We start from the raw sequence: 72,089 nt of genomic DNA, 5'->3' as shown, positions 1-72,089 counted from the left end.
TTCTCTTACTTGTGAAATTGTGGTCTGAAGCTACTTGGAGAATCCAGAGCCACCTCCAGCAGCGACTGCAGGATGAGCAAGGGATCCTTAGCCGACAACCCCCCTTTTCACAATATGCCTGCTACTGAGTGAACCCAACAGCCAAATAGCAGAGCAGAATACCCGGCACATCAGTCATTCCATAGGATGTGCAAAACTTTTAGTCATTTTACCAAATGAGTGAGTGGAGAAGTCATTTTGCAAAATGACTGAAAATTTCAGTCATTTCATGAAATGACTGGTTTCACAATACAGCTAACATACCATGCACCAACCAAAGGGAGATAGTTCCAAAACAGATCATGTTCTTCAAACCCCCTCTTGTGGCTATATGAAATAAGGCAATAAAATACTGCATTTTACTGTAATCTTTTGTTTAAAGACTGCAGTGATTGTTCAGGAAGGAAGGAGACCTGGGAGCTCTTGTAGTTTTGTAACAAAGCACATCCTGGTGTTTTAYATTCTTCTCTGAAAAACTGTCAGAAGAATTTTTTTTTCTTAAATTGGTGTTTTTTCTTAAATATGGTGTTTCAGCTGGACCCATCCACAGAGATACAGGACAAAGCAGGTGCCAAAAGTGGCTCTAGGGAATCACTGGTTATTCTATTTAGCATATCTGCATATGTCTTATATGTCAGTACAACCTTCATCTTTTTCTTTTCTTTTTCTTTTACTTTTTTTTTCTCATTTTAAATAGGCAATTTTACCTTAGCTTTGCAGTTTTCAAGAAACAAAAATGTGGATGTCCAGAATATACTGGGCATTTTTAGCCGATATCTAGCAAAGGAGAATCTTCTACAAATGCTGATAMCATTCGAAGTCAGCTATTTAAAATCATACCACTTCGGGCAAAAGCTGCTTACAAAGTGAAGACCACTGTTCTCCTAAGCAGAAACCAAATAATTGATCCTCTRATATAGTTTAAAAAAAAATGAAAATATCAAATGACATTGCAGCATGTGCTCCACTTTAGGACAAGTCCRGAATACATCAAGAAAAGGTCATAGTTCCTAGAACAAATTGTTGCTTAATTCCAAAATGCCCAAAAAATAATGAATAAAATTATGGCAGAAATACTGATGAACTCGTGTATCTCTGGTGCTACATGGAAGAAAATCAGCGCTTTGGTCCYGGGAAATTGGATGTCCACCATCCATTTGCAGTAACAGTACCACACCTAGGGGGTCCGTCAAAGGATGATCCTAGAAGAGCAAAACCTATTTGGTTTCCATGTTCAGCACATGCCACCTCTGCAAGATCCCAAAACAAGAGCCTTTGGGMTCTTTGGTCTTTGTCATCCCAAAGTACCACATACTTCCTCTTTTTACATTATCAGTTCAGAGAATTGTTTTAAATAAAAAGAAAGAAAGATCTTTTTTCCTTTCTTTTTTTTTCTTTTTTCCTTTTTATATTCCATGCCTAGAAGCTTAAGTATTATTAGGTAGAATATATTTAATTTGATGTCCAAGATCGTCAGTTCACTAAATTTGTGTTTCACAGGTTTGTAAAAATGAAACTGAAAARAAAATCTGAAAAATTAGAGAGCCTGTTCAGGGATATATTAAGTTATTTCATTACAGAAATACAATAACAAAAACAGTAAGTAGTATTATTTTTCCTCAAACAAATTTGTCATATCAAACAAAATTCACACCATGTACATTGGCCATGGATTCTTTTGAAAATAGATAGTTTGGCAATGTGTATTTGCCCAGATTGCACATATTCGGGGAGCTCCTGGTTCAGCTCCTGTCTTTATCACAGTTTTCATGTGTGCTTAGGTCAAGATGAGAATGAAACAGTGACTCAGAATCTGCTTGAATGTTTGTAAACTTGAAGTCAATGAAATTCCACTGTGGGCTATGCCGGTACGTCCTGATGTTCCTCAGTTCCCTAAAAATAAAGATATTTTCCTCTAAGGGAAAATTCATTTATGCCTGTGAAGCACTTTGATGCTATGACAACTGGGAACATAAAGAGAACAGACACAAGTACAATAAGGGCAAATGAGGACAAGCTGAAAGCTGCTTAGCAGTGCAGGCCAAATTGAATTTTTCCATCTTTAAGTTGTCCTCCGCAGCAGTAGCCAGCTGACTTCTCCTGGTAACATCTTCCCCACAGGGTGCAAMGCACGTGCCAGGCAGCCTCCCTCCCTGCACCCCTGCCCGGCCAGAGCCTGCTCTYACCGGCCTCTGCACACACGTCCACAGTACTATCCCAAATCCTGGCTAAAATACCCCATAGCAGTCATCTTTCCATCCCAGCAGTTTTAATTAGGCCAGCTGGTTCATATTACACATTTATGGATATTAAAATCAGTATTATTTGCTTAGATGAACAGAGACAGGCAGAGCACCAGAATACCAAAAATTACTCCTAGAGCTTACTCTACGTATACAGCTACTCTATTGATTTCCAATATTTAATATTCCACAGTGACCAGTACAGTGCTTGCTACAGTAATGAAAACACAAGTACATTATTCTCAATCCCTTAGCCAACATTTAAGGCATTTATTTTTATTTTTCTAATATAAGAATCCTGAAGAAATATTCTATCCCTAAAAAATTTAGCTAAGAATTTACCTCAATTGGAGAGAACTCCAAAATTGTAATCTCCAAGACCACAATAGTTTGCAGAAATACAATGAAAAGAAACAATCCCTTTAAGATGGTACTGACCTACTTTATTGAAGCACTATTTTTAAAATCTATTTTAAGTTTCTCACAATTGCACCATATATTTAGGGATTTTKCACTCTGAGCTTGCAGGATCTCCAGTCTCATTCTACAGTTATGTTGTGCTAAGGTGGCATTGTCATGAAGCATCATATGTTGCCATTTCTTTAATTTTTCTTTTGCTCACTCCATGAAAATGTTTTACTGAGTAAGTCAAATTCATTTTCTTTCTACAATGTCCACAGGAGCTGGACTGCTAAGCTACTTGGCCTTTCAGTTGTACATGCTTCTGTAAATAGCTTGCTARGAAAAATAATTTATATTGGTTCTAGTTACACATTCCCCAGATCTGTCCTTTACTCTTATTTTCAAAGTTTATTATGGAATTGGATTTAGGAGAACAGATTTTATATAGGACTTAATTTTGGTCTATCTCACAAACATTGACGTTTCCTGGGAACTCTTTCATTGACTTCAGTGTAAGCAGATTCTGGCAAAGACTGCAGATGTTTGGAAGACCACACTATCAACTGAGCTGTTCCCATCCACACAGAGGAGCCAAGGTTTAAGGTCAAGGTCTGATACAACTCTTTGCTTAATCCCAAACTCCAACACTGATATGGATTACATAATCGACCACAAAATTTGCAATAGGGAATAGATTGCAGGAAATAGGAAGAATGGAGTCTTATACATACAACTGTGAAAGTGAATAACCATACTGAGGTAKATTGTCAGCTCTCTAGAAGATACAGCATCTAATTTTCTTAACCTTTCAATAACAATTGAGAATAATCAGACTGCTGAAATATTTTTGTCAGAATAGACTTAGTGAGTTAATATTTCCCAGCTCTAGATCTTCTAAAGAACGTATCAAATTGGCATTATTTGTCTCTCTTCTATTTACCAGGTAAGAAGAACTTGTTATTATTTTTTCCATAGAGACTTAGAAAAATATTCAGTCTAGTCATCATATCTTTTTCTTCTAAGTTCTGTTTCTGTCATTTCAACCCCTTTAAGTTGTGACACTTTAAGACACCTATTTCCTCAGAAAATAACATTTCAAGGTGCAAAGCACTTCTTGAAGATCAGTTCTGTTCAGAGCTCTAATGTTATTCCTAGTTGCAGCATCCGTCAGCCCTACCTTCTGCACTTCTAGCATGAGACAATGCAAGGAGCCTTCTCTAAATGTTATGGAGCTAACCATCATGCCTGGATTTATCTGTTCTTCTAAATAATACTGAAGAGAGATCTGTAACCTTTCCCAGCACAGACCAGTTAAAAATGTCCTAAAGTTATGTATTTCAAACCTTGATATATTTAAAATTCCCATTAAAATTAATGAGAGTGACTTTGTTCTTACCTTTTACAGTTCAGAAACCCAATGCTTTTTAGTATGAAAACAACTGAGTCTCAAGTAACAAGTGACCTCTGAGTCTTGCAAAATGAAGATTGGAGTTAGATTTTACATTCTTTGCAGCCTTCTCTCCTGGTGAATATCAGGTGCTACCAGATGGGGATCAATTAAAGCAGTATGAAAAAAGCTGATAATTTGACTAGCTGGAAATTTCACATAGAAAAAAATAGGTTGTCTGGGGTTATGCAAAAATGGTGAGGTCATTCTTAGTAAATGTAATACCACTAAAAATGTGACAAACTTTTTAAAAAATTTCCAAATATTTTATTTATCTTTTCTATTTTTGGCCAAAAGACTTCAACAAGCTTATCACAAACTTGAAAAAGTTTCAGCTGCCCTTCTCTTAAATTTTCAGTGAATCAATCACTCAAGCAAATGGCAACTCACCCTCTGGGAAAAACACATCTCCTTTTTTCCACATTGCCTTCCTGAACACTAGTCAGCCATTAACCATATTTGCTGCCTCTTGTGTTCACTTACTGAGCAATGTTATTGTCAGGCTACAGAATTCCATGTGAAAGTGTTTAAAGTACATTTGTAATTATTGTGCTATTTTAACAATTGCTTTTGTTTTTACCAACACAAGGAGTGCTATCGATCATCAAGCATCAACATCACTTGCACATTTTAAATGCCAAACTCTTGATGGACCCATGYTCTTTTTTATCTTAGGTGGGAAGAAGCCATGTGTAGCTTAGGTATCAAAATTACAGCATGCAGACCGATTCTTCACAGAATCACAGAACAGTTGAGGTTGGAAGGGACCTCTAGAGATCATCTAGTTCAAACTCCCTGCTCCAGCAGGGACATGCAGAGCAAGGGGCACCRAGTCRCATCCAGGTAGGTTKGGAAGACCTCTAGAGAAGAAAATCTTAAGAGTGCTGAAATTCAGTTTCTTTCCCTATTTTTGATCTTAATACAATACTAAGGTTATGCAATTGTGCTTTCTCTTTCAGAGTAGTTGCTTCAATAACAGATGCACTCCAACACCGATAGACACTTTAAAAAACAATAGGAAAGGTACTTTAATTAATTAAGGCTCTGTAGAAGTGGCTTTGGATGCAGAATCTATGGGGGAAGATTATGAATATTTTGTCTGAATTTTTCTTCTGTTTTCCAACAATTCTGTAAATATTTTAATAGTGTAGCAAAATGATGCATCCCTGATGAAAAGTTAGAGAGACAAGCAAAGAAAAAAAAAAATGATTTCAACCTTTGTACTATTTACCCCCAAAATAGGAGATGTAGCCTGGGGCCAGGGCAACTTCAACCTTGTTAACTGAGCCATGAGCATCCTCCTAGGAGTGACTCGAATTCATTGCCGGCTCGTAATGGATTCAGCATTAGGCTTCAAATGCAAGCGCAGAACTCGCATGGGCCTGCAAGAAGCCTGGCTTGCAAAGCAGGCAAGTACAAAAGCTCCATGAGAAATTGCTTTCTCCCCCTTCTAAAGACTGATTCTTGCTGCACAGTTTTCTTTTTGCAAGACAAATGCCTTTTTCCAGGAGACTGTCTTCCTAATGTTATTTGAATGTGAGAGGTGATTTGGGGGAAGGGAAAGACACATGATGAGGTTGGAAGTATTGCTGTTAAATAGAGATAACACATTGCTGTTTGTGGGGATGTGAGCTTTCCCTTCCCAATAAAAACTAAAGATTCCCATTCTGCACTCCCTGCTGTTTTGAAATCCAGAAAGAAAGACCTATCTACATCTTTTTCGATATTTGAGGTTTCTGGGAGGCAACAGAGCATTCCCTACTAACCTATAACATGTCAATGGCAAAATCTTTCTTGTAGCTCTCCTGTTTTCATTTTCAATCTGCTCTTGCTAGAAGGAATAATCTTCTGTAGTCAGATAGAATGGAATGCCGGGAGTTCCCAAAGGACATCTTGTCCTGCAGGTTCCCGGTGCTCTCCCTGACCTTTTGTCTGGCCCTGCAGAGAGGGATGCAGAACTCTCTCCTAAATCCCATTTTTCACATCAGATGACACAGCACTAAATCATTCCACTTCCACAAATCTGTTCTCTGGCACTGTTCAAGGGCTGCTGTCCTCATAGTCTGCTGCTTTCTGCAGAATTTACTTTCCCTTCTTTTGTAAAAGGATTCTAAGGAACCACATACCAGAAAATTTTCTCTAAGAGGTGCCTTACTAAAAGTGTATGCTGTAMATATAGGATGCCTAAATCATCCCCCACACACACACTTTACCCCTCCTCCCATGTTTAAAACCTGGGAGATGCTGCTGGTCAGCCCTGTTCTCAAGGTTATTTGGAAGGTCTTCACTTTCTCTTGTGTCAGCAGCTGGCACAAATCACAACATCTAGAATAGTAAAGGCTGCTGCTGCTGCTGCTGCTGCCTGGTGGCTAAAGCACTGCAGAATATTCTTTTCACTCTCATCAAAAATACAGCCACAAAGTCTACAGCTAAATCCTAGTGATAAGCAAGTGTTTAAATCTACCAATGTGGATGTCAAAATCTGTTGTGTCTGTACAAAGGCAAAAAAAAAGCTGCATTTTGGGACATATTGGAACAATAATACCAGGGGAAATCAGTGTGTAAGCTGTCTGACCTCTTTTTCTTCCCTCCCCCCACCCCAATTTCTCCCTTACTCTCTCTCTCTCCCCTCCATCCCCAAAGGAAGTTAAAGATGTTTTTATAATGTGGATGATAGAGACGGCTGATCTGCATAATGAAGCTGAAAACAGCCTGCTTGTGCTGAAGCTCCTCCTCTGTATGTTACATGCCAGCAGAGATTTGCTGCGAAGCAGAAGGAGAGCTGCAATGCAGCATTTTCCTCGGGAACTTTGCAGCTGTATTACAGTTCCAACCATACAGCGAAAAGACTTTTTGTTTACAGTATTTAAATTCAATTTGAATGGTAGCTGCTAAAGCAGGCAGATGAATCACTGCATGTCCAGTAACACTTCAGTGCTCAGTTATCCTAAGGCTATTATGCTTAACTGAATTACTTCATGTTGTCTTACAATTAATTTTCCTATTGTTTTATGGTACTGACTCTAATAATTAGAAGCCCTTAATACTCAGTTAGTTAGAAATATGATGCTTGGCTGAAAAAGCAGAATCATGAAGGAGTTCAACRTACTGAAGAGCAAAATCCCCGAGTAAGGATGATAAGGGCAGTAATCTTAAAAGGAGATTCAAGAAACTTCAAAGAAAACTTCATATTAAAAATTATTTTCTCTCATTTTTTTTTGCTTAAGCATTTTGTTTAATGCTGTTTCCTAAGGCTGTTCCAATTCTTCAGCTTCCCAAACTGTATAGATGTCATTAGAAGGTTATTCAGGACAGTAGCACTTTTTCTCTGCAAGCAGAAGCTGGCAAACATTTGGTGACTCTCATCCCAGACAATGAAGTAACTACCTTTCTCTTTCAAGTCCATATTACTTTAGCATTATCCTTACTTAGCAAGGCAGGATGTTATGAGATCATTTCCAATATGCTATCTTGTACCCTAAGCCTCGGGGYGCTCTTCCAACTCCCTCATGAAGCTGAACTCCAAATAACCGGGAAAAAACTTGATGTCTTGGTCCAGCTTTCCTCTCCTAGCCACTCTGCAGAGGTGTTAGCTCAATGCACCAATAGTTTCATTACAGGTTCAAAACATACTGCAGTTGCAAGTGAGAAGAATATCAGTGTTCTTAAATTAGCTCCCCATGGAAATTGTCACCAAACCAGTCAGCATAATTATCAGACTCTGGTGCAGGAAAATTCTGGATGAGAAACATATCAGTGACTTATAAAATTCAGCTGATGAAAAATTCTGACAGAGCTCTGGGGGAAACTATCACACTAGTGTCTTGCTTTAGACATGGTACAAATATACGTTGTATAGAAGAATTATATTTGCGCAAGGTTAGCACGAAGGAATCTTAAATTGGATTTCTGCTCTATTTTTCAAAACGGACTTCTTACATTCTCTGTTTAACCACTGCAATAAAACCGGGATTTAACTCTCATTGACTGTGATGCAGACGTTTGTCCCTAAGCTTGAATAATATCTAACTTCCCACCCGTGCACGCAAAAAAATGGAACAAAGGAGCAGAAAACTAAACACTCGCCTCTCCTATAATATCCTGAATCAATTGCACCTCACAGAGCCACAAGCTTGCCTTGCACCACACATTCCCTCTGCATTTAAAGGTATAGCACACAGAACCGTAGCTACTGCAGAAGGCTCTAAGACAAATACTAGAAGCATCTCTCCCCTTCACCTTCCTTCTGTCATTTTACAGAAGAGGAYGGTGGCGAGAGTCCTTTTTTGAATGGCCGTGCTGTGATTTTCCATATCTTCTGCTGCGATTGACTGAAGAGTGGTTTAGTTGCTGATCTGTACACTCCGCAAATATTAATCAAGGGCCCACTGGAAATGGGGATGGGTTTCTCGTTAGCTGTGCACATGCAGCCCAAAATAGCAGGCCCCTCTCTCTGCTTCTGCCCATTGCTCCTTTGCAAATATTAAACATCAGCAAGTTATTTATTCMCCGGTCAAGTCCCCATACTCCCGAACGTGACAGACTCTGATGCTTTGCCTGAACTGACCTCTGAGGGAACAGAATTAATCGCCTCATTTCCACAAAGACTGCAGATGTCCAGTACGTGAGATCTTCCTGGGTATTTTATTCTCTAGCTGAGTGCTGTCCTGCATAATCCCAAAATTGCAGAGCAGGTTTGGCAGAGGCAGGATCACTCTTTGTGTTCTCGGGCTCTTCCSTAAGCATCTGCTCTCATCTGCTGTCGGATAGAGAGTATTGGGCTTGGTAGATCCTTAATCTGACCTCCTGTCTAATGATTATAATCACAGTTTAAACCCATGGTCCTGTTTTCATACCACATCCTCGCCCTTGCCCTTCCTTCCAGCACTAGCACATCTGGTACCCACAGCACAGAGGACAGTGCTCCRATAAGAGCCCTAAAAACTGAGCTCAGACCCACAAACCACATCAAAATTAGAACCAGGGAATGACATCAATTTCAGATATATARAAAGATCCTCTGGCTCTGGGGGATGCCAACAGGACCTCGCTGAACAAACAGTCACTCCTCAAATGCTGGGTGATGCTGAGTAGCCTTCTCACAAGGCTACTCGCTAACTGAAGCAACAAAGGTTTTCTGCAATCCTCATTCAGCCAGTTGATTGCTTGTAACATTTGCTGGTGACTGCTGTTTTCAGGACCCTGGGAATTCTCTTTTCATATGGTCTTTTGCACCTGAGTGTCAGCCTCGCAAACAAAGTAGACTGTTTATTAGAACAGCCGCAGGAAAGTGTGAGGGACAAATCCATTGTTCTTAATTAGCTAAAAAAATATATTCCCAAATTCATCTGTGACCTTTTATTTTTTTCCAAAGAAAGCTATTTAAACCTAAATAAACCATTCTGAATGGTTCATAAATACCACAATAAATCTCAGCACTTCAYACATTTAACAYCRTGTACCTCATTATCCCCTACGAAACAGCCTTGAACCTTGCCTGCTGTGTGCATAGACAAGGTGTGGTGGCCGGGAAATATGATCACCTTGAAATAACCCTGTTACCAGCCATCCATCATCAGGGGAAAAACAAAAAGCCTCATAGAGAAAAAAAAAAAAAAACTTGCATTTCACTGATTTGGAGCCATGCAATATTCTTGTCTGCCTTGCCAACAGTGTGGCTGCCTGGATACCAGGCACGGACACGGCTCACGTTGTGYGACAGCGCTCCAGCTTCCAGCCTCCCCGGGGGCTGCAGTCACCCTTGCACAGCACTGCATCGCAGGAGGGATTTTAGCACAGCGCCCTTCCAGGGTTAGCTCCGCTAGCAGAGCTGAAGCCCCCTGGCAGCAAATGAGCTGCAAACTGTCTTCTCCACCCATCCCACCAGCCCAGCGCTTGCAAAGCACATAGGCAAGTGAAGAACTGCAGAAAAAGCCGTGTACCAACCGAAATACAGGATAGCTTAATTAGCACAGACACAAGGGAAAAAAAAAAAAAAACATAAAAATCCACGTTAATGAATTCTTACTTTTTATTCTACGATCAAATACTAGTCCAACTTTATTCTCTTATGCTGTTGCAATTACGTTGTAGGTTAGTGTTTAATTTCCTTAAAGGGATCCATGGGTGTCCCTGTGAATCCCTAAAATCCTCTCTGAGATGTAAGTCAGTTCAAATACAAAAGTATTAAATTATCCTGCTGTAATGATTACTCAGCCTCAGTCCAAAGCTGTAAAATGACAATAAAGGAAGATTCCCTTCCCTCCATAGATATGAGTACCTATTTGAAATAACTGCACTGCTGATTAGATTTAGATTTTGTCCAACTTGTTACTCTTCCTCATTTGATAGAGTATAGTTGGAAGAGAGTGGGAAGAATGGGAAATGCAAGGGAAGAAGAGCATATCCTGGTCAATSAAGAGGCAAATTCAAAGTATCCTTATTCTATTCACAGAAAGTTTTACCAATATAAATACATAAACATAGAATTTAATCAAGAGGATACAATCTAATATATAGGTGCTAAGTCCAGCTGTATAATTTAAGAAATAGATATATTTTTTAAATTACATGKTCAACTGCCTGGAAAAAGACTGATGTTGTCAGCGAAACCCTTTGACATGGGATGAGAGAAAGATGCCCATCCYTTTGAAAAATAAATAAATAGCAGAAACTAAACACAGGCAAATATTGTATAATGGAAAGAATGCCAGTGGAGCTGGGTGCTTTGACAGRACAATGATACTATTCTGACAACTTGAGTTTCTTTGTTTCCCTGTGAATTTYGAACGTTCTGTTAAAGCGAAGACAACACCACCGCAAAAGCTTTTGGACTGCCTTAAAATATCTTTCATTAATCTGCGCTAGGGCACATATGTGCCAGATCTTTAATTCCTTGCTCAGAAAGAATAAAGRTATACCTTATGCAGTGTTGCTCCAGCACTTAGCTGGGAACAGTGAGTCCTACAGTGCAGCACAGGCCAAATAATAATAATAAAAATTCACATGTCTAATCCTTCAATAGTCACAAATTTCAGGATGTAAAAATAACACACTTGAGATGCATTAAATGCTCATTAAAATTAATGAGAATGATGTGATCCTTACAAAAAGTGCAGCATTGTCTAATGAAGGAACTGTTTAGTCTCACAAGTGAACTGAGAGTGTTAAGAAGTCTGGTGGTAACAGATAAAATAGATGACAAAACCGTAGAGAAAAATTCACGTGGCCACCTGGAAAAAGAAAATCACATTTCTGTCAGTTCTATTTTATCACAGATTTTTTACTGTTTCTTACATATATWGAGACCAGTTTTCACAAATCGAGGGCTTTGTGATTTTTTTTTTTCTTCTCTCTTCCGTGTGACACCATTTCCCCTGCACATTTCATGGACTTATTTTACCTCTTAGACCTTGAAAAACCACCACTAACAAGCAAAATATTGACAAAGAGACACAAAAGCACCACATGATGAGAAATCCTCATGTTTGGGCGCAGATACTGATAGCTTTCATTCGGTTCCAATTATGAAGAGTATTATAAGCCCAAGACCTTGTGAAGAACATAGCAGGTAAACAATTTCTTTCAAGGGAAAATTTTAAGATGAAGAATGGGGTTTCCAGAACTCTGTGCATAAGGGAACATTGATTTACATAAAAAATTCATATTATAATCAGAGATCTTTAGAAATCTTTAGAAATCAGGAGTAATCTTAACATGTGGGTGGGTAAAACTCAGTATGTTGTCAATAATGTTGGAGCTTCCCAAATTCATTTGAACATCTAACTCCTTGCATACAGCCGTTCCTCACTTTAGGGAGTACTTACAGCACTAAAACAGCAGCACAGCCAGTGGGGTTTGAGGGTGGAGAAGAGGAAATGGGGACTCTGCGTCTGGCAGTAGCAGTGAGTTGCTGTGGGTTCCTCCAACCCAGCATCTCATTCTTCTATTGCTTCTCCCATGGTTCAGTTGGTCTCTCCAGGCTGTGAACTTCTAGGGGAAACAACCACCTCTCATGAGTTTGTAGACTGAGTAGTAACTAATACAAAATGTAATAAATGGACAAAGACTGAATTCCTTTGAGCTAATCAGGGCTTAGCAGGATGAGGGTTTCTACAAAGATTTGTCTTCTAATACAATATAAACCATGCCAGCATGAGAGAGTCTGTTTCCTGTAGCTCCTTAAYGGCACTAGAGCAATATCTAAACTGTATCAACTCCTGCTAGTATGTGGTTTAGTGAGAAGGTTAAAGACTATAGAAAATGCAACAGAATAATAATTAATTTGGATTAAAAAAATAGAAATATAACAGAAATGCACTTTCTACAAAAAGATTTAAAATATTTTAAGCATTGCAGTGACACAGCCTGCATGTTTTACCCAAGGCAGGTACACAGTAATTGCAAAATCTCAGGCCAGACTGTAGCCAGATTAATCCTCTCTCTGCTTTGAGCCACTAAAGTGTCACTAGAGATTTGCATCTTAAGGAGATGCCTTGGGACAGTTGAACCATATAGCTGGTGTCRAGATACCTGATAGACCAACAAGAAGAAAGTGTCAATAACCAGTTCTCTCCAAGGAGAAGAATACTGTTGAACTGATCAAGCACAAAAGAGCTTCAGTAACAGCCATTCAAAACATCAGAAAGCCTGAGGAAAATTAGAAGAAAAACAAAAACAGATTCTTACAAAGCCAAGTGGAAAACTACTAGATTCAGCAGTTGTCTTGCTAGGAGATTAAATTTGATATTACATTCCAAAAGCTATGTTAMTACTCGTGCCCTGATTATGAGGTAATGAAAAAATTAGGGAAAATTCCAAATGGAAATAAAAAAATAGTTTGCTATTAAATTCCACCCAAGAAGAAGGAACAATACACAGTGCTTATTCTCACTATTCCTAATATTTGAGTTCCYATTGTATAGTATTCAGCTATCTTAATCAAAAGCAAAAAGTCAACTACTTTAAAATGCTAAAGCAAAATATACTAGCCAACTTCTTTTTTTTTTTCTTTTTTTGCCTGAAAACAGGTCACTGAAAGCAACGTGAGCCCACTAAATCTGCTTAATGCAGACACATTCTTTTCTCACCTTGAATCAATACCAAGATTTTCAGGAGACATTCAACATTCTTTTCCTAAATAAATGTGCTCATGTCAGTAGTGCTGAGCTCCTATTGTTTCAAGAAAGTCACTTAGGACGGGTATGAATGATATGACTTCACAGGATCARGGCCAAATTGCCTTTGTGGATATAAAACATGAAATTACATTACATATGTAATGAAGACAGATGCATATAACTAAAAAAACCCAAAGAAAGAAAGGAGATCAGATATTTTCTCTGATCCTTGCAGTTTTAGTATAAAAAATCATATCTTCCCAGAAGAACGCAGATGACAGTGCTTTTTACCTTGACAGCTTCCCTTAAAATGCACTTTTGATTTCAGATTCTAAGGGTGAAGGGGAAAGGGGATTGCGTTAGATTTGATTTAGATTTTTTAGATACTTCTTACTTGATACTTTTTCTATTTAAAATGGAAGATTGGTAGGTTGGGAGTGAGATTAAAATCATCATGGAGACAGGATACCTCTCTTTAAAAATTGTGAGGCATTAAAACTATTGGTTTTTGTCATTATCATATAATAACAATAATTGTGCATTTTTCAAAGGGTCTGTGTATTCTTGTGCACAACATTAATCTTTGAAATTCAGAATGACACAAGGATTTAAGCCTTATCATGGTTAAAAGTTGCTAGAAATTATGTTCATGACTCTATGAATGGGGCTCCCCAAAGCCCCATTTGGTGAGTGCAGGGCAGAGGAGTGCCCAAACAGGTGATGGAAATTTCTCCTTTGCAAGGAGCTTACATAGAGCTTGCATATCCAACCCATTAGGTCTCACACTGGCTGGAGGAGGCTCTCTGAGGTGGACATTCTCCATAATTCTCCTGGAAACATAACCAGAACCCAAGCTACTAGACTGAAGGGTCAGACATATCTTCATCTAGACGGTCCATAATTCTGGCTTTCTTGGCTATCCAATGGCCAGGTGTCAACAAGCAGAATGGAGAAACTCCCCAATTTAGAGCAATTAATAGTTCTTTTATCATGTTTCCCTGGGAAGAGTCTCACTTAAGCCAAGGAGAGACTTATASAAGTACTATCTGCAACTTTAACCTGTTGTATAGACATTGCCTCTACCTTCTTCACACATAGCTAAGTAAACCATAATTTTAAAGATGAACAGGTTCCTCAGGAAAATTTGTGATAGTTTTGCACAAACTTTTCCCTGAATCATCCAAATTGCTGACTTTAAGTATGTGACAGCATAGATGCTCCTAATCAAAAGGGTTATGATACTCTATCCACATAATATATAGWACATACAAGAGGTGTCATTATTCTTAAGAGCCCATAAAGAAACCAACCATYTTGAGAAATTAAGTAACAGTCTGGCTCCTGTGCAGATATTAAATATAATGAGCTATATGGCGTTTTGTCTTTGTCCAGTAAAAAAAAAAAAAGTGGAGAAAATCAGCAATGTTGGACTAGATTCAGTGAAGAAATGAATATTAGGATTTTGGTGCCAATAGGAAATTAAATGCAGTGCAACCATCTTCCATTCTTATTAGGAGAGAAAAGAAATACAATAAACACTCTGTAAATTATTTCTCTGGTGCATAGATTTTGCTTCTGACTTCAGTGAGCCTTTAACATGGAGTTGTTGCTCAACTGAGATAAAAATATCTACATTTTGAGTAGTACACTACACTATGAAGAAGTTGGCATTAAACTATAAGGTTCCATTCAGCCAGCTATTTTTCAGTCACTGGTCACAAGCATGTTTTACCACATGGACCACATGAAGTAAATTACACTCAGTGGCAGATGCATTAACGGCTCACAGAGGGGTATTAACCACACGAGAACTACCCTGCAAGGAGTTCATACACTATCTGACCTCTCAATAACTTGCTTTGTGACCATCAATAGAAAACTGACTATCAGGGAGACAGTAGCTTTATTCATCTTTTCCTGGTTACATAATAAACAAGAAGAATGGCAACAATCATTCAGGATATGTGTGTGAGTACTTACTTTATCCGAATGGCTCACTATAGATGTTAGACATGCAGCCTGTCACTACCATAGATGAATAAGAAGGCATGAAACAGATACTGATACTTTGATGGTGATTATTTGGGCTGCTGAGCATTGCCTTGTGGGGGACACTTATAGCGCCCATGTCAGTACTGCTGAATGCAGCTTGGCATTTTGTAAAATCAGAAAAAACAGACCATTCTGCTCATATTTCCCTGTGATCTCACAGGGGATGAAACTCAAATGAGCACAGAGGAGAAATGCACAGGCAGAATGCTTACTAAATGCTTAAAGGAATAAAAGTAGGCCACATTTAACATTACTAGCTCCTGCATTTCTGTCTACTAGAAAAATCCACTTGCATGGCAATGGATCAGAGAGAATGGTAACTTTTACTAGGATTAGCCCTAAAAATAACAGTCAGTACAGCCTTCCCCAAACCTGATATTCCTTTTTGTACTATTTCTTAGGAATAGTTGTATTATTAATAAAAATAATAATGGTGGCCATCATGTAGGATACATGAACCTTTATTTATTTCATCTGAACAGTCTATTACACTTTTCTCAAGTCTGCTAATATAACATTCAAAGATACAGGTCAATTACTAAAGGATTTTCTATTAAATTAGAAGCAATGTACTTCTCAAATTATCTATTATTTATAAGTGAAAAGCAAGGAAATCTCTAACTCACAATGTCTTCACAAAATCTTGCAGCTGAATTGTTATGCTATGAACAGAGTCATGCTAATAGGCTCAATCTCTAATAAATTACTGAAGTGAGCATAGCAACAGTGGTTAATGTTAAGCGGTTTTAAATAACATCTCGGATCCCAGGAAAATTTTAGGTACGCAAATGAAAATTCACCTACTCATAATCATTACCAAAATGTCTGCTGTGGGATTTATCTGGAGTCCATCCTCCTCCCAAATTCTAACTGCAGCATGAGCCAGGAGAAACTCTGACMTTTATTGACTGCTGCTATAATAAACTAAATATATTAGAGGCAACAATCAATACCTGCCACACAGTAAGGAGAGAGCAACTTCAATCCTATTTTACAGGACAAAAAAAGTATAAATCTATAAATCTCATCAGCACCAAAGCCCTGATGCTAAAGGCTTGTGTCATTGATATTAACATATGCCTAAACTTAGGCCCATTCTAGCGAATCTTCTTGCTCAATAAACAAACAAACAAACAAAAAAGATTAATGAAGTTTATTGAAACTGTTTATGTTTATTARCAGGAAGAAACTGAGTCAGTGCTTCAAAGTCTGACAAAACAAGACAACTACAGAAAACTTCCTAGGAAAAGCACAAGGGTCTTCTCAGTAGTAGCAACGCTTCTAAAAGTTGCCTTTGTGTATAAACAGTCTGTCCTTCAAACAGCAAACAAAATCCTAGACAGAAAAAGGCCTGGAAGAGTCTCCAGAGTTTATCTGGCTCATCCCGCAGCTTACTACTTCTGCATTGACCCTGACAGATTACTTTTTTCCGGTATCTTACTGTAACATTCACCTCTTATTATAAGTTCTAAAATTGTTTGAAGTCTTTTGGTTTGGGATTTTTTTCCCCCCTTTGTTTGACTAATCTTTCTTCTCTTTTTTATTTTTGTTTTTCTGGGAGGAAATTATATTCTTCCTTATCATAATTTAAGTTCATTAATTTGCCTTACCCATTTATGAAGGGTTATGTGGAACCCCAGCCCCTATTCTGAAACTGTTATTTTAATACATGAAGACACAGATGAAACCCAAAATATTCTCTGTATATTTTCTTGAAATGAGTATAGAATTTTCTAGGGAATATAYTATCTGCTCTATTTTACGCTCTATCTTGTCAGTCCACATCCTTTTCAATCATAATCACCAAAACTAAAATACAATGTTCATCTTGCAAGACCACATTTAACACATAAGCCTTTTATGTCCTAGCAGGCTTACTTCATGTAAATGATTTTCTATACATGAAACTTGTTCTTCATCTTGTATTTAAGCTGTTGATTATGCTTCTCTAAAAGTAGAATTTCCAGAATTGAATTGTATCCTGCTTTTTCTCCCTTTGTTTCAAATTCCAATTTTTTCTTCCAGGACATTTCTGGATCTTCCGATCTTAATGTCATCCATAGCATGAATAGCACAACCCTATTGCTGTTCCTCAAGTTTAGTAAGTTGACCTGGTTTCTATTTCTGTATATGTCCTTTTGCTCAAGGTCATTTATGACTTGCCCGTGACTGTCTTTTTTTTACTTTCTACTCTCCCCCTTCACTGGCGAGTTTTCACTTTGTGACCTCAGTGCAACTTATTTAAAGTTCTACTGACTATCTTGAGCAACATTTTTCCAAGATTTATATTTCCTTTTAAAACTTATCAATTAGTTTTTCTGAGTTGACAATGTTCTCCTTGCCTTACCTCCATAGGTCGCTTCAGGTTGCATAAGCAGGAGCACATCATAAATCACCAAGAAATACTGACTGATTTTTTAAGGTTTTATTATAATGTTTTGCTGGTGATAAATATGGCTCTTTTCTTTTGGTCTGACACATTCCTGCTTCATTCACAATGGACAAAAAGGAAAAAAAATCTTGCTTTGCACAAAACCCTCATTCAGTTTTTATGCTGTATCRAAACTAAGTTTAATATTATCAATAATTGTGTAGTAGAAATGATTATGAGCAGAGAAACAGTGGAAGAGGGGATCATTCTAGCACCTAGAAATAAGTATTCTCATTTCACTAACTCTCTCAGACGTCTTGTGTTTTTAGTGGGTTAACAAACAGACACCAGAAGCACAAAAGCTGCACTGAGCATAGGAAAGAGAAGAGAGCTTATGAACAGCCACAGCTAAAAATGGGCTCAGGCAACCAAATATATTCCTTAGACACCTCAGGAAATCAGGACATGCTTGGATATTCTGCAGCAGCCCATTTCAGGAGCTCAGTTGAAAGCAGTCAGGGTAGTCCATACTGTCACGGGGCAGAGAAGACTGACATCCCCGGTGAGCTCCGGCTTTTAGTAYGGGTGTGCAGAAATCCATCTCAGGAATTCTGCAGCATTTCAAGGTCGATGGTTGTGGCAAGGGCAGGCGGGCTCTGCAGCAGGCGCTCGTCAGTCCTGCGGCTGCAATAACGCGCTGCCATCTGCAGCCCCACACCCCCGAGTCCCTGTCAGCCAATGCTTCAGAGGGCCGGGGCTCTTCATGATTCTGTGGTCACACGAGCACTGCCTGCTTGATTTAACTCTTTTGGACCATTTTCTAATGAAACAACAACCTGGTGTTGAAGAAGAAAAGGAGAAAGGAGAAAGCAGCATGAAAAATAAAACGAAGCTCTCGTTAATTTTGCTGAGTGCTCACAGGAAGAAGGCAGCACTGAGGGTGGTGGCAGGGCCGTATGCTCATCACCCAGAGCAAGCAGCTCCAAATGAAGGGCAGGCTGCTGCCTCCCAGGGTCCGCTGAAACCAGCAGCTGACAGGAGTTTTGTGGGTTGTTCCACCCAGAAATCCTGTAGTGACAAGCACTGCTCGGGCTCTAGTGGCACAAGAGAAAGAGAGAACTAAGAAAACCAGCAGTGGGATATTTTGCCTCAGTTCTCTTCCCAAATTTTCACATTTCTCTCTCAAATCCCCTCACACCTGAGCATGTGCTTTCAAATAGGCAAAGATGAGCTCAGGTTTACTGCTAGTGCAATGTGCTCACATGAAGCCTATGTTTTTGCCCATCGCTCTGTAGATTTGGAGCAGCAGCAGCAGGTAAGTGGTACACACTGAAACCCAGGGCACTTTCATGGCAAGCTCAGACAGGTCTCAGCTGCCCTATAGCTTCCTACAGCCTGAAGATGCAAGGCTTACAAACAGTAGTCAAGGCACAAAAACAAGATTCCAAGCCAAAGTCAAGTTCATGTTGCCTTAAACTTGGACGGGTACAGAGATTGTTGATCACTAGTGAGAAGTTTGTCACCTGGACGTTCATGGGACACAAACAATTATATTACTGATCAACAGTTTGGTTTGCCACGGATACAGGAAGAAAAATAAAAATAAAAAATCCCTCAAATCCTGCTCTGATATACCAAAGACAAAATCTGGGTTGCAGAGTAACATTTTCATACATCTAAACTTTTTTTTTTCCTGAATATTCTTCACTCTCCTTTAAAAAAAAAAAAAAAAAGAAAAGAAAAAACGATGACAGATCCTAAAATAGCATATACTGGTAGCAAATTCTCTTGAATTATCATACCAGATACCGCAACTGATCAATTTAATTTTGACTGATATTTTAAAGTGATTACAGAGGGATGAGGCTCCCAAATGTAATTGAATTTCAATAGAATTTTGGCACTTTTAGTTCCCCTAGAAATGTAGAAGATTCTAGACCTTAAGATTAAATATTAGAGCTGCTTAAATAGAAAAGAAATGCTATGATAAATTTCCAAACTATTCCCCTTTTATTTCATAAAGTTCTCTGAAATGTACAACTTCTTTCACCATATACAAAAAATGAAATTTAAAAAATAAAAATCTAAGGAAACAGGCAGTTTTATTGAAAATGATTAATGGGGGAAAAAAAAAGACATTTAGATGAATATCCATCCACCAGTTTGCACGCTTCTGATAACAACTGAACAGCTAATAAAAAATTAACATATAACTTTAAATACATTTAATATTAGGCAAGATAGGCTGTGTTTAACTTAATATASCTTTTTCAGAGTATAGAAGTTTCAGACCTTTATTTTTTGTCCAACATATGAGCTGCTGAAGATTAATGTGGGATTTTTTTTGACACTTAAGAAAATTGAAAATAATTAATCTTTAATGGCATTGATGGAAAAAAGTGTTCAAAATRTCAATAAAAGTACTGCTTTTGCAGTATTTTTAATATTCTTCTTGCGCAGCTTAAGAAACACACTGTCTACCGGACTAAACATTTGCTATTAAAATCTATGAAATTCTGCAGGTATTTAATTATCTGCTCCCCCATTTTTCCCTGGCCACAGCAGCAGTATTTTGAACACYACCAAGTAAAACTGATGTGCAATTTTACATAAGAGCTATGCAGAAATGAAAACTTTCCTTAGCTTATATTTGCACAAAAAGTCTCATACAAATAACCATGAGTTGCTCTTTCAGTCGAAAGGATGTTTAAGTATTTTCATTAATTGCAAAATGTTTCTGACTTAGAAAATATTGGCATTTCAGTTGTGATAACAAACAGAAATTGATGGAATATCTGGTAAAAAAATCTACAAAAACAAATACATATATACATAAGATCTCATAAGACTTTTGCAAATGCACATGCATTTTCATATAAAAAAAAAGAGATAGGTTGTAGATAGGTTGTTTAATAAAGTCTTAGTTCAAGAAATTTTTCACATTTCTGTTATAGTTTCAGGAACATTAGCAGGACTCACACAATATGATTGAATATTTTTTTCTCTACAGATAGTTAGATTTTTGGACCTGAACAAAAATGCAACAAGAGTCAAGAACTTTAGGATTTCTTCTRGCATTGGTTGAGGAATCAACCATCAGGTCCTTATTAACTCCASCTATCCTCTTTTACCCAAAGGCAGCAATCCAAGATTCACATTTGGGCGTTAGCATCGAAGCCCTTTCCCTTTCTTAGAGAGCAGAGATCTCCCCCCCCTTTGAAGGAATTGTATTGTAAAAAAGCAGGAAAGAAGAAATCTTTTGTGTGTGCGCGCATGTGTGTATGTATGGTACAGAGTTTTATTCATTATTCAAGCCTAAATTCACACTGCCACCATCCCAGTCAGCACAGGCCAAGGCACACTCCAGACTTGCCATCAAAGCTATAGTATGCCACAAAAGGAAGAATTACATAGGAATGGAATGAGGAATAGGAATGGAATGGAATGGAATGGAATGGAATGGAATGGAATGGAATGGAATGACCATGTGTAATAATGTTCAGGACATACTTCTCCCTTCACATCCCTCTTTGAATTTCACTCAGTATTAAGCATTTTCACTTGCTTATTTAAACATTTTATTCAATCTTTAGAAGATTCAAACTCTATTCAAAACTCCCCAAGATTTTTCAGTCTCCCTTCTGAAGAGATTAGCAAGAACTTGCCTCTTATTTTCACGAGGGAGCAGAACGGATCTCTTTCCAAGGGACGCAGATCATGTCTGTCATGCCCAGCTGCTGTGCTTCCAGCAGCAATGGTGAAGAAATACTTCACATTTGTCATGAGGCCCAGTGCTTGCCCTGTAGCATCTTGCAGCCCCAAAGCTCATACTCTTCCATCACCTTTGAGGATACAGATTGTCATACCACTGCATTACAGAGAGGTCCCTGTCTCACAGAATCACAGAATGGTTAAGGTTAGAAGGGACTCCTAGAGATCATGTAATCCAAACCCCCTGCTCCAACAGGGACACACAGAGCACAGGGCACAGGGTGGCGTCCAGGCGGGTTTTGAAGACCTCCAGAGAAGGAGACTCCACAACCCCCCTGGGCAGCCTGTTCCAGGGCTCTGTCACCCTCACAGGAAAGAAGTTTCTCCTCACATGGAGATGGAACTGCCTGTATTTCAACTTGTACCCATTGCCACTGTCACTGGCCACCAATGAGAAGAACTTGGCCCTTTCTTCCCTACATTCACCCTCAGGTACTTATACATATTGATCAGATCCCCCTCAGTCCTCTCTTCTCCARGCTAAACAAGCCCAGCTCACTCAGTCTTTCCTCATACGAGAGAYGTTCCAGTCCCTTAATCATCTCTGTAGCTCTCCGCTGGACCCTCTCTGGAAGCTCCACGTCCCTCTTATACTGGGGAGCCCAAAACTGCACACAGTACTCCAGGTGAGGCCTCACCAGAGCTGAGTAGAGGGGCAGAATCACCTCCCTTGACCTGCTGGCAACAGCCCTCCTGATGCAGCCRGGAGCCCATTGGCCYTCTTGGCTATGAGAGCTCTGCTGGCTCATGGTTAATTGTTGTACATCAAGACTCCCAGATCCCTCTCCATGGAGCTGCTTTCCAGCAGGTCGACCCCTAATCTGTATTGATGCCTGGGGTTATTCCTCCCCAGGTGCAGGATCCTGCACTTGTCTTTGTTGAACCTCAGGAGGTTCCTCTCTGCCCAATTCAAGCCCGTGCAGGTTACAGATACGAGTATCAACCTGTATCTGCACAATCCTTTCAATAAAGTGCTCTACTGTGAAAWGAGGTAGGTGTTCTTAAAGATACCCTTTTTACCCTGGACATACTTTATTCTATTTGGTGCCTTCCTGCATAACGGGGTACAATTAGACCCTTAAATCTATAAATGTTCCTTAATTATCTCCCCACTTACATGACAGCCTTCAGAGGRAGAAATTTCCCAAAACTGTGGCAAAAAAATGTGAGATAGATGAGATCAACTGCCTTGTTAGCTTTGCATCTTTTCAGAACAAGGCATTTCATTCCCTGCAAAGACAGCACAAGACATCTTATCAACACTAATACAAGCTGGTGTTGCCAACTTACGTTTTCTGATACTAATTTATGACTCTCCATATTACCACCTGGGAACTGTGGAAATTCTATGTGTTCTTGTTTCAATACAGGTTTAGGCTTCTTCTCTCTGTGCTCAAATCTGACTAAATCCAAAAACTGTGAGGTGTGTAGTTTTGTCAGTTGGGAATTGGACCCAGACTAATATGCTCTGTATGAAACCTGTCAATGATCATGCAGACCTTGCCAGGTATGGTTACAACCAAATTGCTAGTAAGATCCCTGATTTTTGTTATTCATGTTTGAATATCATTCTCAGTCCTGAAGAGTGCGAGTCCTCAGCTTCCCACAGGTTGTCAGGCACATCACAGGATGTTGAATAAGGTAGCAGTAAGAATTTCATAGCAGGAATTTCCCCTCTCTTTATACCTGCTGCTGTCACCACCAACCCTGACCAGCTGAAGGAAAAGACTATTTCTTAGGAGGATGCTAAATTTTGCTGATTTTGCTGAGGTTACTGCAATTGGCCTAAGCGATTTTGATTTTTTTACAAAGCTAAAAATACGAAAAGGGAGGGGAAGTGATGAGAGAATCATACTGAGAGCTTTAAATATATAGAATAGAACTAAGAGAGCAATACTTGTATTTAGTATCTTGAGGAACCTTTTGGAGCATGAGAGAGAGAGAAAGAGACAAAGATTTAAATTCAGTTCTTTTCTTTTCCTATTATGCAGGACTGCAGCATCAACAACCAGCAATTGAGAAAAGAGATACATCATTAAACTTATTTATAGCATTAACTAATTTGCATTCATCCACACAAGTGAAACTGTAAAAAGAAGAAAAAATTATAAAGGGAGTGTGTGGTTCTTTCATTAGCTTGTCTGTAATGTTGGATTGGTCCATAAATTAATGTGTAAAAGAGGACAGAAAAAAAAAAGAATTCAAAGCTTTGCCATTGTAATTACAGCTCTTTAAATATCAAAAGACACAAAGAAAGATTCCCTTTGAAAAGAGTACCGATCCTCTTGGCAAGCCACTATTAAGTACTTGCATAAATCTACAGACTGTATCTTGCAAGTTGAGGTGACATTGCTATCATGGGTTACAAGTCTTACCATGTGGCTATTGGTGCTCTTCAGTATTATCTATATATTGGTGCTATTCTTCTATATATTTAGATAGATAGATAGATGTACACACATACACATCTTGATAAGACAAGACACTTGTTCTATTGATAGTGAAAGGCTAGGAAGTAGAAACTAAAATTGTTAGAGAGGAAAAGTGCCTTGATCAAAGGTCAGACAACAGACTCAGTCTGTTCAGAAAGGCCTATACCAAAACTGAAATATCACATGCATATTCAGCAAGGATTTACCAATAGCTCATCCATGGCATGGCTTATGTGCAAGTACTATGTTACAGGACACTGCAGGAAATAAGCTTCTGCATATCTTCACCATGCATTTCACACAGTATTTGGGCCCAAAAGTCCATCCAAACTTCCAGACAAAACATATTAGTAAAAGACCCTCTGACAGAGAAGGGTGGATCACTAGACATTGTAGTTGCCCAGTGAAACACCACCGAGCTCAGCTCTCAACCCCAGCTCACTCACACCTTGACACCCTTCATCATCCCACAGTCTCCCAGGCACCAGAGAGCCCTGGAATTTTGGAGRGCTTGTACTTGAGACCTTTTCTAAAAAGGCCAAATGCCACAGGGTGTCCCAGACCAAAATATAGGCCACGAATTTCACCCTGAAATTATACAGAATTTATTACACATTATACAGAGCTTTATTACAGAATTATAAAATTTTCTCAAAAAGTTGCACTGCTGGTCATGTAAGATAAACATACAAGCAGCTGCAGCCTCTGAAGGTGTTTTTTGACAGACTGGTTGTTTCTTTAAGTTCTAGCTTGCCAGCTCTCATGCTGCCCTGCAAAAGCTGTCCTGTTGTCCCAGCTCCACAGGCACCTCCAGGCCCTGAGGGGAGCAGAGCAGCCTTAAACCTTGGGTATCACAGAATATTTGAAGTTGGAGGGGACCTCTGGAGATCATCTCATCCAACCCTCTGCTCAAGCAGGATCATCTACAGCATATCATTGTGCAGGATCGTGTCCAGTTAGGTTTTGAATAACTCAAGAGAAGGAGACTACACCAACCTCTCTGCACAACYTGTTGCAGGGCTATATCACCCTCATAGCTAAGAGTAATGATGTAGCCTCTCCCCAGCTTGACCTTTTAAACCAAACCTGATGCACGGCCTATGAAATAGGCTGGAGTGTTTTGGAAGGACKGTTTTGGAACATGCAGCAACTTTTTACCAGCTTCTGGAAAAATAAGACAAGGCATGGGACTGGGTGTGTGCAAAACAGACTGCCTGAAGTCAGGGATCCCTATTGCCAGGCTCCAACCTGTGGAGCCTGTGAAGTCATCCACATCTTGGTCCTCAAGTGGTCCATGCGGTCAGAGGACCATGCAGTGTCACACCCCTTTTGTTTTGCCTTTTTTTTAAAGGCCATCCAGATTACTCTTGGTGGGTAAAGGGGGAAGGAATGTGCAGTATGCTTCAGTGGTTCCTCCAACAGGAAAAAAAAAATGAACTTGGCAGTAAAGAAGGTGAGGACAACACCAGTCTTAACTGTCAGGACATGGTGGGAATGTAGTACCATGAGTATAAAGCACACATCCTTCTTCCAATTTTTCCATATCATTTGGCAGTATCTTTTTCAATGATTCACATTTAAAGCAAACCAGTATTTCAGAGCCAGTGGGAACTGAGGGATCTTCTGTCTCAGACTCTGTAAAAATAAAATAAAACAAAAATAAAATAAAAACTTCAGTACTTCTTTCTTACTTACATTAACTTGCATGCTAGTGACAGAGTTCAACAACAGAAATGATAGACCCTTGAGTTACACCATGTGACCTGCTTCTAGGACTGACTTTACAGAATTTAATACAACCTATAAGCATTCTTCTACACAAGATAACAAGCTAATTAATTTGGAAAGGCAACAGGTTTTGGCCTAAAGCCAAATTACAGTGGTGTCATCAGGCTCCGCTTCATAGTAAAAATGAAGAGTCCTGCCTGGATTAGATTCTCTGAACTCTTCAGTTCAAAATACCATACTGTAGGACTTCAAGGAGGCTGATATCTACACACACAGTAATAGTAGGCACAATGATATCAATGATCACCCATATTTAGGAAGAATTTTTCATCYTTAAATGTCCAAATCACCTTGTGAAATTTGACTTTAAGCCTGCAAGTCTCTCCCGTGTATATCCCATCTGAAGGCAAAAGGATCCCACCCAGGATAACACATAAGAAAGCACAGCCTGAAGGCTACATCTGTCCATCAACTCAGCCCTCATAGCCTCTTCCTGCTCGCAATATCCCTCCCTACTCTGAACACTTTGCTTCCAGAAATTCCAGAAAAAAAGGTGAAGGCTCTATATATACAAAGATCTTATTTCCGTGAGTATTCATATTTTATATGTAAATTAAAATAATTTTTTTGCCTTAATAAACAGGACTCGGGTATGCAAAGTATGCATATAAGCTATATACAATCACGAACAAAAAAAGTAAACTCTGAAGTAAAGACATTATTTCAAGTGAGATAGTGAGCCTAAATGGATTTTGTCCCATTAGACTGCAGTTCTACAATGCATTTAGGTGTCTACCCTGAGATATCTTCCCTTTCTACCCCATTTCATCATCTGACATTGTTGATCCATCCCTTGGAGACCCCTTCTTAACTGCTGAGCAGGCTATAGAGGTTGCCTGAGCCCCCCATCCAGTCAATGCCTCATATGTACAGCATCAGACCAGGGCTATAAGTAAGCTGTGGCAAGCCAAGCAAATTGCTTTATTCATAAATTGTAAAGGCTAGGTCTAAATTTTGTTCAGTATTATTATGAAGTATCATAGTTTAAGCTAACAGGATCAATGAGCACTTTAGTTAGAGGTGTCCTCCAGGAGTCAGACCTCAGTCCAATCCTGTTCAATTCACTCATCAGTGACCTGGATGAACAGACAGTGCCCCCCTCAGCATGTTTRCTGATGATACAAAACTAGGAGGAGTGGCTGGTACCCCAGAGGGTTGTGCTACCAGCCAGAGGGACCCAGACAGGTTGGACAACTGTATAGTGAGAAATCTTATGAAGATCAACAAGYGCAAGTACAGGGTCCTGCACCTGTGGAGGAATAACCCCAGACACCAGTACAGGCTGGGGACTGACCTTCTGGAGAGCAGCCCCACAGAGAGGGACCTGGGCAWCATGGTGGATGGCAAGTTGACCATGAGGCAGCAGTGTGCCCTGGTGGCCAAGAAGGCCAACCGGATCCTGGGGTACATCAAGAAGAGCGTGTCCAGCAGGTCAAGGGAGGTGATCGTCCCCCTATACACAGCCCTGGTGAGGCCACATCTGGAGACTGTGTCCAGTTCTGGGCTCCCCAGTACAAGAGGGATGTGGAGCTGCTGGAGAGAGTCCAGCGCAGGATTACGAAGATAATCAGGGGCCTGGAACATCTGTCCTATGAGGAGAGGCTGAGAGAGCTGGGYCTGTTCAGCCTGAGAAAGAGAAGGCTGAGGRAGGATCTGATCAGTGTCTATAAAAACATCAGGGAAGGAGCGACAGGGCCAGCCTCTTTTCAGTGGTAGCCACTAAYAGAACCAGAGGAAATGGTTCTATCAAATTGAAGCACCAAAAGTTCCACAGGATCTTAAGGAAAAAATTCTTAACAATGAARGTGGYAGAGCCCTGGAACAGGTTGCCAAGAGAGGTTGTGGAATCTCTTTCTCAGGAGATCTTCAAAACCCACTTGAACACAATCCTGTGTCACATGCTCTAGGTGACCTTGCATGTGCAGGGGCATTGGACTAGATAACTTCTAGGGGTCCCTTCCAACTTTAAGGATTCTATGACTTCTGCATAATGTGAAACAATGGAAATTCAGTCAATGAATTCTGTGTTGCTGTTGCTGCTTCTGATAAAAAACATTATACAAACACATTAAGGAAGCCAATAGGTATTAATCTCAGGAATTTTAGAGCTTTATTACTTCTGGGACTTCAAAAGGCTCAGGATACATCACTGAACATTGTTTCATATGTAGCAGGGAAAGGGCAACATAATAAAATCAGGTCAAACAACACCTAATATTAAATTTAATGTAAAATGTGTAAGAGAAAAATGCAAGAAGTGTCAGAAAAATTATTGAAAGAAAGAACAAATAATTATAGCTGGGATTGTAGGGGTTTCACTAGCACACAGAAGCATCTTACATCTCAAGTACTTATCTAAGGAAACACATAATTAATTTTCTTCATTTTTTTTTTCTCCTGACTACATTTGAAGGAGCTGAGAGGCTGGTTGTTTMAAGCCATCATGAACTTATAATGTTGCCATCTGTCGGCATATGGCAGATATAGCATCCCAAGCTTCCAGACAGAGTAAAAAGATATAGAAAATTAAAGGACAGATGTGAGAAATACATCCTCTTATTTAGCTTCGGTGTTCACATCTGCTCTCCTCAAAGATTTTTCAATCGTATAAATCTGTCTTCAGAAGCTTGTAACTTAAAATGTTATGGCATTTTGGTAATGATAAAGAACATATTCTAGTAGAGTTTACTACATTCCAAAACACTGGATTCATGAAAAAAAAAAGTTTTCTAACAACATATCAAAGGTAAGGTGCATAAGAGTATACTTGTCTATTTTGATGCGCTCACAATCTGTGAAGAGGAAAAAGCCAGACAATCAATGTAACACAAGTACGAATATACAACTTAACATGTTAGGACAGGCTGTTTTCACTGGTGGCCAGCGATAGGATGAGGGGTAATGACCACAAGCCGGAGCACAGGAAGTTCCGTCTCCAGGTGAGGAGCAACTTCTTTACTGTTAGGGTGACAGAGCAGTGGAACAGGCTGCCCAGGGAGGTTGTGGAGTCTCCTTCTCTGGAGGTCTTYAAAACCCRCCTGGATGCCACCCTGTGTCACATGCTCCAGGTGTGCCTGCTGGAGCGGGAAGGTTGGACTAGATGATCTCTAGAGGTCCCTTCCAACCTTGAATATTCTGTGATTCTGTGATGTTACCTAAAGATTTTTTTTATATATATATGTAATGTATATATTATATAATTTGTGACATACATTTTATATATGTGATATATATATAAAATATATATAAATAATTTATATCACCTTGAAATGAAATGGAATCTCTTTCAAGTGGTCMCTCTATACCATGTTGGCCCTGTACTGCTCAAAGACAGTGTCACTCGTGTTTTGCTGATGTAATGGTATTTTTGTAAAAATGGGTCCCTGCTGCTGTGAGCACATCTGTCTTCATTTAGGATGTTACTCAGGCCTTTTCACAGAGCTTTTGACATTGAGTCTGTTACTGTTTTTTATCAGCTCCAGGGGTTTTTCCCTCTCACTGCTTCTCTGTCCTAACCCCGGTGCTCACACACTCCAGCTGTCTTCCACCCCATCAGGTTCTTCATCCTGTTGGAGCAGGACCTCACCAGGTCTCAAAGGCAAGAGATGCAGCACCCATGAAGCCAGAAATACTTTGCTACTCCTCCATGTTCTATCTTTATCTTCTATCTCCAATCCTCATKTGGATTTCAATCTTGTATGTCATCTTAATCTAACAAGATCCTGAAAGCAAAATTATGTATTTTTTTTTCTTCATTATTCTGTTGATTCGAATGGAGAGTAAGCATATCTGCAGATTTGTAAGGTACACAGATGTGCTTCTATGAGAAAACTTATACCTCCTTTTTCCTTATTTGCCATTAAAATCTTTTGGCTTTGCTCATTTGTTCATGAGCAAAACCAGTGAATGAGAAGTGATGCTGATATTTTTTATTTTACCCTGCATGCAATGAACACATTTTTGCCATAAGCACAATGTACCTCCTTCTCTGTAGCACACTACATAAATTTATCTCAAAATGGCAGTGCCATCAAAAATTAAAAGGCACAGAATAAAGCAAAAAATATTGGTGCTACATAATCATGCTGATAGATACAGAAAACTGTTCATGTGAGTTACAGAAAACATTGACTGATACAGTCCACTGGCCCTATGGGCARTATATTAAGTCATTAAATTGTGAGCAATCTCTATTTGTATTGCAATAATAATCCGTATCTCCAGCCCAGAACCATGGGGTGCTCAATGTTGTACAAACACCACCAAATAAGAGTCTGTATTTTAGCATGATTTTTTCCCTTTAAGAAAAGATTTTCTCTTTGACAGCTCTTCATTTTACTACAAATTTTAATTATTTTGAAGAGCAAAATGACTTGCAGGTTATCACATGAGAGTCAGAATTCCTACACACAGCTCCTATATGAAATATCTCAATAATTAAGACTCTTCAAATTATTTCATATCTTGAAAAGGCCAGTACCCTATATGTGTTTCACAACACATGAGCAATAACATCCTTGGCCTTAGCGGAAAAGATAGTCAGCAGCAAGATCATTTGGTTTTGCTCCTTTTGCTTCTCAGGAAAAGGAACGCAAAAAAATGAATGGAAATTCTATTTCCCCAGAGATTTGAATTTAAATTTTAAACATTTTTTACAGCCGTTGGTTCTAATTGCTGCCTCTTTGAACATGATGCTGAAAAACAAACAAACAAACAAACAAACAAAAAACAGAAGTAAACATAACTACTTAGATTACAGATGCCAGTAACCAGTAGGGGCAGTGATCAGTAATTCAATACCCTGCCCTTGTGGATTGCCCTCAGCTTAAATTTTGTGGCCACAAGGCAAAGACATAATTTGAACTGTCATGAGAAACAAATTTATGGGATAAAGAGAAGTCAGTAAAGTTAGGGATGTCATGTCCAATGTGGAGTCTCTCAAAAGCATGTTGTCTCATATTTAATTACAGCAAGAAATGTATTATATTTATAAACTTACTAGAATTCAGTCAGAAAGCAAGGGAATTGTTGAATTTATTAAAATAAAAAACATGCATCTGCAATATATTTGTTCAAGCACCTTTTGCCTTGCAAATAAAGATTCAAGTATTTTCTGAATATGTGAAGGAAGAATTTATCACCTATGTCATCTTTTACAGACAAGAAAGAGAATACTAGCCATCAGTAGTTATACAGCACCCTCCTACTTAATTGCCTTGAAAACAACACTCACTACTTCACGCAGGACATGCAGTCATTTTTTCCTGGTTCTAAAAATATTATCCTTTCTGGAAACTTTTGGTCATCCTCAGTCTTAACCAGGCRGTAAAGATCCACTTCCAAATATTTTTTTCTAAGTTACCTCCAAGAGGAAAACAAAATAGCCTTCAGCAAGAGCCTTAATGCAGTAGGTTAATGCCTACTGTTTTGGATTTCTCTAGACAACAGAAATTAAAATATCCTCCAGGAGACATTTTGTTGTTCCTTGGATCTGAATCATTCTCTAGACACAATCTATTTCTGTTTCCCTCTTTCTTGCCTAGGAAGCAAGCTATGTATGTGATGTGAGCTGAAGTTCTCAAGGCCTTTTGAGATGCTTGGTACAGTTAGCACACAGGCTTTTAGAGAAACAGAATCATCACAACATAAGCCTTTTGCTGCATTTAAAAGAAAAACAGGAGCCACAACTGAATTCATGAGCTATCTTATTCTGGTAGTGTATGTTAGTAAGCCTCACATCTCTCCTTTGGGGTCAAGGTCTTCGAGGGACAGCCGACGAAACATTTGATTTTCTGAATCTCAAACAGGCTTGGGTACAATAAAGATGCTGAGATACTTAGCACTTCCAAGAAAAAGTCAATTCAGGCCTTGCACTCTATGCAATGTTATCATTTTAAATACCATGCAAAAAAAAAAAAATCAAGAAAAATCTTAACACTGGATATCTTCAAGTTTAGAGAGTAGCTGAGTTGGGAGTTTCCATCTGAGACAGAACTACTGACTTTTTGGCTCTTCTGCTTTGACAGAAATGATTCTTTGGTAGAGCATTTTATGTAAACAGCCTTGACCAGAATAAGAAGCTGCTGTAGGGTCAGGATGATACCACATTAGATTGAAGTGAGACCTGTATCAGCTTGTGCAAACAAAGAGTTAATAGCTTCTTGTTTTATCCCACTATAGCCACCTCTGATAGCTGTATGGTAATTTACCATTAGACATCAATTAAAAAATAATAATATCAAGTCATGCATCATGACACAAACAGAATTTTAAAAAACAGTTTACAGATAGAAAAGTTTTCACATGGCTATTTTTAAAGCAAGCAATGCACAAAGATGCTCAGTGCTCCTATGTCATCAAGGAAAGGTTATGTAAAAAGTACKCCCATCCTAATATAAGCATCCATTTCCACTAATACCCAAGTTGGGACCATTTCACACACTAGAAAGACCAATTGCCAAAAACATCCTTTCAAAAAACATAGCCATTGATCAGGAAGTGTTAATGAGAGGATCAATTTATGTAGATCAAGGAGAAATATTTTGATAATTCCTCCACAGTTCTAAGAGTCCAAGTACATACAGCTTGTAAACAGCTGTAGCAGTCTTGTTCCTTTTTAAAAACTGTTATATTCAAACTCCTACACGACTGCCATCTGCTGGCAACCATTTTTTTCTATTTCTACTTTACCTTTTTTGCGGGGGGGGAAGAAGCACAATTCTTTATTTATTTCTGTGAAATTATGTAATCAAAACAGGAAACAAAAGTAAAAAACAAGGCTAAGAAAGGAGACTACAATATTTTCTCTCTCTTGCTYACCAGTTTAGGCTTTCCATGAAGTGCAGAGGAGTTTCTTGTGAGAGCACAACAGATCTTCAGAAGTTCTAGGAGTTTTGAGTGTCAGAGTGCATATATTAAACTACAAAACATAAATTACACAAAGTGTTTACAGGGGTTTTATGAAACGCCCCAGTCAGAGGCTGGGACAGTTACTCCCTGCATAAGCAGTGGGCTCTTATAAACATTTCCTTGGGATTAAATGATGAGAAAGAAACATTCAGTTCTGAAAATCCAGTTACTGACTCCTCCATGCCCCAGCAGCAAGCTTCCTTCTTGACTCTGGAAGGGGTGAGTTTGTTCATTTGTTTTCGCTTCCCACAGACAGAAAAGAATGAGCTTTTGGATAAAAATAGAAAAAAAAAARGTTTATCAATGTTATCAAAAAAAAATAGAGTTTGAGGCTTTCTTTAATGATGGGGGGAAAAAAGTCATAATTTACTAAGCTTTCAGGATTTTCAATAGAACAATTTTCCCAAGAAATATCCCCAATCTGAATCTACAAGGAGAGACAGGTTATTGGCGTTATAACAGTATATAGGAGACTTGGTCTTGGGTCAGGACTCTTTATGCAGAAGGACATTCTACAAGCCCGCAGGGGAAAATAAAATAGCTATCCTTGCCTTGCCATAATGAATTTCTAATGTAACAGAAGAAATACAATAAAGTCACACAGGGGTTGCTTAGTCAAATGGCCAGCAAATCATCCTTCACAGTAATGGCAAGAAATAAATCTCAGCTATCTTCTGTTCACATTACTGACAGGAACCATACCTTACTGGTCACAGCATCTACCAAGAGTTAAAAATATTGAAGATAGAGGGATGAAGGAGGGATTGGAGACAATCTGCTTGCAAGAAGTATAGGGATATTTCTGTAAAATTTAATGAATAATACAAACTGGCTTTTTAGGTTAGTTTGGAGGAAGAGTTTGGCATATTCACCGTGAAACAGACAAGTTGGGTAGGCAGAAAAGCAACTGTGAAATGCAGATTGCATTTACTCTGCTAAGGAAGAGAAGAAGACTAAGCGATAGCCTGAGAAAAAAGTTTTCCCTGCGCCTTTGAGTGAAGTCAGACTGCAACTTCAGATATAAGATATGAAATATTATAACAAACAGCACAGAAAAATCAGAAGAAGCTTAGCTGTGTGAATAGATTGAATAGACCATCTCTCTTGGAAATAGAGAGATCTGCAACGCTCAGTATGTCTCAACATGGAAGAGAGACAATGATAATACCCAAGATAAACCTTTACAACTCTGAATAGGAAAGCAAAGTTGCCTTCAGAGATGAAAAATGAGATGCAAATGTGTGAGTATGTAAGACTAATTCTTTTTTATATTATATGCCTTAGTTTATATTTATGTTTTATCTATATACACTATTAACACTATTTTTACAGCCCCTTTTCAAATACAAATTAATGGTTGGACATTCATAAAGAGGTAACACTAAATTGGAATAGATTTGGTAGGGAGAAAAAAGTTTGTTCGACAATARAGAATAGATTTCCATGTGCGGAAATAATGGTAATCTTAGATAAATGCAATTCATCTAAGAGACCATTCATAAAAAGAAGGAACTAAAAAAATTAGAGAAATAACAAGATGAAATCAAAGGATACAATGAAGGAGAGAATAAGCAGTGGACATATGTACAAYAGTTAAAAACAGATTAAATTTCCATTATAAAAGTTGTCAAAGTGTTATCACCTCAAAAAAACAGAACTAAAGAGACATCATTAGAAAGTCATTGTTATAGTCACTTCCAAGAAGTTTGAGGAGAGGAGCAGAGTAGGAAAAGACCTGGCAAAGAAATGGAAAAGAACGACTGTGGACAGGATACRCAATGATTTTTGCAGAAGCCAAAGAAGGGCTGGTGGGAAAGAATGCAAGAGAGCAGGTGAAAAAATCCAAACAGATAAACTGACAGGCAAAGAATGAGCAGGGAGATATATTCGATAAGTAGTGCTGAAGATGTGATGGCTGAAAAGAAAGAATGAAGCAAAAGCAGAGGGCACCGTTTCCTGAATACTTAAGTAAATGTTCTTTTGAGGGTACATGAAGATCAAAACAAAACTGTTTACCAAACTATAATGTAAGAGAAAGGAAAAAATGCAGCTATAATAAATACTTAATACTGAAGTTAAATTAGAAGAATTAATTCCCATTTAAGTTAAAAAAAACTTATCTGTCATAGTTTTTCAAYCTATGATAGATGCTGTCCTGAGAGACCAAGTCTTGTCTTTGCCCAGGAGCCCAGCTTCCGTGATCAAATATTAAAGTATATGTGTTATGGAACATAACAAGATAAATGGAGCATCATAGAGAAGTAAACAAGCACTATAATACTGAGCAAAGATCTTGCAAATGAAAGGAAAAACATCAGCATTTCCTTTCAGTTTGGGTCTCGAGCCTGTCCTGCATTTGAATTAAGTGTCAAGATCAAACGTGAGTATGGTTAATTATTTAAGCATACGATGCTTTGGGGGGAAGTCTTGTTTTTGATAATTTGTGACTAACTTTTAATCTTTAATTTTTTTATTACAGCTTCTTTTGAATAAGATTCTTAATACTACATCCTCAGAAGTTCCCAAGAGTTCCAATTTGAGTGTGGTAAATAACGTATTTTGGAATTCAGAAGTCATTTTTCACATTCTAAACACTATAAACTTGAAAACACTTTAATGCATATCTTACTCTTTTGTGCAGGTTTTTCTTCATATAACCTTCAGGGACTCTTGGAAAACATGGCATCTGACTTGTCCATTCCTACCCCTCAGCTTTACGCCCAAAAGTACAAAACTAGCCTCTGTAGCTTGGTAACCTTTTGAAAGTATAATAAATGCAACAAATACTTAGACTTAGGTTTTGGTTTGTATTCCTTTTTGAGTGTTCACATACTAAGATCTAATCTAATCTAATTAGAGCTAATTTGGATTTTCTGTTAATTATTTCTATGACTGTTCAGTCAGAAGTCACTCCCCAAACTGAGAGCATTGCTACTCACACTTAAAGAAYGGCTAACTTAAGAACTGACTGCAGCTCTTTCATCCCACTTTCCAAGAGTGGTGTTTTATTATTTTGCTAAAAAACCCCAGGATCAAAAACTTAGAAAGCAGATATCTCAAAAGTGTATCATCAGCATCTTTTTTTTTTTTTTTAAAGTAACATCAGGCTTATATTACAGCAAGTATGAGAACAAGTAACATCAGTTGCATAATTAACTCTGARGAAACAACTGGTTTAGACTCATCATTTAAAGTTAAAAAACAATACTTGTATATATGGAAACCGTGTCTGTTACGAATAYTACTGGTGATCATATCCAGTTTCTAAAAACTCAGAATTCTCTGAAGATGGAAACCTTTGCCAAATGCCGATCAAACAAAACTACTGGACAAATTGGCTATAACCCAACATTTCAATAACATCAAAACTAGCATCAAGCCTCCTGGAGATACATACAGACCCAAACTTCATACAGTACCACCAGTTTGGAACTAAGACATCATTCAGCCATTTAAGAGAAGAAGATCTTGCTGAGACAACTAATAATAAACACCAGCCCCAGTATCTACAGCAGGGAATCTTCATCATGGATAGATGACTTCCATGAGTGGCCAGACCTCAGACTGGAGTGACATTTTTCTAGTGCTTAACACCAGTCAATATTATTTTTAACACAGCAAGAAGCAGTGGTTGAGAACTTCTTATTTCTGTTTTGTTTTAATGCGTTGCTAATAAGCAGCTAAACTACTAAAGTTCATAGAGCACCTTCCAACCTGATGATCTCATGAGTGTACATCTGTCCACAGGAAAAAAAAATGCCATCAATATGAGTCATTTATCATGGGGCCCCAATGGCACAATGCAGCTATGAAGGTCAAACATTACATTTGTGAGAAGTGACAGAGTTTCAGCATCAACATTATAATTTTAAGAATGGTAACTGAAAAATATCCAGGAATCACAATAATACATGGGAAGATCAAGGTCATTGCAGGCTATATTACTACATTGTAGTGTATATTACTGCATGACAGTTGGAACCTAGCAAGGTCAAACTGTCACCAAAAAAAAAGTCTTAAGAAAGTAATTACAATGGACAGACATGCCAGAATATCCCAGCTGTCATTTGATGCTCTGTCTAGGAATTAAGACTGGCATGATTAGTTTGCAGAAACAAAAGAATATCAGTAACAAAACTGAAGTCAAATTCAAGGTTAATTCTAATGTTATATACTGTAGATCTGTGACAAATTAGAACAATTATTAAGCCATGTGTTGTTTAAAAAGCCAAAATTCCTTATGGTTCAATCTATTTTTCCCATTTATGATTATCTGGAAACTTTTTWAAATAGTACATTTAAAATTAATTATAAGCTGTTAAAAGATCATTGGACTTCTACATTTTCAAATAAGTAGTGAAAAATGAAAAAAAAAAMCCACCAGCACATGAGCAACTTGAATGAATGTTTAAGTGGGAGCAAGACTGAAAATAAACTGCAAAGAAGACTCAAAAAATAACTTGTTTTTCTTGAGAGCACTCATTCATGCTGTAAGTATATACATGACCATAAGTTAAAAAATAAGATGCCTCTTCTGCTGACCTCACTTTATTAACACTAGCAAAATAAACTCATAAGRAGATTATAAGTATCTGCAACGTGACTTGTAAAAACTCTTGGCTATCTTCTGAATGCACATACTTATWATCTCCTTGATGAGTTTATTCTGGATTTTACTAGTGTTACTAGTTACTAGTGTTACTAGTTAGTGGATTTTAACTAGTGTTAAAATGAGATCAGCTAAGATCTCTTATGAGATGTGAACATATACATAATATATACACACACTGGATTCTGACATTAGGCTTCATACAAAAGTATATCAAATAACAATACACTCAAAGAAAGCATTAGCTGGTTGAGCAATCTTTGAAATGAAATTACTATACAGAATGTACTTTTCAATTTTGATTAAAACAGGGAGCTTAGATTAGGGTTTAAAATGGTATTTTTGATCTGAAAACCAAAATCAAGACTCTGCATCTTTTTGAATGGACAACACTGGAAAAATCTCTTAAGGCAGAGAAATTTTTGTCATTAGACTTCAGAAGGAGCAGACTTTAAAGGAGAGAAGCACCTTTCTTTCTCCTTACTTGCTGCTGTACACAAACTTCAAGCATAGTACATTTGTGCTACAGCTTTCAAATCAAAAAATGAAGAGGACACTCATTTTCCTCATTTCTAAATTTTGATACATCTAAATCTTGAGAGGTTAGGTGTTAATTCAATCTTTCAAAATAGTTTAAAAGCAAGAGCTAGTCTGATTATGGTGCTCAGAAGATGAACAAATGTCTAAACACTCAAATAAGGAAAAACCTAATATTTAGCTTGTATTTTTAAGTCTGTGTATATATTCAGAATGATGTAAGATTGTGAATGCCTAGAATATTAATTTTACTGGCCAACTTTTTCTTTGTAGAGCTCTGTGGATGCAGATCTTCTCCTAGGAGCATCATAGAACAAAGCTTAGTAGGCTGATAACAAAACCATGTGAGGTTTTATCATTCRTGGTTGAATCAAAGTATTGGTATTTTTGGTTACAGATACATGAAGGACATCATAGCACACATGTATGCACATGTATGCACAACATAGCACACAAGTATGCACTCCTGCCCTAGTGATTTCTTAACAGAGTCAGAGCTGCACTTCTGGATTATTTTCAGTGCACATGACTGATATTCACTTTAGAATCATATGAAGGCATAGAAAGCCCCCAGAGAAGGAGACTCCACAGCCTCCCTGGGCAGCCTGTTCCAGGGCTCTGTCACCTTCACAGTGAAGAAGTTCTTCCTCACGTGGAGATGGAACTTCCTGTGTTTTGACTTGTACCCATTTCCCTTTGTCCTGTCATTGGCCACCGCTGAGAAGAATTTGGCCCCTTCCTCCCTACATTCACCCTTCAGGTATTTATACATGTTGAACAGATCCCCTCTTAACTTTCTCCCAGCTAAAGAGGTCCAGCTCCCCTCATGCAAGAGATGCTCAGACCTGTTGGCTAAAGTATGTCTGTATATGTATGRTTAATTATTTTAATTAGGGCCAAAGCAGCAATCATAAAGGATGATAGTTTCACTGCTGGCAGGGAGGTTCGTAGCAGTTCAGGAACTAGCATAAACAGCACAAGAGTGAGATCACATTTATGAGACATCAACACATTACAGCTGCACAGCTGGAGGCACAGGTTACTTATAACAGGAGTCTAGGTACAAGGATTGCCTCAGGAAACTTGGATACCAGAAAGTAGAAGAGATTTAATATAGGACACAGGCTATTTAAAAACTTGTCCTCCCTTTCTGCCTTATCTCTGCACTGCAGCACTTGAAGACAAACACACATCACATCTCATGTACTGAACTAAGTTTCTCATAGATCTGGAAGCTGAAGAAAGTAAATGAGATGCTCTCCAAGAAGTTCATATTATAAACTCTTTGACAGGTTTGTGTCTTATCCAGTTTTTACATCTTAAAATCACTGCTAGAGTTGACATACAAGTTGATCACCACTAAAAAGTCGTCAGATCAGTCCTATGGGTTGTGCAGCAGCAGCAATAGAATAGTCCTAGCATAAAAACACTTAACTATTTAATCTGTCTATGATGACGGCTGTTCCTATGTGTATGGAGTCTCACTTGCATATGCATTTAAATTCAAGGATCTCATGTCTGAATATATGTGCATATATATGTAAATACACACAAATATACACACATGTTTAAGGCTCATGGTTAAACTGATATTCACCAGGACTCTCTCCACAGGGCTGGTGCCTGGGGTTATGTCCCGCCAGGTACAGGACCCTGCACTTGCCTTTGCTGAACTTCATGAGGTTCCTCTCCACCCAGCTCTCCAGCCTGTCCAGGACAGCACAGCATAGCACAGCACAGCCCTCTGGGGTATCAGCCACTCCTTCCAGTCTGGACCATCAACAAACTTGACTGGACCCAGAACTGATCATTCGGCACACCACTGGCAATAGACCTTCAGATGAACTTTACACCTCTGAGCACAACCCTCTGAGCTTTGCCTTTCAGCCAATCCACATTACCATCCAGTCATCTAACCCACGCTTCCTGAGCTTGCCTACGAGGGTGTTATGGGAGACAGTGTCAAAGGCTTTGCTGAAGTCAGAGTAGATTACATCCACTGCTCTCCCCTCATCTACCCAGCCAGTCACATCATCATAAAAAGATTTCAGATTGGTTAACTGCGATTTCCCCTTGGTGAATCCATGCTGACAACTCCTGATCACCTCCTTATCCTTCATATGCTTGGAGATGGTGTCCAGGATGAGCTGCTCCATCACCTTTCCAGGGACGGAGGTAAGGCTGACTAGCCTGTAGTTTCCTGGTTCCTCCTCCCTGCCCTTTATGAAAACTAGAATGACATTCCAGTCCTCAGGCACCTCTCCTGTTCTCCACGGCCTTTCAAAGATGACCGAGAGTGGCATAACAATAACATCCACCACCTGCAGCACTCTAGAAATCACAAGTAAAAATGATAATAACTGGCAAAAAGAATTTAAATATCTTTTTACCCATTAACAATAGCTTTTCTGTTAAAAGTTTTGGAAAACGTGAAAATGTGTTGCTTTTGTGCACATATAGCTTGCTTTTGGAAGCTTCTGTTGTTATTCTTACAAGGACCACACAGCCCCAGGCATTGTGGCAACCTATGGGAAAATATGGACTGCAGTGGACAGAGAACAAGAAAAAAACACTGGTAAATATAAAAATAAAGCCAGCCATTAACGGAGGCTTAAAATAACATGGGTTTATAGATTTTTTTTTATTTTAATAAAAAAGCTATATGATGCATTCCAGTAGAGAGTGGATGTATGCAGTAGATTAATACTGATTGCTCTACAAAGTTCATAGTATTTATTTAAAAAGATGACCAAAGGTGGCATATAATCAAATGCCTGGAATATCTCAATATCACCGGCGACACATATGTAAAMTAAATTAGATTTTTTTTTTATCTACTGTCATCTGTGACCAGAAAAAAATCTGCGCCAAAATTTGAAATCTCTCTTCCCTGCCATAAAGGAGAAAGGCAGACAAGCAAATCTCAATAGCTCCCTCTGCTGTCATGTCTTCGTACTTTCATAATGTTTGTAAAACTTCCATTTGGTCAGAGAATATCTGCCATTTTCATACATCATTCAAAAAGAAAATCAAAATATTTGCATACTTCACTTATGAAGAGCACCCCCCAGAACTTTCTCCAGCATGTTACATATATCTAGAAGCMGTAGAGAAAGGACGCAGGGAATACAGCACTTTTTGCGTAGATGTACCCACTTAAATGGCCACCTGGCATCTGAGTGAAATTATGATCACTGCATCTTCCTCATTGTTTCTATTTAGTGTGCATTTAAATTGGTGGCTCTCCCTCTTACCCCCACCCAAATTACGAGGATAGCACTAGCATAGCTCCAACCTAATTTTGCCTCAAGCTGTGCCCAGCTGCATCGTTTCAAACACCKCTTCAAGAAAGACGCCAAAAATAATCACATTTCCACTCTTCCCACATCCTTGGCAAAGCAAAAGTTTTCTGTAGGTTTAATTTTTTTTTTCCCAGAAGATTTTACCATCATGATCCAATTTCTATTACTTGGAGTCCTAAGTTACTCTTTAAAAGAATAAGCAAATTCTTTTTATTCCTTCGCTGACTAAATAGGATTTATCAATATACAAAAGTTATTTCACATACAGAAAGCAAATCCAATTTTTCTGTAAACATAYGCAAGTGCTAAAAACTACTTAGTATGAAATGGCTTTGCTACAGTTTTAAAAGGCCAGGCATTAAAATACCCATTAAAATCTATCCACACAAAGCAAGCATTTCTAATATCCCAGCTTCATCTTGGGGCAGACCTTCCTATTCTGAGAATAATCTGAAAGAACTTTTAAAATAGTTTAAGTGAATTATGTCCAAATAATATTGAGATCACTCCATATTTAAAATAAAAAAGGGGAGGAGGGGTAAGAAGAAGGTTTTTCAGTCATTTGCCTTCAGTTAACAATCACAAGTCTTTGTTAYAGAAGCTGATATTGAGTGAATTTGAATCCTATTTACTGAAATACCAATAGTTTGTAATCTCATTGACAAATTTACCTCTTTACAAGGGTAAATACTGCAAAAAGGTATCAGGAAAAAAAGTTAACTTAGATTATTCAAAAAAGTTTTAAGAACTATTCATAAGGCATCTTGTAGTGTCTGAAGTGCCACACATTAACTATTTAAACTGGTCTACATGTTTCCCTACCCTTACAATTAAAGCATTGAATAATGAGGTTTATAAGAAGTTCATTTCCTCCCATCCGGTTTGACTGCTACACGTTTTCTGTCATACTGTTATATTTTCCTGACTTACAGGGCTTGAAGAAGCAGATTTGCTGTTGTCTAAAAGAACAGTTGATACTGCAAAACCAAAAAAGATTGGCAACAAAAACTTACAGCTTCAACATACTTAAGAGTTCCTGTGACGGAAAGCAAAGGGGTAGAAGAGGAACATAATTAGCTGGTGCAAGCAGTTAGCAAGCCCGTCTACTAGGGTWTGTTCAACAGGGAGGGAACACAGCCTTCAAAAGCTTTTCTTCCTTCTATTCCAGATTGCACCTTCAGAGTTTGAATAATTTTGCTGATTGGAAATCAACTGAGTGAGAGAAGACTCTGATAAGGGAATTTTGTGAAACCTACCTCTTTTGCATGCTGGATTAATTTATTCTCCAAGTCCAGCTAGGTCAGGAAGTCTCCACGTTATGGACGTGACACTAGGGCACGTAGATTAACATGAACGCTTGCTGTTCAACAGAAGGTCCAAGGTACAGAAAGACCCACTCTCCTTTTCCGCAGTGCTGCTGCCATTAATCCTTTCTCTCCTTCAGCAAATTACTCCACAACATGGAGAATATGGAGTCCTCTCAGCAATTCAACATGCTGCTAGTGCACCTACAGCCCTGCGCCGATGAGGTGGCTGTTTTGTGTGCTTAAAGAGTGAAATTGGGCTGTCTGTGACATAGGAACCGTCTAGGTTCTAACTTTGTCTGATGCAATCCAGCTGTGACACAGCAGCAGCGCTGTGTGAGTTAGGGTGAGAGTGCTGCTGAGCTTAGCCAGTCTTAGTGAGAGCAACCTGAGCTGCAAAGCACTTTGTTTTGGCCCAGAACTACCTTAATACTGCTGCACAACTCCGGCAYAACAGGTAACTCACCTCAGAGGAGCTTCAGCCTGGGGGAGGTGGGAGAGCGAGCGGCAGAGGCGTGTAAGGAAGTTTGCACCCAGGTGAGCACTTGCACAGTGGATAACCAATGATCACAATGTATTAACATGACTTTCATGCCAGCTCTCACTCTTGCTTAAATAACAAACTTGGATAAAGATATCTGAATTCTGTATAATATCTGACATAGATATCTCTAAATTCACAACCTCTTAAAAAATCTCTTCCTCTCTAATGAAGGCTGAATACTGAGGTAAAGATCAGTAGAATGTATAAAGGCAGCATCCAACATTTTCTTTGGCTCTACTAAACACTGCTTTTCAGGAAATAGAGAAGTTCTTGAAAGAAAAAAATCTGTATTCCTAAGCACTCTTTCTTTATTCCAGAAAGCATTTTCTCCAACAGTTGCAACGCAGCTAGAACCAAAGGATCCAAGTTCACCTGGAAACAGTTTCTTTGGTGCTAGTTTCCCTGCACATTGACACCAGCACAGTAGAAGAAATCAATAGGAAGAAAAAAAAAAGAAAAAGAAAACATTCAATAACTAATCCAACTTCCAGCACATTTTGTCTTTGTACAGGGAGAGAAGCACTTGATTCAGTGGGAGTGCAGCACCTGCCTCCATGAAACTACTATATTTAGTGCTCCTGTAGGCTGCTTCAGTGTGCTTCTGCTGGAGTACCAAACATATATAAATATGAAAAGTCTGACTAAATTCTCCTCAACAGTAACTAGTTTCTGAAACTCTAGTCTTTTTCCAAGGAAAAAGACAGTGTGAATAGTCTTGGATGGTCTTCTTAAACACACCTATTAATGGAAACTTTCCCACTGCACCCCCTATCACACACAGAATCACTTTGCAAGGTTTCATTTGCTTTGCATATAGACTAATATGCCATTCCTCACCTTGATATTTTTCACATTTGCTTAAAATTTCTTTTAATGGAAAAAAAATGCATGCTTAACTTTTTTTGGAGAAAGTTCTCAATGGACTCTTTTGTTCTCAGATGTCAAGTGAGAAACCTTGAAACCTAGACCTAACCTAGAAACCATAAAACAACTGAACAAATTYATTCATACAAAAATCCAGAAAGGGTACTAATTTAAAAAGCCACAAATAGCTGAAAGCAAGAAGAACATGCAAGAAGTACCCAGTTCAACTGTGAATATGTAAAGAACAGCAGAAGAAACAGGAGAACTAGGTCGTTTCATTCAGAGGCAGGATATCGTATTAGCTGGACTTAACTGGTACATCCACTCCTACATGAGTTGATTTGCRGGAAGAGTTTCACTGTAAAATATCTGCAAAAATGGCTGGGTTGACATTTGAAAAAAAAATTTTTACCTTAGATTTATTAAAAGTTATGATTAAATTTTCATCATGCTCTCTCAATCTCAGTTCAAGCAACAGAATGAATTTTWGTTTTATTTATATACTTCACCTATTCACTTTTAAGGCCTTCTTTGAGCACACAATGTTATGGACAGTAGGAAAAGCTAAAATATTTAAAACATTTTGATTTTTCTAAAACATAAAATCATTTAAGAAGTATATTCATTGAATGAAATTTAATCAGTCTTTTCTACATGCTACATTTTGGTTCATTTCTTCAGTCAGTGGGGTAGAATACTCTTACATGCATGTGAATTGAGGATTATGTAGTGACAACATTTTATTTGATCTGTATTGATTATTAGCATTGAGGACATTACTAAGGACTTAGAGCTAGAATTAAGTGTATGAAGATTTCTGCTTAAAAAGAAGATACCTCCAAGGACTTTCTGCAGTATCAGAACTTCCAATACATAGCACAGAAAATTATAAAATTGGACACAGCCAACAGCAAGACCTTTATTACTAAGAATGAAAGCTAAATAGGGGAGAGCTGAAAATAGGTCTTAAATCTCTTCTGCCAATTTTCATGCTAAAAGGTAAATTGTTCCTTAAGACTCAGTGCTTCTGTTTTTACGTTTAAAAAGTTGCACCCAATTTGAGTAGTAGATCTTACCAGTAGATTAGTCGGTAAAAACTTACCCAGAGGGAAACATCCAGGTTTATTTCCTCTTCAGCCAGTAGACGCTCCAGCCCAAGCTCTTACCTTTGTGCGGAGCCTCAGTTACCAGGATGCTGGCTATCCTGGGAGCAGGGATCCGTGCTTTCTGCTCCTCCCTCCCAGCTGCAGGATGAAATGCCCCAGTCACAGCTCCTTTCTCCCAGCTGAATAAACCTCAAGATTGCAAATTCCTGATCCACAAATTTAATTCAAGAACCCTTTGCAACAGTTTTTGCAGCCTCCCTGCTATTCCCGGTTTAGGCTCAAGTCTCCCCCAGTGACCCCTCTCACATCCCTATTACTCATGTGCTCTGTGCCCCTTCTCCTTTCCATGTTCCTTGGACACTTCCTTTGTACCCCTCTAATGATGCCCATTTAACCCTTTTGCCACCCCACAAAAATGCAATCCTCTCCTCACTGTATTCACCATCACCTCAGCCTGTCTTGACTGCAAACTTCCCAGTGCAGACACATCCATTTGTGAAGTGCCTAGTGCCAAGCCTTCGCTTGTCCTTCAAGTCTGCCATAGAATATGTGATTTATTACAATGGATCATTATCAATTAAATACAAATGGGTTAGTGTATGCTCATGGTTGACTAGGTCTAACTGAAAAATTGCTGCATGACACTTGTGCATTCCAGTTACAGCTCCAGTTTCTGTAAAATGCAAACAAGAGAAATTTGTGTAATTTTCCAGAAAGAAATGCTTCAAATATTAGTTTCAATATTGGCTTCTGAATGCCAAATAAATAGCATTTTATATTTCTCCAGCAGTATTTAAGTTGATAAGAGGATTAAAATAATAATTCAGCTAGCTTTTCAAATAGCTCCATACTGAATGCCACCACAAGCATTATTCTACTCTGTCCATCTCATTTACTGTTATGTCAGTGCTTTCCTTGAACATTTTCAAATCAAAAAGGCTAAAGTTTTGGTTTAGTTTCTATAGTTTTTTTCTACAGCTCATTATGGTAGGAGGCGAGTATGACATAGCTGAACAAGTTAGGAACAGACCTCTTAAATGAACAGAACTCTTAAATGAAGCTTCCTCCCTTCTTGGTAACAATTAKTAACAGACTATCTGCACTGATACAAGGGTAACAGAACAGTGGGGAGGATGTTTTGAAATCAGAACTGAAAGAATCAACCTTGGTGCCTAGCAGGGAGGGACAGCACAAAGGGTAATAAACCCAAACTCCAAAGATGATTTTGATTTCTACCTCCTAACACGTGTGCACTAAGCCTCTGAKTAGGTCAGGTACATTCATTCCCAATCCAAAGGGCAGAATTTTTTTCTGTTTCTCATGTATCATTTGAAAGACAAATACTCTACAGCAGGGAATGTCTCCATTTTGGTCTCTACCAAGTCCCCAAGAAGCACAGAATTATTAAAACTACCTCATTTGATCTGAGATTAAGCATAGCATCAAGTTTAGCCCAAGGTCTCTCTCCARATACAAATTTCGAAGTCTGCTGCAGAGTTCATCCAAGGACCTGCATCTCAGGCTTTTCTGGATACTCTTCCCTGGACTGGCAGATGGTCCCTGACCTCTCTGTTAGGGAACTGCTCTGTTCACATGTCCGTGCTGCACAAGCTGTTCCCTGCATGGCTGGCAGGTCTCTGGAGGAACTTGGGGGGTGAAGTGGGGTGCGGATGGATAATACGAAGAAATACTCTCCAATTTAAAAACATTGATTTTTACCCAACTGAGGAGCATATTTCTATCCTTCTGCATAATAATCAGAACTGTTCCTTTCTGATCAGGAACCTTCTTCAACAATAAACAACATGGCTCCATACTCAGTCATCCTACAAATGGAAAGAGAAACATTATGGACTCTATGGGGACCATTTTTCCTCAATTTCCTTCTACCTTAGACTTTGTTGATGTATTTGTTCTCCACAGGTGCAAGTATYGCAGTTCGCCTGCTTCTGGGGTTCTTGAAAGATTTCCCACTGGTTGCAACTGAATAAACCAAGAGCTAACCAAGAGCTCTTTGCTCTTTTACATGGCATGACTAATTACAAGGAATGGGAAGAAAATGTCAAGAGAAAATGRCAGAGTCAAACTGTCCTTTCGAGTGAATAAAAGGTGTTATACAGCAAGTATGTAGGCTCAGTGGACATGAGTGAAGTTACTCAAAAAAAGTTCCAAACTTAGATCTAAACGCAGTAAATAAATTCCGTCTTGATGTATTGCAGTAATGCTGTTCAAGCAGACTTCCAGTCTGCTGGAGAAATTCCTGGACATAACTAAGACACCAAAGCTAACCAGAAAGTGGAAGTGTTCAAAAACAGCTACCACGGGAGGCCTTTGGTATTTTATATTAATACTAGAACAAAGTAGAGCTAATCATATTGCATTATTTGGTCATTTCATCAGTCTAAAGACCTCAGCTATTGATAAACTAGTAACCAAACAGCTTCTTCAGATAAGCAACTTAATATAAGCAAGAGATTTGAGCCCAGAGAAATCACTGACCATGAAATCATTTGAGGAGAGTGTAGAAAACTGCAGTGATTGCATTTGGTGAATAAGGTCTATGCTGAACACTGCGAATCCTCAGTCTTGGTTAAAAAAAAAAAAAAAGTTATTTCATAGAATCAACCCGAATCTATGATTTCAAGAAAGTGGAAGGACCCTACAGATTCACCCTACAGGAGAACAAATTAGCTCTAATGCTGCAAATTCATCTAAGGCCAAGAATAAGATCATGTTAAGAGAAAGTYAGAGATGTAAAAGATAAATTTAAAAAAGCAAGCAGGCCAAATYAGAAGTTCATCTGGAATAAGTTACTCTACCACACATTCTTGGGGKTTTTTTTTGGCTCAAAAGATTTTTCTACCATGTAAGCCACACTGAAGTGTGAATGGGGGACCACCCTGAAAATAAAAGTTTGRTTCTGGCATCTCACACAGCATTTAATTCTCTGGTACTCTGATATTTCATCCATGTTACAGGACAGGTATTTCTGTCTCCATCTTTGAATGTAAGTTTTCCAAGAAATCATCAATACTCACTAGCAACCAAGAATGCAGATATGGTAGTTATTTATTAACATTTAAAATAAGCATAAATTTCAAGAACTAAAAACTTCTTGGAATTGTTCTGCAAGTGGTATTCTCGAAATTAAAGATCAATACAACTGAAAGACCAAGCATTACTGTAAAATATGAAGTTGAAGGAAATACAGCTCAAGTTAATAGCAATTAAGTTACATTAACTTGAAGAAATTAAATACAGTTGTACACATTTTCTAATGAAGCACCACACTCACAAGACCCAATGAAGCATCTCATGAGAAACAAGCTGCAAACCAGTTAAGCTGCTATAAAACAACCTGGCAGCCAACTTAAGTAAAAAGTGGTAAGAATTTAGTAGCAATATTTTCCAGAGGACTAGCAGAAGAGGGATAAATTTAACATTCAATGTATTCCAGTCACAGCACAAACATCTGATTTTTAATCAATTTAACAATTCCGTATTCTTGGAAGAAGATACCTCAAACCTTTCACCTCTATTTTACATAGCCGCTATTATGAATTAATGCAAATACTCGTAAGACTCTTGGATAATATTGAACAGCAACTGCATACATTACTGTCAGCAAAACAATATTTTGGCTTTTTACAGTAGATATACAATAGATAATTACAACCTTTTATACTTTTTTTTTTCTCTGAAATGTAAAAGCTTAGCTCAAGCTAATGCTAAACTTCCTTTAAGCTTGTATACTTAGTTTGGAATTTTTTCTTAGACTAAGCATAAAGCTACGAGGTGGGATTTTTTTTTTATATTATTTATTTTAAACATCTGAGGTTTTCAGATGCTTAAGAACATGAAAGAAAAGATGCATACATTCAGCAGTCAGGATTAAAATGTAATGCTTCACATAGGAGGGCACAGAGACAGTGTGTTTATTTGAAAGCCCACAAGTTCGACTTAAAACACAGTTGTCAATCTCGAGTACCTTGTTTCATAGCACATCAACATCCCCAATCGGGTGTACGTAAACTTCTGCAGGCAGATACAATGGAAAAGTATCTCTGGCTGAATGGAAGTCAAAAACAAGAATTTAAATTCTCAGTGTTGCAAACTAACTTTACAGGAAAGGAATTTAATTCAATATGAAGTGTGACTGCACAGAAGAAATTAAGCTTATRAATTCATAATGCATCAGTTATAAAATTGAGAGGAACAGCTAGTATGGATCTTTGCATTTGAATAACTGCATGCTCTTTAACACTCCAAGGAGATGATGTCCCTTTCCACCTTCAGAAACAAAACACTGCTGAGTTCAGTTCAGAGATTTGTGTGCACCTTAGAGGAGTCTAAACCCASGCCAGACTAAAGCTTCTCCATTCATGTTGTCAACTAGTGGGGCAAACTGTCTGACGCAGCCTGARACAAGGTAAACCCTGCCAGAAGACTCTCTCTAACCACAGAACAAAATAAGCAAGGTCAGGATTTGTTTTCTGTGGATCATGAAGCTGCATCCAATGCCAGGTTTCTCTGAGGGGCATCCAGAGGAGGAAGAAAAGATCGGACAGTGGAGTGCTCCCCAAGGGCACCAGGGAAAGAAAAGCTTATTTAGATGCAAACAAAAAATCCCCACTCTTGCATATCTAAGAGCAGATGTCAATTTTGTAGGCAACTTCTGGAGGAAGATGCTTCAAGACTCACCAGTTTGTGCTCTGCTTTCAGGGCGGCACAAGAGCTTCCCGTTGGTTAGAGCGGGATATCCAACTGGTGTTTGGTTTCCATTGTGGGGAAGGACAATGGCAAAGATAGCAAGTATTGGAAACATTAAACATCTGTTGTATTACTAAGTAGGAGTTATGATTAATATTTGACTTAAATATCTCTGGGCACTGAGTAAATCATTAATAAGAATACTTCAGGATTATTACAGCAACAGAAATACTCTGAAAAAGCCCGAACTAGGCACAAATTTAACTCGATGATCTGAACGGTCTATATTTATCATTAAAATGCRTTTTCTTAAAATATATTAAGGAAAGTAGTATAAAACAGTTGTTTTTATAAAAGCTTCCCACTAATACTGTAATGTTCAGTGTGACCAAACTTATGTACTTAAAAATTTCTGACTCAGAAACTTCTTGTCTCCCATGCGAACCATTGACAGTCACGTCAGGCAGAAAACAGTACATAATGAACACATCACACTTCGTAAGTCTAATAAAGTTCAAGAAGGTAAGGATGTGAACAAGTTTTTATTGAAATTCTCCAAAGGATTAGGAAGGACCAAACGATGAATTTCCATGCTGAATAAGCTCACATCGAATTAACTGTATTCACATAAAACAGCAAATGACTTAAACCAGAATTGCTGGAACTGAATGGAATTGTTCTTACTCTCTCCCTTATCAGTAAATACGCATCTTTACACGGCAAAAGAATAAAACGACATTGCAAACAGGCGTGTATTTCCTTAGCATAAAAATATCAGCAAAACTGTGTTCAAAGGGCTTACTATTTTAAGAAAATGTGAAATCCATTCCTTCAGAAACAGTGGTTTGTATATGAATGCCTCGAAGTATTTACTTAAAAATCCATGCTCCAGAAAACTCACTGAAGACAATCCACACTATGATCACACAGGGCTAGAAACATCCAGAGGCTTAAATTTTTGATGAAAAATAGAAATACCACATAATTCACCAAAAGTTTTGAAAGTTTAGCTGATAAGGGCCAAAAAGTTACTGTTACTTACAGAATTCAAAACATTTATTCTTGACAAGTTTTAGCTAGAAAAGACGTACTAGCATCTGTACTTTATTTTTATTGATATTTCAAGTATGAAAGCTCTCCTACCAAAAAATCTTCAAAAAAGAACTTACTGAAAGGTGAAAAATATTTGAGACATCACTTCTTCAGAATTTACTTGTTTGCACTTGAACAAGAGATCAACATGATCTGCTGCTTGTTGCCACTGATTTGTCAAGAATGAGACTTGTTTTGGCAATGGGTTTCTACATCTAAATATTGCAGATATAGATGTTATGAAAGTGATCAAGTATCCAAAAGAAAAAAAAGCTGCTGTAAATAGAGCAGGCTTGTACAGAAGCAAATATTTGATAAATTAAACCTAGGAAAACAGAAGGCAAAGCTRTGAGATTTGTCTAGTAGCGAATGCTAAGCTTTTCCAAATCCAAGTCCTTCAAAGTAAAGTAGCACCTSTTTTGCTTAAGCCAGCAACCTGAGCATTCAAGTGACAAGACTTATTTCATCAGGCACCAAAAAACTCACTCCGCTAAAGACATGGATGTTACAAAGTTAAGATGCACTCAAAGGTTAGCAAATGCTCATGTAACTTTAAGTTGTCCCACTTGGCTGGGTTGGAGTCAGCCTTTCAGCAACCAGTTTCCTACTTGACTTCAAGAAGGGCAGAGTACTCAAAATGGAAAATATTCTTTATTTCCTCTCCTGCTGCYATAACTGAATGTGTGTAACAGCATCTTATTTACTGCACACCACCCGAAAATGAAAACAGAATCAGTTTTTGTCCTTGAAAGGTCTTCCCCAGTTTTTGTGAGAAGGGTTYGGCTCATCAGGGTATAGTTTTACAGTGCAGCTAAGCCTATGGAGTCGTGGTTACCTGCTGTTGTTAAGGGCAAACGTCCTTCCTTCCCCTCTGCCCTCCTAACGAGTCCTGGCAGATGGATCAGCAAATGTCTGGAACTGGCTCGGGGCGGATCAGAGGGGAACCGCACAAAGGAGGCGGCAACACAGACACAAACAGAAGCACCACCAACGCCTTCTTAGTTAGTAGCCTTTACAGCCACCTCACTTTACTGAAAAGCAAACGATCAACGAGTATTTTTACAGTTATCTTGAGATATTAAGATCACTTTATTTTTTTGGAGGAAAAAAATGTGTATAAGGAAACTGAAGAAGTATCACATGTCCATTAACTGGTAAAGCACTTCATAACTGATTTTACAATGCATATACTATTTTCACAGCACTTTATATGCACATAAAACTCCTTAATTTCACCTGCTAAGCTCTGCAAATCAGTTGAAGCATGGCTAACATCAGCAATGAAAAACTCTTCCATTCGTAGATTGGCTGACATTCCTGGAACAGCATAACAACTGTCAACTAAACAGCTCACTAAACATGATCACCTCCTCTTACAATCTTGTCTCCTTTTCTAGGCTTTCAGGATCTGTAACAAATGAGGCACCCGTTTAATAATAAATCTGATTCAGTCACAGGGCAATGCTCATGCTATCCAGTAGGAGGCAAAAGGGCCAGAGAAAACATGTTAATAAACTCGTCAAAARCAGGCATGCTGTGACAGAACCAAGATGAGGTTGCATATGCAGGGGATTCCTGAATGCTTGACTTTTTTTTCAATCTGGAAACAGCTGCATATTTGCTTACACCTTGTAGAAGCAAGGAAGTTAGAAGCAATCGGACCTCCTGAAGAATCACCAAGCAAGATGCAGTCTCTGGACTCTCAACACTGCTTTTGGCCCTGCTGGCTCATCAGTGATGGCCGTGGTTAACAGGCAGTAACCCACAGGCAGCCAATAAAGGGAAACAGGGAGCTACAAAAGCAGGGAGGTGCATATGGAAGCAGGCAGCTTTGGACTCGAGCCAAATTCCAGAGGAAAGCACATTTGGAGTTGGAAACCCTTCTGTCCTGGTGTCTCCTCACACTTATCTCTATATTCTTMTCTCTCCATTACCCCTCCTAATCCCTGCTCCTCTACATTGTCTGTTGCCCATCTGCATTTAAGACTGTTTTTTCTCCTCCAAAACATGGCAACCACTTCTGAACTTGCCTTTGAACTTCTAGAAAAATCAGCAGTAAAATTAAGATTCATATCTGCTACTTTTTTCCACAAGCAATATTTTAAATAATGGGTAAAAAGTAGTGTGTATAGAACACCTCGCATATGCGAGGGGCTTACGGGAGCAAAATAGTCTATATCCAAAACAAAGCTATGCCAATACTTAAGCTTCAGAACTCTGATTGCCAGACACTAAAAATGAAAGACCCCAAACACAATGTAAACATCTGTGTTGGACAGTAAGACACAAAACACATTCAAATAATATGCGGTATTGCTATTTTAAGCTCTAAGATATCTGCCTTCTACACTGCTGTTCTAAAAAGAGAAAGCTATCCCTGGAGTTTGGTACAGGCTGTTCAGGATTTTGTGCAGTCAATACACCTGCTTGACATTTTTTAGTATTCTCTTCCAGCAGAAAGAATGTGTTGCTATAGTCAACTGAAACAGAAGATATATTTTTTGCAAGTTAAAAACTAGTATATAATTCCCTAGTTTAATGCRCATCCTAAAATCCTTGTTGCATGGTTCTAATTGAAAACTTGCACACATGGCTACAAGTGACATGACCATGGATGAAAGTACTTTCCTGGAAATATTTTGAATAGGGGAAAAAGCACCTCAATATGGGACAGGGGGTAAAAAAAAATTTGAGAACCAGAGTATATGCTTGCTAAACAAGAATTATGTTTATTTAGCTAGTGAATCACCTAGAGGAGTAAATTTTCACTTCCATGATAGCAATCTTGTCAGGCTTGCAAACACCCAGAAACAGGAATTAAAGATTATTTTAAATGTAGTTATAAAGGTCATAAAAAGTCTGATTTAGACTGAGGTACATTTACTCAAAACTGAGATTCATTGAGTGGTAGCAAACAAACAGTTCCTCAGACAAATGCACTTTTTTCAGTATACATGTTACAGAAAAAAAAATAAATGTGCATTAACTGGTGGAATCCCACCAAGCTGCATATTAATATTCTCTTACACCAAACAGTTTGAAACAAGGGAAATGTCATTCTAATATAATTTCATGTTACGTTTCATTTGGCTAAACTGCAGCTTAAAGTTGCTTTGCCATATTAAAAGATTACTACAATAATTTTCACATGAACATTTAGACTTGAGTTTTACTCCAGGACTAAATATGGCATGATTTGCTTTTAATCTGTTGAATAGCTAAAAACTGACAATTAAAAAAAACTACAACAAAGAAAAAAAGTTGAAGCAATGTGAATCTCACATCATTGAACCACTTCTAATGGTTAATTGTTAGTATTTAACAAATTCAAAGAGTTAATGAATCCTTGCATTCGTTCGGTCTCCCGTGCCTTAGCTAGGATGCATAAATACAAAAGACAGCAGATACTGGTAAAAGCTTCAGGACAGAAAGTGCTTGACGAAGGTACAGTTCTCAAGTGTGTTTGGTGAGAGAGTATAAGGGCAGATGCACTGATGAGAACCATTACAAGAAGAGTCAATTTTGTGTTAAAGTGTTCAAAGATGTCACCTTAAGCAGAAAAAAGCTTTAATAACGTCTTCTTAGACATATTAGGCATTTCCAGAGTCTACATCATTAGTGTTGTAATTCTAGCAGGACATCTCCATATAGTTATTGTTTGTTTCTATTTCTCTCCTGAAAGAAAACAAAAACAGAGAGGGAGACAGTGTTAATACACACAGTTCCARTTTATCTTTTCCCTTAGAGCAGTAACATGACTCGTGATTAGACAGCAATGCTGCTCAGAACAGGCACCTCTCTCACAGGTGGAGCAGCAAGCTTTCAAGGAAATAACAATGAAAAAGCTCCATTTTTTTTCAGGAACATGAAATACCAAGGCAAATTCAAGTCAACTTTTTAAAAATAATATAACCAAGAAACACAGAAGTATAGGAAATCATGGTACGGGCATTAAAACTGTATTCAGAGATAAAGGTATTAAAAGGCAAGCACATGCAAATCAACTATCAGAAGACTGTATTCTGCCATGACTTCCATTAAAGACACCAAATGAGCTGAGGAGGAGACCTAGAAACCTATAACTTATCAATAAAAATATGGTCTACTTGAATTCAAACACTACTCTTCACATGAGCAAGTAAAGAACATTCACAGGTAGCGTGTTCAAAGCCCATCAAATGCGTTAGTATTTTTACTGGGATCAGAAGGTAAAGGTGCAAGTTGGGGCACTATCTCCTCTGTATAAACATCTCTCAAACGGCAGGCAAAAACTGCAGAATAAAYGTCAGCCATAGTTTGGAAGTTATTTTTACAAAAATAAGGCAAAAATAGTTATGTAGAAATGCCAGGCATTTAAAAAAAAAGAGGTCCAAAAGCAAAAAAGTAAAAACTTTAAAAAAAGTTTTGAAGTTATTAGTGTAAAAATACTTACAAGAGTTGCAAATTAGCATATGATCCCAAATAACTACTGCCAAAAGGCTCCACAGGAGGCACAGAGCATTTCTATTTGTTTAATATCAGAGTACAGCTGACCGCCTCACCTCTCAGACACACCTTTGAATTGCTTCAAGACTAATACAAACTAAAACACAYCAAGGTTTGCACAGAGAAATTAGTTTTTCTTGGTGCGAAGACATGCGACCGATACTTGCATCGTACGGTGCTGTTCCAGAAATGCACGAAACTGATGCTATTAGTCATTAATACAAACTGATACATTAATAGCACACCCCAAGGCTGAAAACACRTGAGCACTGGCCTCATGCCTCACCATGCATGTAAGGCACACAAAAATAGCCTGCTTGGACACCTCTGAACTTATTGCTGTCCCTCAGCAGGCTTCGACTGAAAGAACGACATAAAATACTGAAGCACATTATTGCATTAAGTGGACACCTACAAAACTGATCTCAATAAAATCTCAYATTTAAACAATTTTTAAATACTATCTATAGTATTACTGTAATTTTAGTAGTATTATTGTTTCCTAGCTGCTAGAATTGCACAGGTAACCACTGAGACATCTACAAAGCCTCCCTTTGCAAAGCACTTAGGAACCAAGCCTGTTTTGTGTGGTGCCCAAACTCAAAATGCACTCAAGTTCAAAAAAAATAAAAGCAGAAAGGGAATGATATCATGACTGCTTGTTCCCTATAGATAAAGCAGAGGACCTGAAGTCCATTTTCAATTCTAAAGGGCAACATAGGCACAAAAAGGGAGGGGAGGCAGAAAAAAATCCTTTCCAGACTTTTCCAAGTTGTGCATCACTACATGTGTGTTTGAATACTTAAACCAGACAAAGCTGAGAATTTTTCACAGCAGCAATATCTTCTTCAGATACATATTGGTATCAGCAGCATTCCCCATTCTGTGCAGTAAAACGGACAGAGATAAAACCCTATCTCCTCCAGATGTGGGCAGCAAAGCTTGGAAACAAACCCAAAAGCACAATAACAACGTCAGAGCTCACTCACTGCCACTGTCTCTTCCTTTCTCAAAGAGGATGGAGCAACCAAAAGGGGGACACTCACATGACACATTTCAGTTCTGAGACAGGACATGTTTGTCCTGGGCCCATTTCCACCAGAGCACAGGACAGTCTCAGAACACATTTTGCCAAATGTCTTCCAACATTCTAGGATAAAAAGGGCCTTCAGGTCAAGCTCTCTGCCAAGGGCCAGTGCAGACAGTTCCGCTTCAGRCTTTGCCCAAATAGGGAGGTTCCCTAGCTTTAGGGGGAGTTTAATGACCAGAACTTACAGAGCAATTAGCATTTGACGTAGAGCTMTGTGGGAATGCAACAGCTGGTTAACAGTAACTGCAAACTACCCGCCATGTGGTGAGCAGATTTCACACATGCCAACAACGCTCTACGCAAACCAGCGAAATCAAATGAGGGGGAAACTAAAAACACTTGGGCTTTGGAAGCGTGCATCAATCTAGAGTAAACAGTGATTTGGAAACAGCAAGGCAACAACTTGGTCTGAATTCCCAGACTGACTTACAGTTTCAGTCTGAGTTTTAGTTGCTGGATTCAAAGCACTAAATGAACGATCCCATGCTAAAAAGTAGCTATGGCATAATTTATCCCCCAAGCTAACAAAACCTCTACAAAAGATTTCAAAATACAAGTTAACAATAAATGTCTGATCTTCTTTGAAATTAGACACTGAAATGCACRTTTTCTGTATTTTTTTGACAGAGGAAAATTAAAGGATGATTTTTAGAAAAAGAAATAGATACATCAGATTGGTGGCCTACCAAAAAGGCAACTTAAGTCCTCAGCTGCATTTTTCACCTGAAAATCCCACAAAACAGACCTTGGTTCTGACTTCAGGACTTTCTTTGAAATAACAAAATACTTTTGAAGGCTATCCAGCCTCTTCAACTTACACAATGCAACTACAGACAGCTTCTTCACAATCATCTCCAGGAAAATGAGCTGTATGCGCAAAAAAAAAATTTGCCCAATCTGCACATCTTGGTACAACTTTAAAAACATTCCTGCCTGAAGCTGCCTCCACCAAGAGGTAATATTCTTAGAGCAGCTTCAGACACAGATSTAGAGTATTATCTCAGTTGCTTCAGTGCAGGCCTGGATTTGATCTTCCCCTTAAAAGCCATGTGTAAGCTGCCATGTCAGTCTGCCCTGAGTGAAGCAGACAAGCAGCTGGAGAGGTGGTGAGAAGAAACCACAGCAAAGTTCATGAAATCTCATTTACTGATGACATCAGCCATAAGCTGCAGTTTATTGCACTCCAACGTATCATTATACACAACAGCATAAACACAGACCATAGTACTGGAGAACCACAGTGAAGAGAAAAATTAAAAAGGAGGGAGATAATTTGCTCCACGGCAAGCCTCACTGGCTGGTAACCTGGAATATATTACTGAGATTTTAAAATCATGTAAAGTAAGAGGTCCTTTTAACTTTGTACTCAAATTCCAAAACAGAGGGTAAATCTCTTGCTAAAGACATAGATAATTTCAATGTTAAATAAATACCCAAGAACACCTTTCTGCACAGCAGCGCTGGCGAGTTCTGGGAAGACAATACATGGAAAGGGTCTCTAAGACCACAGATCTGGAAAGTTTTTCCCGTGGCAGATACCATCTCTTCCTTAATATTTACTTTCTTTCCATTACTTATCTTGAGATGAAAATTAAGAGACTAGATTGATTATCTTGAGATGAAAATTAAGAAATAGATTAAGAACCAAGAAATTAAAGACAGGAAGCCTAGCAAGAGGTCTAACCACTCCAGACAGTTCTTCTTCCTAGTAAATCTTGTGAATTAATACTCCTCCTCTCACTTGACTCCAGATTGTTAATAAGGCTTTCTAGTATGTAAGGTGTGAAAACCTGCAAGCCCTAGAATAATTCATTTTTCATTTTGTGATGACACAGCCTCTGAAACATCCTTAGCAACAGTAAACAAATTACAGTAGAAACARTAACATAAGTTTGAGCAGATGGAAAAGAGTTTGAGTTAATGGAAAAGAGACTTATTTTATTGTAGTGGCGATAAAAAAAAATTAAATATTCTTGAATTTTCACTGCTCATTATGTAGCAGGTTATGAACATTCTTAATGCACAGTTAGGAAGAAAAAAATTAGTGTAATGATAGTGTGATAAAGGATCCCTCAACCAGCAAGTTTAATCCACGGAAAGCAGGAGCTGAGCTCCTTCCAGTCCTGTGTTCCTAGACAGACACTCCCAGCRACGGACTAATCAATTTAACTAAAAGCAGTATTTCCCTGCAGTGCTGTGCACTGTTGCACATTACAGAGAGAAGTCAGCCAACACAGCCAGCTAATAAAATAACCAAGTGTCTGTATCATTGCTGCTAACTTCCCYGAGTTTAACAATACAACATTGGCTTTCAAAGACTGACAACTTACAGTATCTGCCTTCACTGATGGTCACTGTCACCGCAAGAAGAGCAGAAAGATTTACACCTTGGTACCTGCTACTCACAGGCCTAAGGGCAAAACATTAAAAGCTTTAATTGGTCTACCGTGGCATCTAGAGTAGCCTTCACAGTAAGATCCGTTGCAGGGCCAAGGAATCATGCAGGAAATGGCTTCAGGAAATGGTTTCATGATTTGAATCTGAATTCAAATCACAATCTACCATGAAGAAATATGGATGTACTTTACCTCGATTTCTTGTTATATTCCATAAGAAAGTAGAATAACCTGGAAGTTTGTTCATATTCTCACAACAGACCAACCTCAAGTACAGAAGCTCAACACTAATTCTCATGTGCAGTTACAAAAACTACGGCACCAGACTTCTGAAGACAGTCACACAAAAAACCTGCTTCAAAGAACTTGGTTCATCATCTGATAAGAAGCCTTGTAATGGATGCCTAATGCAGACRAGTTTCTTCCCACTTCCTACAAATTGCAGGAAAAGCACTAGTATTCTAGTCTGTTTTTAATAGAGTACTATTATACAAGGACATGTAGCAAGAAGGAAAAAGTAGATTGTTCTGATTCCTGTATGTTGAAGGTTCTGCTACTGCCCGATCTAGACCTGTACAGTACTGTACTTGAAAAAACTATAGCTTAAAGATGTTACATTTAAMAAAGGTGCCGCTACCAAAGATCGTGATCAATTCCAGCATCATATCTTGTTTTAGTGATCTACCTTCATATTTAAGAACACTCAAGTATTAAACTTCAGTGATCAGCCTCYGAGCATTAAGGTAAACCAACTGGGTGATATTCTTCAATTTTCCATTAGGGGTCCCTATTTTACAGGACAAATYGGTCTCAGATTGACACTGAATTTCACTCACTCAGAGATACTCAATGTTTCTTGTCTGTAGAATCAAGTTCAAACCAATGAGAAAGATGAATTATTTACCGCTGCTTTTAAAGGACAAGTGCAACAAGATCCAAGAAAGTCTTTCTAAACTACTAACACCTAAAAAGTCAGTTACATTCCATTTCTTATTTAGCAGTCCAGAGCTGGATATTTGGAGTATTTTTCATCTCTACAGAAGGAAAGGATCACTTCTCAAGTCAAGAGAACCAAAAAGGGTTTTTTTGGTTCTGACTGCATCGTATTTCCTTAAAACAGAGGACGGCTGCAATATCACTTTCATACAGAAAGATGAAACTGCRGATATTTACAGCAGGTTCAAGCAAGCTAAGAAATAATAGCCCTTGAAACCTCATCAAAAGCGTGTAGGTAATGGTAATGTGCAAGTTTTTAAAAGATATTAGCTAATCTGTTTTATTTACTGTTTTAAACCTCTTTAGGAAATATCTACCCAGCTTTGGAAAGCTCGGACATCRCTAGCATTTCCCTTCATGACAAATGCTGGTCAGCAGTCTGGTTTGACTTGTCTTCAGGTGCTGTGRCCATGCCTGGATCTGACTCTGACACAGTAACATGGTAGTTGAAAGATTTGGGGAAGAAGGAAATAGGAGAAGTTTGCGGTTCACTTAAAACATGGAAAGAGTTCTCTCACTTCCCTTCTCTATCCCTCACTCCCACTACRATATTTAAAATTGAGAGCAAATCTAGTATCAAAGCAGAAATGTCCCAGAGTGGAAAGCAGACAACCTTTTAACATTGCAGGCTGATGTCACCCCGTAATCAGAGAAACAGAAGTAAAATCATTGTCAAACTAAGGAAAAAAGAATTTTCCTTTTGAAAATTAGGAATTCTTATATAGTTGAAACATCCTATTGCAAGACATGTAGTACAATAAAAGGAAGCTAACACTGAGCAGTCATTTACCAGGCATTTAAAGGCTTCCTGAAGTACAAACTCCAAAGCAGATAAACAAGTGTGTTCATTTTTTTGCTTCCTCTGCAGCAGAAAAGTCCTTGTTTTCGTGAATCATTCAATTCTACTGGTATTGTTAATACTTTAACATTCTATGGTTACTTGAAATCACTTTTTTATATATATATATATATATATATATATATATAGTACAGTGCAAAAAAATAGAATTCTGCACTAGAAAGCACCAAGACGTCCTAACATAACAGATGACCACAAGCTAGCAAGTCACAGGCTAGTGGTAGAGAAATCAAATGCACAGAGTACCAACTTATTCTGAAAGKGAGTTCACCAACTTTGAGTATTACCACCTTTTAAAGAAGACATTTGGGCAACCTTCCATAAAAGCATGCTTTTATTAAACCACATCTGACATACGTATTTATTCAAGAGCAAATACATAACTACTCCTCTACTACTAAAAGACTTACAACTTCCTTTCTTTTCAATATGTAATTAAGTGTTCTTAAGGGTCATGTTTTACGATGTCTGTTCCATTTGCTTAGATCTCACGGCTATTTTTTTTTGTTGAAAGACTATTAAAGTGTTGAATAACCTGCCTACAATTGTGCACATTTACACAAAGTAATAGTAAAAACTAAAGACTTTAATTTCATATTACCACTGAGACAGCACAAGAAAAAAACATGGCTGGTTTGTTTGCACCACTTTCATCCACTGATGAAAGACACATTTAAAATAGGACAGTGGAACTTGAGACCTAAGAGAAGCAGGAATGATTACTACACAATTTTTCTAAGCTAACTTTACATGCTTTACCCATAACAAATAGCTGACATAAAAGTTCTAGTACTCATGCTTGAAAAAAAACTATAGCAAATTGCAACTAGCCTTTATAAACAATACACAAGTTACTGAAGTCTCAGTACAGCCTACTCCTGTACTTTTAAATGCATGCAGTCGTATTTTAAATAAAACAATGCTAAGTCATATTGGAAATTAATTATTGATCATCCTAAACTGCTAAGATTAAATTTTTACAGTGAAATATTATTTTAAAACCAGTTATTTAAAATGCACGGATATAAAGTAAATTAAATCCATTAATCACATGGCATTTGCTATGTTTAGATCATGGGCTTTAAGAGTGTTTATTATCACCTACGCCACAATAAAATACTAACTGAACAGTAAGGGACATGCGAGTGACTGCTGCCATTTGGTGCGTGTGACATTTTATTAACAGCAATGACCACAGTTTTCATGTCTAACACTGGAAGCAAAGGAATCACCCCAGCTGCCACAGGCAACAGGCAGAACATAATTTCAGTAGAATATATGGTTCTACTGGCAGAAAGTAGTGCACCAATTCAGATAAAGCTCCATAAAAATCTACCTGACTCTAGGCAATAAGGGATTACTTAATCATCAACTAGAGTTTACAACACTAATTATCACAGTCCAAACTATTCTTGAATCAAAGGAGCCAATAATTTACATTTACAGTGTACACTAACAGTGTGTAGAAATTGTTCTTAGGCTGTGACAACAAAACAAGCAGCCTGAAGACTTAGAATCAACATTCAAGCATATTAGAACAATAAAGATGATCCTCCAATTGTCAGTATTACTTTAATTTGGACTTCCTATATTTTAGCACCGTATTAAATTGCTTAAGGCTCATCTCAAAGCTGCCTACAACGAAACTCCCTCACACTAGATATGCAGCTCTACACTAGTGCTTTACAATTAGTCACCAAGCTAATTTGTACAATGCTGCAGAAGAATCAATGCACACTACGTAAGAGTCACAGCAAACAAGCTCTCAGCGGTGCTGAGAAAAGCAATTCTGAGAGAAATGCAGATTTCACTACTTGAGTCACAGATACTGTATGATTCCCTGAGGACATTAAGGCAATGCCAACAGTCCTTTATTGCACAAAATATGCATCATTACAGTCACATATATGTAGTACTACATTAAATGATCAATTTAGTGGTTTGGATTTCGAGTTTGGCATGCACAAACACAAACAACCCACACCTCCCCCTAATTGTATTTTGCATTTTGTTCCTACTATACAAAGGAAAAAAAAAAAGCCAGTCTATTCCCCTGAGTTACTAGCATATGTCCGAGTTGACTCCTTTGATAAGTTCCTTCACAAAAGCATCAATTTTGGAAGTAAACAACTTAAAGGCCTGAAAATGAAAAGTTCTGCAAAACAATGAAGGCTTCGGAGAAATATAGTGTCCTTCTTAAACAATATCAAAAACACATAAAGTTTTATGTAAAAAAATGCAATTTTTTTCCCGTTTCACTAAAAACTGGTTCAAAATGTGCCCCATCAACATCACATGAAAGTAATATTGAGGACACAGCAAGTTTCTTTAAAAAAAAAAAGGAAATTTTATGTCCTTTTCTGTGACATTCAGAAACTCTAAAATCTAAATTAGATTACTTCAACTAGAGATAACACTCCAGTTTTTGTTTACGAGTGTTGTTAAAACATTTCAGAAGTCAGCTTACACATGCGTGTGTTAGTGTTGCAGTTAACATATATCTGTGTTAACAAGCGTCACAAGAACATAAATCTTTTCATTAAGAGACAGTTACACCAAGCTCAAACAACTTGAGGAAGAGGCATGACTTTCCGATTCAACATTTACATGTTAAAACATKTTACCAAAAAATTGCTGTAGAAAATAACAAGGGTAGCATTTCATTATATGGATTCCTTACCCTACGCATGGCTTCCTCCTCCTCTTGACGCTTCTCATAATGTGCAAAGTCATCGAAGATTGAGGTGGTATGCTTGAAAGTAGCAATTATTTTAAGCACTTGCTTGGCTTTTTCTAGGGGTACCTCTTGAGTGTCCCTTGAATTGGTAACAGGTTTGTTGTCGTTGTTTTCCAAGCGAATATGCCGCAGTTGGTTATTGGGAACGTCTTTGACAAAGATCCATTTGACATCAAATTTCCCCTTCCACTTATCCTGAGACCAGACTCCAGCATACGCATTGTAGTCCACAACAGACTTCATCTCAGCCACTCCACAAAAGTGTCCACTGCCATTCACACTGAAGAGTAAATAGAGCGGGCCCTTTGCATTGAGCGAACGGTAAGCAGCATCCAAGCGTTTATTACCATGTTCAGTACTACACCAGATAGAGTACTTAATGGAGCGATGAATATCGTCCTCTGAATAGCTTTTGATTATAAACACACGTCCATTCTTCAGATTCCAATCGAAGTCTTTGGGATTGTAGTTGTTTATGGCCTTTAGTTTCTCCAGCACTGGGTGCACTTCCACACCGGAGGGCGAGGAGCTGACGGATACAACACCTAAACCAAAGTTTTCGCTCCCAGCTCCGTTGTTCTGGCTGAAGCCCACACCCCTGTTACGAGGCGCTACCCAGCGGTTTTGCAGCTGCTGCTGCTGCAACTGGTGAGGCTGGGCCTGCTGCTGAGGTCCTTGTTGCTGCTGCGCTTGCTGTGGCTGAGGCTGCTGTTGAGGCAGTTGGCTTTGCACCAGYGGTGGTGGTTGAATTAATGGCTGAGGCTGCTGGATTATAGTCTGAGGAGGCAGTACTGGTTGGGTGGGGGGCGCTTTTACCACCGACCCTTTGTCGTCCCAAGTTCCAATATTCATGTTGTGTTTTATAGGTGGCGGTGGTACCGCAGGGCCCCCAATGCCCACGTTACCTTTAGGCTTGAGTTTCGGCTGAGGTTTAGCAGGTTTCCTCGCAATGGCAGCCCACGAGGTCGGTTTGGGTGCTGAACTGCTAACTGCGGGCACACTGTTTGCTGCAATGCTTGTCATACCTGTACTGCTCAGAGCTGAACCTACAGTTTTTGTCACAGCAGCTGTCATATCGCCACCAATTTTCAGTCCAGTCATGCCTTGCTCAATGCTGCTAATCCCAGGCACCTTGCTCAGAGTATCGCTGCCAAATCCAGCCTGTCCATCTGCTATGGCTCTCCCAAGAGAACTAGGTGGATAGCCATAGCTGCTGCTGTAAGCAGAGCTTTGTGTTGATTGTCCCTGAGATCCACTTGTCCCCCATGTAGAGAAGTCTGCATTCCCAGGAAAAAAATTAAATCCATGCTGCCCAAGAAATGGAGGGGTATTTCCTAATGCCCCAGGTTGACTAAATACACCATCAGGTATGTAATGGTGTTCACCATTACTCATCTGTCCATAAGTTGTCAAGTATGGCATTGGAGGGTCACCTGCAGTGGACCATGCTGCTTCACCTAAAGAGTATGGAAATCCAATGGATGGAGCATAATAACTAGGCATGTATGGGTCGGACATTGGTGGATAGCTGTTACTCTGCAAGAAAATACAACAAATATCAGCATTATAAACATAAGTTTGCTCAGAACAGCAATTTTCCAGAACATTTTCAAGGATTAGATGAGGAAAACGTAAATTCCACTGCTCTTCCCAAGGTAACAAAGTATCTCCTAGATACAGCAATTATTTCTCAAGGGACCTTCTGAAAGCACTAAAGAACACTCATCTTTTAATAAATCATCTTTATATTCAGAAAGTCGACTAGTTTTAAAATGTCTTCTTGTCAACACGATAAAGAAATATCCAGCTTTAAAAAAAAAAATCACTACTACTGTAGTTTTGAGAATATAAAAACCATAGCTGTAATTTTACATTTGGCATTCTTGGTTTTTGTCAAGTCTCTCATTTGTAATTGGAGACAACTGCCAGAACATTTAGGCAAAGATGACAAAGGATGTCTATTTATGTCAGCAGGAAAGCACTTAAAACCATAACACTTTCATACAATTCAAGAATGGACATTAAGAATAACCTATGGTCCAATAATACCAAATCTGCTTGCTAAATTCATTTTCCTCTCCTAAGATTTCTGGGAAAACACAGCATATACATCCTTAGAATATAAAGCTCCAAGCCACTCAAAAGGCTACCCACATATGACTTGATACTGTTTTGAAAAAAAGTACTGCACATTTTTATCCTCCAGTTCATGCCTCCCTAGTGTTGCACTATTTCTTGAGTAAATGAGAAGACATGAAAAAAAACCAAAGCTTTTTATTTGTACTTACTTTCTCTTAAAACTAGTATAACTTACAAACTTTAAGAATATTAACTTCTGACTATGGAGATAATTTACAGCTCTAATATGTCATTAACTTTCTGGCAGAAGACTTATACTAAGCTTTAGCAATATTAAGCTTCCATCTATTATTCCATCTATTGTGAGCTACTCCTACCAACTTCAAAAGAAGTCATATCCATGCAGTTAATATTTTCTGAGAGCCAATCAAACCATTTTTTTGAACTGCATCCAACAAATTTACGATGTATTTATCCTGTAAGAGGTACAGTTTTAGGCTTYTTCCCCCCTAAAAAAAAGCATCCTGTAACTGTTTTGTTCTGAAATYAGAGCAAAACCACAACAGTAATAGACATCTCATCACGCTTTTTAATTGAATCTTTTCTAAAATTAACAAAAAGTCTTTACCTGTTTAAAATATCATATGCTACTGAATTATATTTCAATAGATATTAATAAAAATAAGACTAAAAGATCATCCAAAAATTAAAAGACTGGAAGTTAATTGAACTCAGAAATTATCTCTGATATAGTAAGCAACATTCACTTACCTGATTTGTCTGACTACTTAGATATGGCTCAAAATCATCATCATTTACTGCATCCTTTTGATGAATCGAACCGTTTTGTACTGAAACTGAAAGCAAATCTGCATTAGGCATACTATCTGGAATCCCCATGACGTACTTTCAACCTAGCTCACGGTTTCTAACTAATTGTCTACTGAAATACTAGTGCTTTGTTGAGACTGAACATCTTACCACTAAACATCACCTTGCTAAATTTAGAGGAAAGAGTCCTGTCCCTAAGTCCCTCAATCAGATCTCAGGAGAGATCCAAAAAGATGGTAGATAAAGGAGTATTCCAGCCTCTTCTTTCCTAGACTCAGCAGACAGGTGAAAGCTCCAGGCACACCTTGTCTGCARGGGCAGCATATCCAGCGTTTCCAGAAGTACCAGACTACACACAAGCATGCACACCAACCAGACCAAAGGCTTTCAACAGGTTCAGRGAAAGTTGCTGAACAGCCTTCTCCTGTAAGGGGGAAAGTCGGGTAGTCACCCACACAGCCAATGGGCACCACTATTCTGGCCATCTTCATTCCCTACTTCCTACATACTTATTACACTACATGGCATTAGTGGCATCTTTGAAGCTCAGAGGGAACAAAGCCAGGAGTTCCAAGTCCCCAGGGGCAAAGATACTCCTCTTTCTACATATACATGTATTCCATTATACATTAGAATTTCTTCCTACTTATTTCCTTTAATTTCATTTAAGGTATTACACCTGGGATTTTCCAGCTGCCCAAATAACTTGAATACCTCCCCATCCCCACCCAACTATTACTCAAAGTGAAATTGCATAAAATTCCACTAAGCTCTATTGTTTCCCATGAGGAAGCAGGGCTTAAACTAGCAGACAGGTGATTTGAAATTATACTGGGAAAAAAAAAAAGAGCTTTACTTCTCAAAAATAAAACTTTTCTGAATATTTTTATCTAGCAGTAGACTGGCTAAAAATGTTTTAGAYAAATTAGATGTATTAAGTGGGGAAAAAAAAAAGCAGAAGTTCCAACAAAAGTTTTTCTGACATCTAGAGCTACTCTAAGAGTTGACTCTATTTTCCCTTTTTTGGTAAAACCTTCTGAAAACTATGTACAACCATGCAACTAAATCTTCAACTTTACTGGAGCTGGTGTTTAAGGTTGTTCTTTGTGTTTTTTTGTTTTTTAAAAAAGAAGACCCAAAGTTCACACAGCAAACTAGCTGGTGCCACTTCAACATTTACTTGCAATTAGATCAACTTGTCTTCAGGGAAAGTAACTAATATAAAAACATGACAAAGGAGCAAATAGAATCACAAGAAATAACCACTCTGGAAAAGAAAAATTAATTTCAGAAGACAGTAAGGCGACCTGTGTTAAATTATAAAATTCCAGAACACGAGAAGATTATTTTCAAGATATCTGGGGAAGGGGAAAGCAATTTGTATTTTATACACCTTACTGGGGTTTAGAGGGTCAGAACACTTGATGCTTCAACTTTTACATATAGGCACAGTGTATCTTTGCCTATATGATACGTGTATATATATATATATATGTCATATGTGGCAAATATGATCAGAAAAAAGTAAACATAATAAGTTTCAAAATTTGATATAAAAAAAAGTTTAAATTAAATAAATTTAAATGACAGAGGTCCTTCCCCATTCCTCCCAAATATAAGATGTTGCTGTTAATGGTCATTAATTATTTTAAATTCAGCCACAAGAATGTTTTAACGAGCCGGAATGCTACATTCCTTTTTATATTTGACTCGGTCATACACAGATATGATCCACAAAGTCTATTGTCCCTGTCACTTAAATACCACTTAACCAAATACTATGGACAGAAAAATCCTCAAATACAGCTCTGTTATAATGAAAAAAAGTACATGAATGGACACAAGTTACTTCAAAGCATGCAACCAAAAAAGCTAGCGCTATCAGAACTAATCTCTTAGTACTGACAACTTACGTGAATCTGCAACATTTGTTTCAGAGGCATCTAAGGTTAAACCAAATGACTTATTTTTGGTTAGCCAGTCCAACTAACACAGAATATTTTTGCAAATCTGTTTCCCTTCTTATTCAATCTGTACTCAGATCTGGCAGTGACACGAGAATAGTTCCACATTGTCCCATCTTCCCTAGTAAATACACACATTTCTCAGTGAAAATAGCATCACAGAAAGCATGTTGCTTTGCCTTTTCATTCTAACTTTGCTTAATGTGTTAATAAGAAAAATGTAGCCCACACACACTTAACAAGAGCAAACAGATGAAGACGCATGCTTCATGCCCCAAAAATATCACATTAAGTGTTCCAGTCAACAGGGCATTGATGAAGGATACCAATTAAAACTAACCCACAGGAACTAAAAATATCTGTATCAATCCAATCTTGAAAATACTGTACATTTCCATAAACACTTTAAAAACATACAACGTAATATATTATAAAGACATATATCATCAAATACAGGAACTAACAGCTTCTATTCTTTTAATAGCTACTATCCTTTGAATAACCACTTGCAAAATGCACAATAGCCAAAGGCAAAAGAATAAAATTTTCATTAGAAGATGCTATTATATCTTAATTTACAAAATACGTACTGCAAGATACCCGTAACACCTAATTCTTGTTTTAAACCTATTTTAAGCCTACTGCTTACCTTTAAGCTTCCTACAAAAAAATCTATATATTTAATATATGTGTTTTTTTTTAACCCCCCCCCCCCCCCACACACACACACGTGTATATATATGAAAGACAAGTCAACTCTTTCCTATCATACACATGGACCAAACTAAAGACCAGTGGCAGGGAAGGGTTTGGGGATGCCCATTTTTCAACCACAAGACATCATTCTGACTGATACCAGTTCTGACATCTTGTGTCAAGTGTACTGGAGTTAACAGTTAGAACAAGAAAGCCTCTAAGATGGGATAAGTTACTCCTTCAAGTCTCTGGAATACTGAAATTAATGCCAACAGAATTACAGTACTCTTCTACATCCTTGAATAACAATWCCACAGATTTTGGTCAGGGAAGACTTTTTCAGCAATTTATAATCAGAATAAAGCAATCATTGTAGTAGACAATAAAATTCATCTGCTTAAGATCATTTGCACATTTCATGCTGATTCCAACATGAGAACTACCACACTTGCTTGCATACAGCCCTTATACAGCTCACTCACACTTGCTCACACGCAGATATGTGAGCATTAACCCTTTCACCATCCTCTTATGCACAGAATACACTTCGCCTAGTCTCTCAACTCAGTAGCACATCTTCCCTCAAACCCTATTAAGCAAGGACAATATCATGATGTCCCATTACGGTCACTGTCTGCTAACACACAGGCAGCAAGGATTGCTGATACTGACTTAATTYATACTCTTGAAAAAGTCTCCAACCTGAAGTTAACTGCAATAACGTGTTAGTCTTCAGTTTCCTTTAACTTAGCATTAAATCAYAAACTAATAATATTTGGCATGACTATTTCAGTAGAATTGAGCTGAAAATTGTATTGTTTCATTACAGTTTCCTAAGTAAATTCTAAGCCGTTTCATTTCAAACATTCTACAAATTTATAAATGACAGCACAGCAAAAAAATGCTAATATAAATGAGAAGTGAAACTAATTAATTTTCATTACTAAACACGCTGCTGCACAATGCCCAATAAAAACACTTCATACTTCTACTTCAAATATATGAAGTGTAGCTCAAAAGCAACTTGAATGATTGTTGAGTAGGTACTGCTCAGTAACATCATTCAAATCTCAAAAGTGATAAAATAAGGAATGTGAAGCCACAAGTCATTTAAATTGATCTAGTTTTTTGTTTCCATTTAAGAAAAACATGTAAGGTACAAACACAAGCAATTTCACATATAAGAATTACAAAAATTAGTTTTAAAAAACATAATAGAAGTTTTAGAAGATAAAAATAAGCACTGAAGAAAGAACAAGCAAACACAGAGTGCTTGAGGAAGTAAACACATGTACATTTTTTTCCTAAATGTCTGCTGAAGTGACACAGAAACGCTGAATCCAGCAAGACTCAAGAATTATGTATCATGATACGAATGATATATGCAATTAGAAGCAGATAGTCTGCACAYGGCAATAAACTGTGGATAAAATAATGCCAATTTATGGAGAATGGTTAGATTAATTTGGATAGAGAACAGGTGGTGCAAAGAGTACATAAACCCCAGATAAGATCAATCTTATTTGCATGAAGAAATAAGCATGTTAAATGCACAATGCAGCTAGCTGTTATGTATATGCTACTACATAGCTTAGCTCGCTGGGCACCTAGAAAATAAATGTCACAAGAATACAGAGTGAGAAAGGGGAAATCCCTTTTTTGTTTGTTTTAAATATAGGCATAAATTCAAGATATAAATTTCAAGATATAATCTGAGATGCTATTTAGGTCAGATTTCCCAAGTTTGAGAGGGAGCAATATTAATTTGTTCTGTGTTCCTGTAAAAGAGATCAAAGAGCACAGTATTTAAAAACTGAAAATCTAGACATAAAAGTGAAAAAGAAAAAAACTTAATAAATTCAAGAATGTTCAATCCTGAAGATAAAAATGCCCAGTAAAGCCAAAAAAATGAGAATAAAGATGATGTGTTCTGCTCACAGATATGAGTAACTAAACAGTCATGTGGTTGTCTTTCAAACTAAGGAAGCTGCTCAAAAGATTCCTCCTGTTGCTTCTCATACCCAGATGCTACTTATTGTAGAGAAAGGCTCAAGGTGTACTTAAAAAAAAAAAAGTCAGGCAAACATATCATTGAAAGCCAGATTAAAAGAAATAGCTATGTTATCTTCTCACTTGAGTAATGAACTTTTAACCTGCAAAATAAAGCATTTTAAAATTATGTCCCATTGTGCCATAGTAAAAAGCTGGAAAATAAAAGATCTAAYATGCAATTTCTTGTCATCTTACTCTGAAAGAAAAGATATCCTATGTTCTCCCCCTACATGATTATCTGAGGTCACATTAAACTCCATAAAGGCCAGGATTGGGAATTTATACAAAATACAAGGAATCAACTTACCTTTATTTCCCTGTCCTTTAGGTCTCTGTATATAGGAAAGTGAAAAAAGCAAAATAAAAAAGTACAGTTAGAACTCTAATGTTGACTTCAGAATAATTCCACATATGWGCCAGTTGTTCTTTTCAACCTGAACATCAATTTAAAATATTATAAAACCAGGCTTATGTAGAAAGTCAGGAAAATTATTTGAAAATTCAGTGAATTTCACTGAAAATCTTTTAAATAATCTACAGTGTTTTACTGTTTGCAAACATTAACTGGTGGAGAAAGCCTGAGCAAGTGAATTTTGATCGCCCTCCCCTCCTTTAGAAATATAAGCAATAAATACAGGACAGAGTAACTGAACAAAGAAAGTTTAGTAGCTTAAGATTATTGCCAATTCTAGAACTTTATTATCACATGTAATCTTTTAAACTGACTGATGGGTACTTTATATATCTGAAAAGCAAGGTATTTTTAGTTATAAGAAGCATATGGTAATATTGCAAGGTGGACTGAGTTATAGATTCCTCAGTCAGGTTGAGAAAGTGATATAGATTCTGAAATTTTCATATAAGGAAATAATATCGTAAGGAGAGTTTTTTTTTTTAAGGATCAGTCATTTCAGAACACTGCTAATCTGCCCTGCACTAAGAAACAGTACAGGTTACAGTATCCTTAAATCCTCTATAGCAAAATAAAATAGCTTAAAATAGCTTAAACAAATAAATAACCACTAGTCCATGAGAATCTTCTCACATAAGACTGACTAAGCATGAGTGTGTCTTCTGGCTCCATCACTAACAATTTTTAGTCCTGAAAACTCCATATTCTATAATTTCAAAGTTTAGGTTAAGYAAGAAACATCCACCACCATCTTGTTTTATATACATCTGTCACAGCTATCATGTGTCTGGTTTTAATAAAACTCTATGTAAAGTTGCATTGGTTAGCCACCTCCCTCCCCCCAAAACAAG

At 38.0% G+C, this 72,089-nt stretch overlaps 1 protein-coding gene across 1 annotated transcript; it reads right to left on the bottom strand.

Moving 5' to 3' along the window:
- Positions 1–51,542: 51,542 nt before the first annotated feature.
- YTHDF3 (YTH N6-methyladenosine RNA binding protein 3) lies at positions 51,543–71,221 on the bottom strand. Its single transcript, XM_026036294.1, has 4 exons — positions 71,134–71,221; positions 66,055–66,140; positions 63,148–64,740; positions 51,543–54,316 (listed from the first exon to the last, which is right to left on the bottom strand). Exons 3-4 carry the CDS (start codon positions 64,720–64,722, stop codon positions 54,293–54,295), a joined length of 1,599 nt encoding a protein of 532 aa, XP_025892079.1. The 5' UTR covers positions 64,723–64,740; positions 66,055–66,140; positions 71,134–71,221; the 3' UTR covers positions 51,543–54,292.
- Between the last annotated feature and the right edge of the window lie 868 nt (positions 71,222–72,089).

The sequence above is a fragment of the Nothoprocta perdicaria genome, unplaced genomic scaffold (genome assembly GCF_003342845.1).
Source record: "Nothoprocta perdicaria isolate Ctin4 unplaced genomic scaffold, notPer1 scaffold_175, whole genome shotgun sequence".
In the NCBI taxonomy this organism is placed as follows: domain Eukaryota; kingdom Metazoa; phylum Chordata; class Aves; order Tinamiformes; family Tinamidae; genus Nothoprocta; species Nothoprocta perdicaria.
This window is presented reverse-complemented; position numbering and strand designations above follow the sequence as displayed.